At 37.5% G+C, this 72,089-nt stretch overlaps 1 protein-coding gene across 1 annotated transcript; it reads right to left on the bottom strand.

Annotated features, from left to right (window-relative positions):
• Positions 1 to 47,636: 47,636 nt before the first annotated feature.
• On the bottom strand, positions 47,637 to 51,793 carry LOC105045491 (flavonoid 3',5'-hydroxylase). The gene is made up of 2 exons (XM_010923784.4): positions 50,858 to 51,793; positions 47,637 to 48,433 (listed from the first exon to the last, which is right to left on the bottom strand). The coding sequence occupies exons 1-2, from the start codon at positions 51,737 to 51,739 to the stop codon at positions 47,807 to 47,809; spliced, it is 1,509 nt and encodes a 502-aa protein (XP_010922086.1). The 5' UTR covers positions 51,740 to 51,793; the 3' UTR covers positions 47,637 to 47,806.
• Positions 51,794 to 72,089: the final 20,296 nt, after the last annotated feature.

Genomic DNA, 72,089 nt, shown 5'->3' with positions numbered 1-72,089 from the left:
AGGGCATGACAGAATCGATCTGTGGAGCAGCATCTAATCAAGCACACTGGCGAGTCTGTTTACACACATGTTGTGGCTGATAGATTGATAAAAATTCTATACTTAAATTAATTTCATATTGGATTAATCATATGTATGTTTTAATTAATTTAATTTTATTATTTATTTATTATATATATGGTAGTTGAGTTATGCATCAGGACAGCTACAGATATGGGAGGCCATACACTAATCTAGGAGGACTGGTGATGTTGGAGTTTTATGGTTTCATACACGCATGATTTTACAAATCGAGTACACAGTAGAATTTTAAAATTTTAAAATTAAATTTAATTTAATTTAAGCATGCATAAGATCGTATCTTCAAACCAAAATCAGAATCATCATATGTGAGATAAGATTTAAATACAAAAATTAAAAGAAAAAAATAAATATAAAACATACCTGGATATGGATCAATCTTCAACTCAAACAGATGATCATGGATGTCCTGCAAAGATTCTTTTGAGCCGCACAAGCATCCGACCTCTATGGATATCCACATGAGACTCTGATCTGATCAGAAGCCTTTTGATCTCATCAGGGTACTAGTTTTCTTATAGAGATTACATCTTGATGGTTGAAAAAAAATTTTTTCTCTCAAGACACTCTTGAAGAACAAAAAAATATAAGAGGATCTTGATTTCTATATTAGAGATCATGAGAAGAACTCTTTCTTCTCTTTTCTTTCTAAAATCTATACATCAAATCTCTACAATAGAGATGTAATAATTTTGTCCAACTTTTGGACAAAAGGAGGAGGAGACATCCATGTCTAAACATGGATAAGAGGGAGAGATAGAGATGTCTAAACAACCAACCCTTGGTTGTTGCAAGAAAGAAGAGATAGTTGTAACAAACCTCATGCCTTGGACTCATCTTGCCGCCCCTTTTTCTTTGTTTTTCTCCATGCCAAATCCTCTCTTTTGGATGTCACAACCTGATTGAAAATCCCCTTTCAACGTCCCAAGAGGTGGTGAATTTATAGGCATAAGATGAGTTAGAGTTTGGTTAGGAAATAAAGTCCAAGAATTTATGGGCTCTTGCAATTTTTGGATGCCACCCATACCGAGATCCATGCCCACTTTCTCACGGGACTAAAGGAAGAAAACCTTCTTTCTTACACGGTAAAAAGGAGGAAAAAGTGGGCGTTAAAACCTAGTAGGGGGCTTTTAGCGCACAAATACAAGGTGGCGTGGGTGCATGGAATCAAGGAAGTTTAAGGACATGGGACTCTTGATTAAATTATTATTTTAATTTCAATAAAATATTAATAAATTTTAATTATATTAGGATTTGATTAGACTCAAATAAATAGAAATCTAAATCTGATTGAGAGCCCAATTATATTAGATTAGATGTCTCCTAATTGGAGGAGAAATCCTAATCCTATTGGATTCTTTCTTGGTGCTGAATTTTAATCCTAATCCAATTAGAATTTGTTGCAGTATGAAAATAAAGATTCCTAATCCAATTAGGAATACATACATCCTAGTCTAATTAAAAATTAGGTCAAACCCAAATCTTAATTCAATTGGGACTAATCATCCAATCCTTTTGGGGTTATCCTATAACCCTATAGGGTTGATCAAATTAATCCCAAAATAAGTCAAATTAAATACAATCAAATTGGATTTGATACAAGCCCCATTGTTCAATCAAATTGAGCCAATTAGCAATCTTATTGCTAATTAATCCTTATACAACTTACTAACTCTTTAGTAAGTTACATAGTGCAATATTTGCATTGGATCAATTATCAATCAAATTGATAATCAAATCCTGTTACGATTCATAATCGTAATTCAACTATCTGATCCATCAAAAGTCTCTTTTGTGTGTGACCCCATAAGTTCTATTCTGTCTAGTAGTGAGATATATTGTGATCTCTATTATAATATCATTGAAACACTTTTCAATGAATTGAAATAATTCTAACTCAGCCCACCAAGGATCATTGATCATCAAGATGATCCTTGTGAGTCTCACAATCCACCAGTGACACCTAGTAGTATGTAGTGACAATCCAACAGAATAAAAGATGAACCTCTAGGTACAGTTAATACATGATACAGTCCCTCTATCGTGAATCCCAACCTGATGGTAGATCATGGATGAATCATCAAACCTCAACATTGGTCATATGATAGATTCAATCAGCTCGAGTCCATATGTGATTCTATAAAATTTTTTTTTCATCAATCATACTGCAATGGCCATAGACTTAAGGACTCAGCTTTTTAAATTCCATAGGACTACTCCCTTCTACTAGAGTCGATAGATCCCATCTTGATGCACACCCCACTCTTACAGTGGACTAACTGTCACCAACATCCACTACAAGGGCTCTTTGAGATCCATGTTGATATGTCAGTTAAACTCCAGCAGCCTCACTGTGAGTAGTAGTGTCATCTCAGATCAAAGGACCAGTCATACAACTGCAGCATCGAGAAAGTCACTAACAAGTGAGCAGACATCCATATGACTTCTCGTGTTGGTCACGCTCAGTGCTAGTTATTCTCTAACAACCACCTGCACTCTCGCTCCAGTGTCTCTACATTGCAGACTTGAGACTTATCTGTCCGAAGAAAGTGATCCGTGCACTGATCTATCCAAATCAATCACCATCTCCATGATGATCCTATGACCAGGAGCAATTTAGGAATCAACTATTAATAACACATGACTCAAATTCTCAACTCTTTGAGAATATATGTCATTATCTTATTAATCCCTTAGATGATTCATGGATACATAAATATGAATAGTACTATAACTGCCCAATAAGTACAAAATTATGTCTTAGAAACATGAAATGTGTCAGCCAAAATTGGTTTTTAGGGCATACATCCAACAGGTGATTACTTAGATCCTTGATCTTGACAGATCATGGTAACAACTTAAAATATTATTTATTAAATTTTTATATGTACTAATATATATAAACTAGTAAATTTTTAAGCTACGTAGGCAAATTATATGAAGGATCTCATATTGTGGTATGATGAGGATCCATTCTCTCAGTCCCTCTTTGACCTCGAGGGATGGCTCAAGGCCACCGAAGGGATGAGTAGGAGCTGGATCATAAGATTCGATCGAGAAATAAAAATTCAATCTAATCATCTAAACGATGGATCGGAAGTATTTATAGCTCTGTATCATCAAATAAAATATGTAGAAATAATTTATTCAAGAATCGAAGTAGTATATTGAAATATATATCTCTATATCGATATATATACTTTCGTATTGAAATTTATTAATAATATTTTATCTTTTTTCATTACAGGATATTGGAATATTCGGCTCTCATCCACCAGCTATTGGAGAGGATGTAGAGGAGCAGGAGCAGGATGAGGAGGATGATAAGGAGGAATGTATATGAATTTTTGTTGATATGTATACAATTTTGATACTTGTAAAGTAGTATTTATATATAAAATTATATAATTTATATTTTTAATATAATATAATTAATTTTATATTTATGATTGTATTATATAATTATTATCTTATTTATAACAGATTTTAAAAAATATTATTGCTTGTTACTGTGAATAAAATAGATTTTAAAATATTTAATTATAAATTTTTTTAAAAAAATAAAAATTATTAGCGACAGTATTAGCGATGTAAACTACTATCACTAATAGTTTTTTAAAATTTTTATCAAAAAATAAAAAATATACTATTGATAATAATAGCAACAAAATCACCATCGCTAATAGTTTTTTAGTAGTTTAATTAAGAAAAAAATTAAAATTATTAGCGATGGAACTTTGTCGCTACTACAGTCGCTAATTACATTTATTAACAATGGTGGATTTACCATCACTAATAATAGTAAATGGTGATGTAGTTATTTTCATTGAATTTTTAATGACGGACTATCGCTAATATCATTAGAGATGGCAAACTGACTATTAATGATGGTAATTAGCCATCGCTAATAGTCTTTTTTTTTTTGTTATGGTTGGAGAAGATATTTCCTCTTAATTTCTTGGACTCTATAAAGTACCTCGTGATTTATCTAGCATATGAAGCTAGGGTCGGAGGATCAGTATAGTACAGATAGATGTATCCAGTTGAAACATACATGCATAGTCTCGAGAAGTTAATAAAAAATAAAGTCAGAGTCGAAGGTTCTATTATGGAGGCTTACATAATTGAAAATAATTTTATTTTCAATTAACATTACTTTAATCTTAGTGTGTAGATAAAAGTGACTCAAGTGGATCGAAATAATGATGGTGGTGAGGGATCAGAGATGGAGATCTCAATACTTACCTATTCTGCTTATGAATTTGGGTACAAAGTTCGTCGAGTATTAACTAATATTGAAATTTGACAGGCAGAGATATGGTTTGTTAAACTATATAGAGATCGATCTATATGTTGAATAAGTATCCATCACAATTTTAACTCTTTAATCACTTATCATCCTGTACTTATTTAATGCATGTATAGGCAATATGATGAAATATTGAGATAGGGCAACTCGATGATAAGCGAGAAAAAATTTTTTACTTAGTGCTTATAAAACTTTACAAATTGGTTTCATCAATTGGTAAGCGACCATTGTTATTTTATTTATTTTAATTTTTTTAATTTATTTCTTTTATAATTTGCAGGTCATGCAAGGAGCGAATCTATACCTAAGAAGCTAAGACCATTAGGGTACAGGCCAACAAATTACGTTACATGTTATAATAGCTGTAACGTAAATAATTTCAAATTTTACATGCAACAATATAAATATTGTAAGAGTACAATATGTTGGATTTTAAGTATTTTGTATGCAAATTTCAAAATAATTTTGAAAAACAAACAGTGGAATACAAGATTAAATCAGATTTAATCCTATTGGGTATAAAATAACCCCAGCCAAAGTTCGTAAGAGGCCAACCCTCTCAGGACTCTTCCGGCTTCCAACCTTATGCGGCATCTTTCTGAACTCCTCTGGCCGTCCAAGCTTCCACAGTACCATCTGGACTTCTCCAGCAGTCGACCTTCCACAGTGTCCTCCAGATTCCTCGAACGGACGAACTCCTATCGTACCCTCTAGACTTCTCCAATAATGAGCTCCTTCAGTCGTCTATCAGACTGCTCCAAATACTCTTTGGGTTTCACTATCAGTCGATTTTCTACAGTGATCGACTACTCTTTGAATCTCTTCCAATCTTCCTCCTGTCACGATCGACTTCACTTCGAGCTTCTTCCAGACTTCGTCAATGTCCAGACTTCTCCAGCAGCAGGACTTCTACAGTAACCAGACTCCATCCAAGTTTCTACAGTGGTCGACTGCCTTCCGAATTTCATCCGAGCTTCTACAGTAAGCAAATTTCGTCCGAACTTCTATTGCAAGCGGACTTCAGTAGAGCTTCTACAATAAGCGGTCTCCATCCGGGCTTTCACGACAATCGATCTCCATCCGAGCTTCTACAGTAAGCGGCCTCCTTCCAGACTTCTGCAAGAATCGAACTCCGTCCGAACTTCTACAGCGGATGGATTTTAGACGAACTTCTACAACGGACAGGCTCCAGCAGTTGGATTTCTACAGTGATCGACTGTCTCCGGTGTCTTCCGTACCTCTCCAGCCATCAACCTTCAACAGTGCCAACCAGACTTCAATAGTGCCAACCAGACCCCTCCGATAGATAAATTTCCTCCGGATCCCTCCAGCGGTCGACCTTCCACAGTGTCCTCCAGACTCCTCCAGCGGACGAACTTCCATAATGCCTTCTAAATTTCGTTATCGATCGACCTTCTGTCGGATTCCTTATGCAACCGGACCTCTCCAGCGGACAGTCTTCAGACAAGCTTCTACATCAGATAAATTTCAAATGGACTTCTCTAGCAATCGGACTCCAGCCGGATTTCTCCAACAGAAAGTTTCCGTCCGAACTTCTACAGCAGATGACTTCCGTCTACAGCATCAACGCCTAAGGCACCCAACAACAGTTAACCCATCAGCAACCTCGAAAATATTCGAGCTTCTCTTAGATTGCAGAGATAGAGAGCTATTCCGCTCCACCAGACGTTCCAACCGAGCTTCAGCCGTCCGACCCGAACTCTCCGGCAAGTCGCGACAACGGACACCACTCCACTCTCTGTAACAAACTCCACATGGCCCCACCACTCTCCGGCAAGTCGCGACAACGGACACCACTCCACTCTTTGTAACAAACTCCACGTGGCTCCACCACTCTCCGGCAAGTCGCGACAACGGACACCACTACTCTCTATAACAAACTCCACGTGGCCCCAAACGGCCCACTACCAGACAGTTACGGACATCACTGTCAATCGATTATGCTCTTCCGTCTATAAAAGAGACCCCCTAGATATGTTCTCCTCTAAGATTTAAGCACTATCTCTAAACTCTGCTAAAATCTCATTCGAGTGCTTCATTTCTGTTGAAGCAGAGTACTGACTTGAGCGTCGGAGGGTCTTGCCGGAGCACCCCCAACTCTGATTTGGACTTTCCTTGCAGGTTTCGGTGGCGGCCGTGATCCCCTCGACTCCAGCTTCTCCGGCATCGGTGGAATTCTGCACCAACAGAATTGGCGCTAGTGGAAGGGCCTGTGTCTTCGCAGGCCCTTGTTCTTAAAGGAGTAATCAACGGGACTGTCTCCGGTCATCCTCTTTGATATTTTCTTCTTCTTCTCTGGCCAGATCCCAACCTGATGCTTCCCTGAAAGGCATCCACTAGGCGATCTACGACCTCCATGGCCAGATCTCAGCAAGATCCGCCAGCTCCGATCTCGTCTCCAGTTTTTCAGGCTCCTCCTCCTCCGGCAACGGCAATCGGCATTGAGCAGTTCGACCTGCTGGTTCAGCATGTTAGGGGCCTCACCGAAGTGGTGTAGACCATGCAGCAGTAGCAGCAGCAGCCACAGACATCTGTGCGGCTGGAAAGAGCATCGTCGGAGTTCTAAAATCTGACGATCGGACGGCCCACTTGGGCCAGTCACCCTGTATCCCCTGTAAAAGGGAAGCAAAGGATGGAGAGCCCTTTGTCTGATCACGATTTCACCCTCGGAGGGTCCCTACCTCCATTCTACCAGAAGATCCTCGAGATTCGCGATTGAGAGGATCTCTTGGATCAAAGGTTCTAAGAGATGAACCGACGAATCGAAGAGCTCCGCCATGCTCCTCCTGCTTACGGTGAAGATATCTGTACTGACCCTCTTTTTTCTTCAAAGATTATATAGGAATCGATCCCGTCAAACTTCAAGCTCCCTCAATTTGAGAGCTACGATGGGACCTCAGATCCGGTTGATCACCTGGAGGCCTTTCGGACAATGATGCTGCTCCATGGCGTGTCAGACGCCATCCTGTACCGAGCTTTCCCATCTACCTTGAAGGGAGCAGCAAGAAATTGGTACTCAACATTGAAGCCGGGTACTATCTTCTCCTTTGATCAAATGAGCCACCAGTTTGTGGCTCATTTCGTCAGCAGCCGACGTCCCCGGAGAGGTTCGAAGTTCCTCATCAACATCAAGCAAAAAGAGGGAGAATCCATTCAAACTTATGTCAACCGTATTAACGTCACCACATTGGAGGTTCGGAACTTGGACCAATCAGTTGCAATTGCCGCCCTGAAGAGCGATCTTCAAAAGAATGACCTTCTATTTTCCCTGGAAAAGAAGTATCCTAGGGACTTCGTTGATTTGCTGGCTCGGGCCGAAGGATATGCTCGAGCAGAGAAAGCCTTCAAGCTGAAGGATGAGGAGGCCACGAAAGAGCGGCAGGCGGGCGACTCCAGCAAGCCCGCAGCTGAAAAAGGGTCGAGTGAAGCTCGGCCACATTTCTGAACTTCCCCCGAACACAAGCATGTCCGAACTCCCCCCCGAGCTCGTAGGCAGAGAAGCCCAGACCGCAGAGTTCGACGGAGCTCTCCCCCAGAAAGATTTCATAGCTACGCCCCTCTCAATACTCCAAAAACTCAAGTGCTGATGGAGATCAAGGAGCAGCTACCAAGGTCGGAAAGGATGCGCACACACCCCGAAAAGTGCAACCCTAACAAGTTTTGCCTCTATCATCGTGACCACGGTCACGACACAGAGGAGTGTATTCAACTCCGAGATGAGATCGAGGAGCTCATCAAATGAGATCGGCTCAACAGATTCATCCGACGTCGGTCTGAAGGTAGCGAAGATCGGTGAGGGCCCTACCACAACCAAAGCCACCAAGGAAGAAAGAACAGCCTGAGGATCAGCCTTCAATCGGGATCATCAACACCCTCTCTGGAGGACCCCGATGGGGAGCAGTCAGTGGATCGGCCGGATTGCCCAAGCGGCAGAGGACTGAAGAATCTATAACCTTTACTAAAGAAGATGTCCAGGAGATTCAATTCTCCCATAATGATGCGGTCGTAGTTTCTTTAAATATTACTGACTATGATGTACGCCGCATTCTTGTTGATAATGGAAGCTCGGCCAATATTTTGTTTTACGATGCATTCTCAAAAATATCCATTTCGGATGATCGATTAGGGCCGATAAGCTCCCCATTGGTAGGGTTTACTGGCGATGCTGTGCCAGTGGAAGGAGTAATAACTTTGACCGTAGTTGCAGATCAGTGCCCGAAATAATCTAGAGCGCAAGTGAATTTTCTGGTAGTAAGGGCGCCGTCTGCCTACAACGCAATACTCGATCGATCTGGCCTCAACGCCCTTCGAGCTGTGGTATCGACCTACCATTTGAAACTAAAATTTTCTACAAGCCAAGGGGTCAGAGGAGATCAAATCCTGGCAAGACACTGCTATAACATAGCCTTACAAAGAAATGGTCAGTCTGACCCCTGTCCGATTGATGGATTAGACATCCGTGACGACCTTGCTGAAGAATAGGGTGAGCCAATTGAAGATCTTGTCTCAATTTCTTTGAACGATGGGAATGAAGAGCACGTGGTGAAGATCGGCTCCAACCTGAGAGAAGAGGTACGGACATGGCTCATCAATTTTCTATAAAAGAATGTGGATGTTTTCACTTGGGTTCCGACGGACATGCCAGGGATTGATGCGGAAGTCATGGAACACCGTCTAGCTGTTGATCTCGAACATCAGCCGATGAAGGAAAAAATTCGAGGTCTTGCACCGAAAAGGCAGAAGGCAATAGCTGAGGAAGTTGATAAACTCCTGAAAATCAGATTCATCAGAGAAGTCAACTATCCGAACTGGGTCTCCAATGTGGTTCTCATCAAGAAGGTGAATGGCAAGTGGAGGATGTGTATAGACTTCAAAAAGCTGAACAAAGCCTGCCTGAAGGACAGTTACCCTCTATCCAGAATTGATCAATTAGTGGATGCAACCTCGGGCCACGAGCTTATCACTTTCATGGATGCATTCTCCGACTACAATCAAATCAGGATGGCACCAGAGGATGAAGAAAAGACTGCTTTTATCACTGACCGTGGTCTTTACTGTTACAGAGTCATGCCTTCTGACCTCAAAAATGCAGGGGCGACCTATCAACAGCTGGTGAACAAGATCTTCAAAGAGCAGATCGACCGCAACATGAAGGTCTACATGAACGACATGCTTGTAAAAAGCAAATCCTCAATAAACCACATCACCGACCTTGAGGAGACCTTCGGCGCCCTTCGAAAATACAAGATGAAGCTGAACCCAACCAAGTACGCTTTTGGAGTAACATCAGAAAAATTCTTGGGCTTTATGGTATCGGGGTGCGGGATCGAAGCAAATTCGAAAAAGATTCGTGCCATCCGGAAAATGACCGCCCCAAAGTCAATAAAGGAAGTTCAGCACCTTACTGAGAGAGTAGCAGCTCTGAATCGCTTTGTCTCAAGGTCGGCCGAATGGTGCCTACCTTTCTTTCAGACTCTCAAGTAGCCGAAAAACTTCTGTTGGACCACTGAATGTCAGCGAGCATTCAAAGAATTAAAGAACTATCTCGGCTCACCTCCGCTATTGGCAAAGCCCGAACCTGAAAAGGAGTTGTTCCTATACCTGGCGGTCTTCCTTATGGCTCTCGCGGCAGTTTTGGTTAAGAAAGAAGAAAAAATTCAACGGCCGATCTACTACATAAGTCGAGTATTGAGAGATGTCAAAATCAGGTATATTAAGTTAGAGAAACTAACTTACACCCTGTTGATTGCAGTCCGAAGGCTCTGACCTTACTTTCAAGGGCACACCATAACATTGCTCACCGACCAGCCGATTAAGGCAGTTCTGCATCGAGCGGATGCTTTCGGAAGGATGGCAAAATGGACGGTCGAGCTCACAAAATTCGACATCAACTATCGACCTCGACCGACGATAAAAGCCCAAATATTAGCAGACTTCATAGTGGAATGCACTATCTCGGAAGAAGCCAAACTTGAACAAGGTGAAGCTAACAACCCAGGGCTCCAGTCGAACTCCCCTGAAGAAAGAACAAATCTCCCTGATGGTTTTTGGGCCCTCTATGTGGATGGTTCTTCCAATATGTCAGGCACGGGCGCGGGCCTAATCTTGGTCAATCCGAAAGGAATTATTATGGAGTACGTGCTGCGATTTGAATTTTCTGTGATAAATAACGAAGCAGAATATGAAGCTCTGATTGCAGGACTGAAGATTGCCAAAGAATTAGAAGTAGATCGGCTCTAAGTCTATAGTGACTCACAATTGATGGTGGGACAAGTCAGCGAAAACTATGAAGCTCGGGAGGACAGTATGGCCAAGTATCTCAAAAAGGTAAAAGAGATCATCCCTACCTTTAGCAGCTTTGACATCAAACAGATTTCAAGAGCAAAAAATACCAGGGCTGATCTTCTCTCCAAGTTGGCTATACTGGCTCTGGCTGAACTACCTAAGGAAGTCCTCTTCGAAGTTCTAAAATATTCAAGTATGGAAGAACTGAAGCTTGTAATGGAGATCAGCCATGAATCCAGCTGGATTGACCCACTGGTTGCATACCTCAAAGATGGGGTTCTTCCTCATGATGCAAAAGATGCTCGGAAGCTTAGAAATCAGGCCTCCCGATATATCTTTTATGAGGGCAAACTGTACAAGAGGTCGTACTCTTTGCCCCTCCTAAAATATCTCCGGCCTTCCGAAGCCGACTTTGCCTTGTGGAAAGTATATGAAGGAGTCTGCGGAAGTCACCTGGGGGTCAGATCTTTATCCCACAAACTACTTCGACAAGGTTATTACTGGCCTACAATGTACCACGACTCTATTGAATATGTCAGAAAGTGTGATCGGTGTCAGAGATATACAAATATCCAAAGATAGCCCACCTCCGAACTTACACCTTTGAGTGCCCCATGGCCGTTTGCACAATGGGGGATGAATATCTTTGGACCTTTTTCCATGGCATCCGGGCAGCGAAAGTTCTTCCTGGTGGCAATTGACTACTTTATCAAGTGGATCGAAGCCGAACCTTTGACGAAAATCACAGAAGCTAAAGTGTAGGACTTCATCTGGAAGTCAATCGTTTGTAGGTTCGACTTACCCAGAACTCTCATTACTGATAATGGGAGACAATTTGCTGGAGCAAGGTTTGCTGAATTTTATGAGGACTTAAATATCTCCCATAACTTCACGTCAGTAGCCCATCCGCAAGCAAACGATGAAGCCAAAGTGACCAACAGGACTTTGTTGCAAGGAATCAAGGCGAGACTTGAAAAAGCAAAGAAAACTTGGGCAGACGAGCTTTATCATGTGTTATGGGCATACCGAATTATCCAAAGACTGCCCACGGGGGAGACCCCCTTTGCCTTAGCCTTCGAAATAGAAGCCGTTATCCCGATTGAACTCAAGCTTCCGTCGGTGCGAGTCGTGGCATTCGACGAGCAGCGCAACTCACAGGATCTCAAGGCCAACCTTGACTTGTTAGAAGAAAAGTGGGAGACCGCTCAAGTTCGGATGGCAACCTACAAGTAGAAAGCAGCCCGCTACTACAACTCTCGGGTCAAGAGCAAAGCCTTCAGAGAGGGGGACTTAGTACTTCGGCGAGCCACTGTTTCACAACCTCAGAACCAAGGGAAACTTGCCCCAAACTGGGAAGGCCCGTATGAAGTCAGGAAGGTAGTCCGGTCCGAAACATACTATCTAAAAGAGCTCAGAGGAGCGGACCTTCTGTGATCATAGAATTCAAAAAATTTATGAATGTATTACCGATAACTTTGCCTTAAATAAAAGTTTCATATTCACATATCTTTTCTTTTGGCATGAGCTTATAACGACAGGGAATAGCTCCTTCAGACAATCGAAACTAAGCGTGTCAGGAACAAGAGGAGAACCTCATCCTGACACAAACGAAGGTCCAGTTATTAAGAGATCGGATGGGGGGAGAGGCCCTCCCAACGGCCTTTATGCGCCCCCACAGCCATGTTAGGAACAGGTGGAGAACCTCGTCCTAACATGAGCAAAGTCGAAGATCCAATTATTAAGAGATCGGATGGGGGGAGAGGCCCTTGCAACGGCCCTTATGCGCCCCCACAGTCATGTTAGGAACAGGAGGAGAACCTCATCCTAACATGAGCAAAGTCAAAGACCCGATTATTAAGAGACCGGATGGGGGGAGAGGCCCTCGCAATGGCCCTTATGTGCCCCCACAGCCATGTTAGGAACAGGAGGAGAACCTCATCCTAACATGAGCAAAGTTGAAGATCTGATTATTAAGAGATCGAATGGGGGGAGAGGCTCTCGCAACGGCTCTTATGTGCCTCCACAGCCCTGTTAGGAAAAAGAGAAAAATCTCGTCCTAACATGAGCTAAAATTGACTGTGTCAGGAACAGGAGGAGAACCTCATCCTGACACAAATGAAGACCTGGTCATTTAAGACCGGATGAGGGAAAAAGCCTCCTCAACGGCTCCTCTACACCCCTACAATCCCGTTAGGAGCAGAGGAAAAACCCTCACCCAAACATAAAAAAAAAAGGGAGAGAAAAAAAGAGAAAGTGATGAGCTACGCCAGAGATAAGGGAAAAATGAACTACATCTAAGACACAAGGGACCTCATCTCAATGAGAAAAAAAACTCTTGTCAAAAATCCTCAGTCTCTAAGGGGGAACCCAACACTAGCAGGAGAAAATAGACTTCCTCAAAATAACGAGAGTTCGGGCCCCTAGCTCGAATATCCGGAGAAAGCATCAAATTCGAATAGTCTCGAAAAGACCTTCGATCATGAACAAAAAGGGCGAACCAACGCAGCGATGATCAGGAACCTTCAAACAATGTCGACATCGAATAAGACAAAAGACAAGAGAAGCTCGGTGAACGACAACTTAGAGCAAGAATAAACAAGGTAATGAGAAAATTTCTTTTCATTTCATTAGTAAGGAGAGCATTACAAAAGCCTTTGAAGGCCAAAAAAAAAACAACAAGAAAAGAAAAGAATACATGGAACAAAAGGTAAAAGAAGCTCTAAGGAAGCTCGACTTCTTCTGACTTCGAACTCTCGGTTCCAGCCATTATCAGGGATTGCTTTAAGTTCTCAACTTCTTCTTCCATTCCTTCTTTCTTAACAGCATCTCCCGATATATTTAGTGAAACTATCGGCTTTTGCCCTTCGATTTTCAAAGCCTCTTCCTCAGAACTTCGAACTCCGCTTCTGCATCCTTGACCGCCTGCTGCTCATTAGGCCAGCTGAATTTTTAGCCGCTGCAGTTCGATCTTCTCCTTCCCAAGGGCTACGGATAGTTCTTCCATGGTCTCCCTCAAGGATCAGAGCTCGTCGAAGCCTTGAACCGAAACAGCCTGGGCTCTTTTGGACAACTGCTTCTGAAGGCGAGCAACCTCGTCGGTCACCATCTTGAGCCTCCTTCTGTAGTTGTCTATTTGCCCACACCAGCCGACTCGATGAGTATTGTAATTTGTCTCGGCATCCTGTAGCTACTTCTGGAGGTCGGAGAATTTCTTCGACCAGTCCTGGCCATAGTCAGCCTGAGTTGGAAGCCAGGACGAGCTCCCTTCTAATTGGCCGATCTTCTCCCGTGCGGCCGCCAACTCGATCTTGAGGGAGCTGATCTTGGAGACCTGAGTCCAAGATCAATCGCTTGCACATTTCTGGAGTTCCTCAAGCTCCTTTTTGAAGTTGGCCTTCTTCCGACTGTAGTCCATGAAGTCCTTTTTGTGGAGGTTCCGAAGGCGAGTAACCTCCACGATGGCTTTTTAATGGCTCTTCCTCGGCCTGTGAAGTTCGTCGTCCATCTTCTTTGATTTCTTCGTTAGGTGACGAACTTCTCTTCTCAGATCCTGGATCATAGACTTCAAAGGAATCTCCTGTGGTAGGAGAAGAGCTTCGACAGGATACTGTTGTCGAAAAATAAGAGCATCACAATGCAAATCATTGCAAAAAAAAAAAAGAAAAAAGAAGTAGAAGAAGAAAAAGGAGCTCTCTGTAAAGAGGAATTTGATTTTATTGATTGAATAATTCTTAAGTACAAAAGAAAGAGAAAAAATAATTATAACAAAGAAAAAGTATAAAATTAGAGATCTCGGACCTTTGGAGCAGAAGTGGAGGAGCTCGGTGCCCCCGGAAGGTCGGTCACGGCAACTGCGGCAGTTGAAGAGGTCCCGACTGGAGGGAGGCCGGCAGCAGCTTCGGAAGGTCTGGCTTCATTGTCGGATGCTTCATCCAGGAAGCTGAGGTCGAGTTCGAAAAACTTTTCGACCACCTTCTCCTGACAAAGCTCGAAGCTTTTGATAAAGGCGGCTTGGCCAAACTTGATATTCAGATCCCTCATCTCGGAGGAGGTCTTGAACTCCTCCACTGCTTGGGCCCTTGCCTCCGAGACTAGGGTCAGGATCTGCTCTTTCAACTTGGAGACCTCGATCTCTGCCTTCCTTCTTTTTTCCTCCAAAGCAGCCTTCAGATCCGTCGAAGTTTGTTCCTCCTTCTGGAGCACCTCTTGGAGACTCATAACTTCAGCGACCTTCTCCTTAAGACAGGCAGCCTCAACCTGGCGACCTTCCTTCGCCTGACCTGCTTCCTTCTTTGCATTTTTCATCACCTCAATGTTGGCGATGAGTTGGTGTCCAATCTGCAAGAGCGGCTAGGAAGTCAATATGAAAGCTAAGGAATGAACTAAGTGAAGAAGCGAAAGGAAGAAAAAAGTAAATCGACCTACCTCAAGAAAGGACCCCAGAGAGTCCCAAACCCGCTGTTCAGGATCGACATGGACGATCTCGGACAAAACGCACCCGTCGACCAACCTTTTTATTAAATCCCTATTATTGAAGAAATTCTCCCCCGGATCCTCTTCGGAGCCGTTGGACCCTTCGATGGCAGCCTTGCTGCTGTTGATCTTGCGGGCCACCATCTTCTTTCTTCTCTTCCTTTCGGCCCCCGACGCCTCCTCAGGACAAGACTCTGGAGCGGAAACCTCGGCCGAAGGGCTTCTTGAAGAAGCTCGGGGGACTGCGGGCTCGACGTCGGAGGGAGCGTCAACAACAATGGGCGCCTGGGCAAGCACGGCCAAGCTTGTCTCCTCTACTCTCGCCTTCTTCGCCAACCCAGAAGTTACGACGCCTTTCTTTTTGTGGGCCTTGAGACCCTTGGCTAGTATCTGAGCTGTGTCTGCGTCCATGTCTGCAATGAAAAAAGATCGGCATAGCTTAGAAACAGAATAAGAGAAAGAGGAAGCTGTGAATGACTTGAGAAAGAAAAAATACCGGCAGGGTTGAGAGGGCTCAGGCCGACGTTGAATAAAAATGGCTCCTTTAGAAGGTCGGGGAGGAGAGGAGCTGGATAAGTCTTAAGTTTATTGGAGGTTTCAAGCTCGTCCTTTCCCAGGCTAGAAGCCCAGCAGACGGAGTCCCTCAGGGAGCTCCAGGGGGGCAACCCCAGCATCAGGGTCGGGCATCGGACGTAGAAGTACCTCTCCTTCCAGTTGTGGATAGAAGAGGGGGCACCTTTCAGCAATCCCTTTCTACCGAACTGGAGGGAGAAGTATCACCACTCCTTTGTCGAAGGGTGATGCTTAAAGGTATAAAAGTTTCTAAACAAGGGAAGAGTTGGCCGGATTTCAGCTAAATGACAGAGGGAAAGAAATCCTATCAGAAACCTAAAGGAGTTCGGCGCTACAGAAGCTAGAGAATTATTTAAAAAGCGAAAAAGAGCAACAACAAAAGGTGAGAGTGGAAGTCGAAGCCCGGTGTGGAAGGCTTCCTAGTATAAACAAAAGTAGCCAGGGGGAGGGGCGCCAGCCCGGTCAGTTGGCCCGGGAAGCTCAAGCTCATACTCCGGAGGAATCCCGTACTGAATCCTAATCAGCGAGAGTTCGTCCGAGGTCAAAGAGCGGGGAATGGTGTCTGGTACAAAGACCGAACGAGGTCCAATCCTAAGTATGGGTTCATCTACAGTACTAGGATTTCGGAGGGCTGGAGCTGACGAACTTCTAGAACTGCTAGAGGAGGAAGTGTTGGAGGATATTTTGAATCAAATGAAAATCCTAAAAAATCATGAAAAAATTTGAAAAAAATAGGAAACAAGGCGCTCGTGGAGAAACCGAACAGGCGGAATGCAGAGGAGAAAAAATGGAAGAACAGCAAGAAAAAGAAGGGTTCCGAAACTAACCTAGACTGGTCCGAGAGGTGCAGGAGGGCAGCGAAGGCGATGGAGGTCAACCTGAAGGGCATCTAAGATCGAGAGGGATGCTGGAGGAGGATGAAGCTCTCGGGAAAGAAGAGGAGATCGAAGAAAAATCTCAGGCAAGGTGAAATCCCTGAAGGAGGAGGACGGATTTAAATAGACCTCAGGATCTGATGCAATAATGATTGCAGATCTTCTTTGGCCGATCTACAACCGTCGCATGTCCCACTCATCATGGCAGACGGTTGATGACTGACAGAATCATTATTATACCATACCTGGGGCAACACTCCAAAAGAAATTTCGAAAAAATCTTTTCGGATCACCTCGATTTGAAAAGACTCCAGCACCGACGCGCCAAACTCCAAAATATCTGGAAACAATCGAGTATGGAAATCAAGAGGGGACAACTTCGGCTGTGAAAATTTTTCTGTACTTTCTTTATTCGAAACCCGAACTTGAAAGTAGGAGGACTGGTGTTGGGTATAAAATAACCCCAGCCGAAGTTCGTAAGAGGCCAATCCTCCCAAGACTCTTCCGGCTTCCAACCTTATGCGGTGTCTTTCTGAACTCCCCCGGCTGTCCGAGCTTCCACAGTACCATCCGGAGTTCTCCAGCAGTCGATCTTCCACAGTATCCTCCAGATTCCTCCAACGGACGAACTCCTATCGTACTCTCCGAACTTCTCCAATAATGAGCTCCTTTAGTCATCTATCGGACTGCTCCAAATACGCTCTGGGCTTCACTATCAGCCGATTTTTTACAGTGATCGACTACTCTCCGAATCTCTTCCAATCTTCCTCCTGTCATGATCGACTTCACTCCGAGCTTCTTTCGGACTTCGTCAATATCCAGGCTTCTCCAGCAGCAGGACTTCTACAGTAACCAAACTCCATCCAAGTTTCTACAGTGGTCGACTGCCTTTCGAATTTCATCCGAGCTTCTACAGTAAACGAATTTTGTCCGAACTTCTATTACAAGCGAACTTCAGCCGAGTTTCTATAATAAGCGATCTCCATTCAGACTTCCACAGCAATCGGTCTCCATCCGAGCTTCTACAATAAGCGGCCTCCTTCCGGACTTCTGCAAGAACCGGACTCCGTCCGAACTTCTACAGTGGATGGATTCCAAATGAACTTCTACAACGGACGGGCTCCAGTAGTTGAATTTCTACAGTGACCGACTGTCTCCGATATCTTCCGTACCTCTCCAGCCATCAACCTTCAACAGTGCCAACCGGACTTCAACAGTGCCAACCAGACCCCTCCGACAGATAAATTTTCTCCGGACCCCTCCAGTGGTCGACCTTCCACAGTGTTCTCCAGACTCCTCCAGCAGACGAACTTCCATAATGCCTTTCAAATTTTACTATCGATCGATCTTCTGCCAGATTTCTCATGCAATCGGACCTCTCCAGCGGATAGTCTTCAGACAAGCTTCTACATCAGACAAATTTCAGACGGACTTCTTTAGCAATCGGACTCCAGTCAAATTTCTCCAACAGAAAATTTTCATCTGAACTTTTACAGCAGATGACTTTCGTCTGCAGTATCAACGCCTAAGGCACCCAACAATAGTTAACCCATCAGCAACCTCGAAAACATCCGAGCTTCTCTTAGATTGCTGAGACAGAGAGCTATTCCGCTCCACCAGATGTCCCAACCGAGCTTCAACCGTCCGGCCCGAATTTTTTGGCAAGTCACGACAACGGACACCACTCCACTCTCTGTAACAAACTCTACGTGGCCCCACCACTCTCCGGCAAGTCGCGACAATGGACACCACTCCACTCTCTGTAACAAACTCCACATGGCCCCACCATTCTCCGACAAGTTGCGACAACGGACACCACTACTCTTTGTAACAAACTCCACGTGGCCCCGAACGGCCCACTACCAGGCAGTTACGGACGTCGCTGTCAATCAGTTACACTCTCCCATCTATAAAAGAGACCCCCCAGATACGTTCTCCTCTAAGCTCTAAGCACTATCTCTAAACTCTGCTAAAATCTCATTCGAGTGCTCCATTTTTGTTGAAGTAGAGTACTGACTTGAGCGTCGGAGGATCTTGTCGGAGCACCCCCAACTCCGGTTTAGACTTTCCTTGCAGGTTCTGACGGCGGTCGTGATCCCCTCGACTCCAGTTTCTCCAGCATCGTCGGAATTCTGCACCAACAAATCCTATGCATGCATAGATCTAAATCAAATACCTATGGATCTATTTCATAGGATGATAAATCAGATTAAAAGTATCTAATTTAAAAATAAAAATAAATATATGATCAAATCACATATCTGAATCGCTGAACTTCTTCAGATCTGGATCTGAGGATGTCTCAAGTTTTGGTGTAGCTACATACGTGTCCGACCTCTACAGTTTTTCATACCAGGCCTGATCTGATCGAAAGCTTTTTGATCTTTCCAGAATGCTAGTTTTCTTACAGAGATCACTTTTTTTATGGTTGAAAAGGACCTTCTTCAATCTTTAAGAATCTCTCAAAAAAGAAGAAGACTAGAAGGAAGAAAGCCTAGAAGAGAAGAGAACCCTTCTCTCTTCCCTTCTTTGAAACCCAACACCCAAGGGGACTCACAACCAAAAGCCCATGCCCAACCTCTCTTTTTCTATGTTAAAACAGATTTCTCATCTATCTTACATGTCCCTAGTCTCTTTTTTTAATAGGCATCCAAGTAGTAGGTTAAGACTAGGTTTGAATGTCCTAAACCCAACAAACTAAGATTTCTACTTTGATTCAAAAACCAACCTGATTTAAATTGAAACCAAACCAGATTAAATCCTAATCAAAGGATGGGAAATAAGAACATGTGAAAGGTGTGTGGCATGAAGTTTTGATGCACAAAAACTAAGGGATGCACCTCTTCTTTGGCATGGAGTTTGTTGGCGCATGGGAAGAGAATCCCAACCCAACTGGGATTCCTTTTAGGTACTGTTTTTAAATATGATTTAAATATCTTTTAATCCTAACCAACTTAGGATTAGGTAGCACTTAAATTAAGTTAATTCTTAGTCCAATTAGAAACTCAAATTAAATCTAAAAAAAATTCTAATCTGATTAAGAAATTGATTCAATCAAATTTTAGTCAAACTAGGAATTGATCTCCTTATGTAATTGGGTTATCTTATAATCCAGTTAGATTTAATCTAATTAAACTCAAACTAAACTAAATTAAATCTAATTTAATTAGATCTGATTTGAACTCCATAGCTCAATTAGATTGAGTCAGACAGCAATCCAATTATTAATTAATCTTCCTACAATTCACTAACACTTAGCAAATTACTAAATTATAACTTTTGCATTATCAATCATATTGATAATTGATTTCTATTATAATTCATAATCATAACTCAACTATCTGATCAGTCAAGAACTTCTTCTATGTGTAACTTCATAGGTTCTTATTTTATCTGGTAGTAAGATATACCATGATCTACATCATAATATCATTAAAATATCTTTCGATAAGTTAGAATAATTCTAACTCATATCCCACAAAGATTATTGATTCAGAATGATCCTAGTCATGAGTTCTCACAATCCACTAGTAAGCTTAGCAGCATGTGGTGGCAATCTAGTAGAATAGAAAATAAAATCTCTAGGTGTAGTTACCATATGATTCAGTTTCTCTATCGTAAGTTCCAACAAGATGGAGGTTATAGAAACTCGCCAAATTCCAACATCTATTATATGAAAGATTAGATTAGCTCAAGTCTAAATGTGATATTCATGAAAACTTTTTTTCATTAATTACCTTGCTATGGCCATAGATTTTCCCTATAAGTATGCACCCTACTCCTACAATGAACCTACTATAGTCAATATATATTACAAGAATCTAAATGGCTAGTAGATCATATTTATGTGCAGTCAAACTACAGCAATCTCACTGTGAGCAGTCGAGGCACCACAGATCAAAAAATCACTCACACCACTGTAGCATCGAGAAGATCACTAACGAGTGAGTCGATATCCATGTGATCTTTCGTATGGTCATGCTTAGTACTGATGTTCTCCAACAACCATCCGTACTCTCGCTCAATGTCTCTACACTATAAACTTGAGACTCGTCTATCCCAAAGAAAGTGGTCTGTGTGTCAATCTAATCGGATCAATTATCATTCTCATGATGATCCATCAATCGGAAGTAACTTAGAAATTAATTATACATGTCTCAAATTTAAATTCTTTAGAATATATATCTTTAAATTATTAATTTCTTGGATGATCCTCAGATACATAACACAAGAATGGATAAAAAAATTATCTATTTTATTAATAAATCAATTATTTAAGTATAAAAATATGTCTTAAAATTATTACAATGTGTCTGTCATATTAATTTCTAGGGCATATATCTAACACAATGAACAACGGTATGTATATAAAGGGCAGCTGGTGGGTAGAGGTAAAGAGTGACTACTAAAGAATCTTCAAAAAAGTAATCAAATTGACCTACCTTAGAGGTAATAGTATCATTTTGTTTAAGTATCAATGGTTTAATATCGATAATTGTATGAAGGTTGATCCATAGCTCAAGTTTATTGAAATCAAATATGAATCAAAAGCATATATTAATGACCCCTTTGTACTAGCTCAATAAACTATTCAAATGTATTATACTTCTTTTCCATCAAAGGAGAGAGGAAGAAAAAATTAGTAGGCTGTATATAAAGTTATCTCGAGCCATTCATTATGAGCTCAAAGAAGAAAAAGAAAAGCCTCATTTATCAGAATACTTTTAGATGGATGAAACATTAGGAGTTCATCAATATTTAATAGATGCAGAGTTGGATGCTTCAAAAATTCTCCTACATGATGGCCAACATGAGGAGGTTGATCATACTGAGTTTGTTTTTAAGGAGCGTCCTATCCAAAAAGATGAAGAAGAGAAAAAAATGGAAGAAGAGAAAGAAGAGGAGGAATCGAAAGAAAAATCTGAAGAATACAAAACATCTAAAGAGAAAGATGAGTAGTCAACCCCAAGAAAGAAGGAGTCAACATCAAAGACAAAGAAGTCAATTCTGACATGCTGGAGAAGACTAGCATGCAGCAGGAGTCGGCCCCAGGGTAGATGAAGCTGTTTTTGAATAATTTTAATTATTTTATTTGCTTTTCATATTTACCTTGCATCATTTCAATTATTACATTGCATGCTATATTTGTATAATTAATTTGTGAATCTATTTTTTTTTATTTTTAGAGATTATAGGATGAGTAGGATGGAGTAGTGCTAATCGAGAAGAGAGCTCTAGAGGACAGAGCTTTAGAGGAGAGAACTCTCGTGCGGGTGGCTCATATGATTTTTCCACACCCGCACCATGGGATAAAATCTAACAATAAAATTTTTTTATTAGATTATTTTATTTTTTATTATCTGATATAATATTCTTTATGATCTTTTGCTACTCTCAGGTCGGACGATATAGGATCACCATTGACCCCACAGCTATACGGAGCAGCGGCCAGCTCTAAGCCTCAGCATCGTGGTAGAGGATCCATCTGACTCGCGGCATCTCTAACTCAATCAAAAGATAGAGAGCTAGTGCACATTCAGAGCTGCACGTAAGTACTAGATTTTCAATAAATATTTTTAAAATTTTTTATCATTTTAGAATCAATATTTATTGCTCAAAATCAATTTTACAGGATATTTAGGTAGCCTGGGGTGTCTCATGTCATTACCAGGATTGTCCGACGATTGATATCGGGATTGATGAATGAGTTCTCTAGTTGGCCGTTGGGGGCTCGTGACGCTACATGGGAGATGTTCCTGGTAAGTCAAAGGTGTTTAATTTTTAAATTTGTGATACGTGTGTATTCTATTTATTGATATATGCTATCCTTTATTTGTAGTCATACTATCGATTCAAGACTTCTAAGGATGAGGAGGCCGACCGTCGGACCTTTAAGGAGGTCACCACACGTCGGCTTCGTGATGGGCTATACCACCTTAGGTAGTCTGCCATTAAGTTCTCTTGTTTTGAGTTACCATCGGACTGAAAGTCTTTCACAGATCACTGGATGCAGAAAGATATTTGGGAGACCCTTTGTAACCAGTGGAATAGCCAGGAGTACTCAAGTAGACAGTAGAGGGCCCGATAGAATCAGGTTGTCCAGCAAGATCCGATCAAGCACACCAGTGGCTCTGTTGACACACATGTCCTTACAGATAGATTGGTAAAAATTTTAAACTTATATTAATCTCATTTTTCGTTGATGATATGTTAGTTTTTATTAACTTAATTTTTTTTACTGTAGACACAGTAGCTGGGTCATGTACTACGGCAGCTACAGTTGTAGGAGGCCATGCATCTGTCTAGGAGGATTGGTGATTACTTAGATTCTAGATTCAGATGGATCATAGTAAAATAAAGTATTATTTATTAAGTTTTTATGTATACTGATATACATAATAGCACTAATAAATTTTTAAATTGTGTAGGTAGATTATGCGAAGTACGTCATGGCACGACGCGGTGAGGACCCTGAACGAAAGATACGGTAGTACTATGCATGCAATTTCAAAAATTTATACAGTGAAACTATAAGATTAAATAATTTAATCTAAATTACATGCATAAGATCTAATCTAAACTACCATGCCAAGATAAATAATACAATTTAATATGTATATGAGATCTGAAAATAAATCTCGCATCGATCTGATCGATGCTGCAATTCTAGATCTAACCATTAGATCTAACAAACATGATCAAGAAAGTTTAGAAAATATTATCCAACAAAAATTTTTGATCTCTACTAGTCCAACATTTGGGAAGGATCACCTTTAGGTTGCTCGCAGCCACACAAAGTCATTCGACCTCTACAGAACATCCATACAAAGACCGGCATAGATCAAGCTTCTTGAAAGTGCTAGCTTGCAAGGATCTTGGAGGCTAATTTCTTTTTTCTTCTTCACAAGCCTTGGATGCTCCAAATGAGAAAAAGACTTAGAGGAGGAAGAGAGGAAGAGGGAGAGCTTTGGAAAAAATTAAAAAAACCAGCAAAGGAATACAATATGGGTCATCCAAGAGTGGAGCCCCCTTTATATAGAATAGGGATTAGGGTTTAGGTTAAAAAGAGGGCACCATAATCTCCACGCCAAACACAATTTTGGGCATCCCAAACTTTCTAAAAATTAGTCTTTGGTGTAGGGAAGAGATCTGGTATCTTACACGCCCAAAAACTCCTTACAGAAAATAAGGAAAAAATCATTAGGCACCTGTTCTCTTTCCTTGTTTAAAAAATCTCTTTCCTTCTTATCACCTTATCTCTAATTCGGATCGCATTCGAATTAAGCAGGAGATAAGATCATAACTCACCATCCTATGCCACCCACCCTTACTGGGCCCACTCTCTTGATGCCAAAATCTCAAGCCAAATCCAATTTGGCATTGAGATGTTATGCATGGGTCCAAGGTGGCACAGGAGATAAAGAGATAGAGTCCTTGCCGACTGGGACTCTTCATTTTTAAATTAATTTTAAACCAAATCAAATCTGATTGGAACCTAATGTTAGAAATGAACCTAATCTAATTAGCAACCCAATTATCTCAATAAATTTCTAATCCAACTAAGAATTAACTGAGTTCAAGTCTGATCGAATCAGTATCAAATTTCTTTTGCAATCAGATTTGATCATATCAAACCCAATCTAAGTCGAACTGAATCCAATTCAATTAGACTTGATTCAAAGCTCTTTACTCAATCAAATTTAGTTAATTAGTAATCTAATTATTAATTAATTTTTTATTAATAGTAGAGTCTTAGTCAAGTGGGACTCTCCTCTAGAGTTTCAGTCCCAATGGACTCCTCACTAGAGTCACAATCTAATTAGACCCTTCAGCCATCAGATCTGTCTGAATCTTTTAATGTGTGTGACCCCATAGATTCGAACTTAAGCCAGTAGTATAGAAATAACTTTTCATACTAATCGATGTAACTATCTAGCAATAGGATCCAAAGTTCGGATAGGTCGAAAAATTACAAAGCAACATTCTAGAACCTACTGACGTATTGTTACCGTATAATTCATCTCTTTAACCCTAATGCTCAAGGTGACCAAGGATTTGACTGTCAACCCTAATTTAGTCGATCACATTATATTTCAACCTTTCAAATCCATCATATGGATTATCCTGGCCAATATTTTACTGAATTGAAATACACTGATGCATATCTCCTACTAATTCAGGGAGGTCAATTCCATCTTGACTCACATACCGACTTGATAAGTACTTGACTGCACCTGATATTCTTCTATCACTGAATTAAAAATTTAGATGGTTTGGTATTAAAGTACAGTGAGTTGCTTATAAGTTATCATGATGATCTTAAGTCTGAGAGACACTTATACCCATACCCTTCACAAGCTACTCTTGAAAGTAGAGTGCTAGGTAAATGGTCACGTTCGATACAAATATACTCTTACATTCTATCTGCATGCGATAACAGTGTCTCCACACTCCTTGATTAAGAGAACAACCAATTCATATGGCACACAACGATCTATACTCGATATTGCTATCATCCTATTAACAGCATATCATTTTATCGTGAACACTTTTAAGGACTAAATGATAAATTCTTCTTTGTCGATTAATTATAGTCCTCAAAATTTTATTACAATCATAGGAGTTCAAATAAGATGGACAAAATTATGATAAAAAAATCAAAAACTTTTATTAATAAAAACTCATATATATTTTACAAGTATGAGCACAGTCGTCAACAGACCGACGATTGGTTTTGGGACACATTTTTCAACAACTTTCACATGGAGTAAAACCAATTGGTATAGTATCATATACCCATCTTCGACTTATGATCATCGAACTCTTTGATTCTGAGAGCTTTAGTAAATAAATCGGCTAGGTTGTCCTTCCTATCGATCTTCTGAAGGTTGACGTCATCTCAATCCACGATCTCCTAGATAAAGTGGTAGCGGTGTAGAATATATTTGGTGCACTGATGGAACATCAGCTCTTTGATTTGAGCAATGGCTCCAGTGCTGTCGTAGTATAATAGGATGGGACCATCGATGAAGAGTGCTATTTCGAGCTTGTCGATGAACTTTCACAATCATACAGCTTCTTTCACAGCATCAGTGCCACGATATACTCTACTTTGCAAATAGAGTCAGCCACAGTGTGCTACTTGAAATTTTTTCAGCAGATCACTCCACCATTCAGGATAAAAATATTATCTGACATACTCTTGCTATCGTCATGATCTGACTGAAAGCTGAAGTCAGTGAACCCCACTAGTTTCAAATCAGTTTCACCATACACAAGCCACTGGTCCTTAATATTTCTAAAATATTTAAGAGTGATCTTTACGACCTTTCAGTGATTTTTTTTTAGATTAGACTAGTATCTACTCACTACCCCTAGTGAGTATGCCACGTTTGGTCTTATACATATCATGGTGTATATTATAGAATCTACTGTCGAAGTATATGAAACTCTACTCATACATTCTCTCTCTTAAGGGATTGTCAGACAATCCTTCTTTGAGAGAAAAATTTTATGGCCTATCGGAACATGTCTTTCTTAAAATTCTCTTTGCTGAATCATTTCAGCATGGTATGTATGTATGTAGATTGGGAGAGCCCTAGCAACCTCTTAGATCTATCTCTATAGATCTTCATCCTTAGGATGTAGGCTGCTTCTCTCAGATCTTTTATGGAGAATTATGATGACAGTCACACTTTTATTCTTTGTAATGCAAGGATATCATTCTCGATTAAGAGAATCTCGTCCATATATAAAACAAGAAATATAATTACTGAACCATTAGCCCACTTATATATGCAAGGTTCCTCTTCGTTCCTAATGAAGCCATACATTCTGATCACCTTATCAAAATATATATTCTAACTCCAAGATGCTTGCTTCAATCCATAAATAGATTTCTAAAGCTTGCATACCTTGAACTCATCTGTGGATGTGAACCCTTTGAGTTGTATCATATACACTTCTTCATTTAGCTCTCTATTTAGGAAAGCTATCTTCACATCCATTTGTCAGATCTCATAGTCCATGTGTGCCGCTATTGCAAGTATAATCCAAATGAATTTGAATATTGCCACAGGAGAGAACATCTCGTCATAGTCAATACCATAGTGCTGACGATAACCCTTAACAATCAAACGGACTTTATAGATCTCCACCTTTCCGTCTACTCTCCTCTTCTTTTTGAAGACCCACTTATACCCTATGGATTTTACCCCTTCAAGTGGATCAACTAATATCCATATATCATTGATTTTCATGGACTTCATTCGAATTTTATGGCTTCAAGCCATTTTTCAGAGTTGGATCTCTGCATCGCATCTATGTAGGTGATTGGATGCTCATTATTCTCATAGAGTTCAACAGGATCATCACCTTGGATCAAGAAATCTAAGTATCTGTCTGACTGATACGGTACTCTACCGGATCACCTTAAGGATGTTTATATATTGGACTCCGAGTTTGATCTTATCAAATTCGATTCAGATTCAGTCACTGATGTTGGTTCTTCTATCTATCGAACTTCATTAAGCTCAATTTTAGAGGCACTTATTCCTTCACTAAGGAACTTCTTTTTCAAAAAGTATGCCTTACTGCTGATAAATATCTTTTATTCAGTAGAGAGGTAAAAGTAATATCTTTTCATTTTCTTGAGATATCCTAAGAAGTTATACTTATCGGACTTAGATCCGAGGTTCGACCTATGCCCTGACCATATCTCATATGATATTTTACTAACTGACTTGTTCAGAACATTATTAGGTATAAGACAGATAGTCTCGAGTGCATATTTTCAAAAAGAGATTGATAGACTTACAAACTCCATCATGGATCGAACCATATCTAACAAGGTTCGATTCTTCCTTTCTGAGACACCATTATGCTGTGGTGTCTTTGGAGAAATCTATTATGAGAGAATTTCATTCTCTTCTAGATATGTCAGAAATTTACTAGAAAGATATTCATCTCCTCGATCAGATCGAAGAATTTTAATACTTTTTTTAGTTTATTTTTCTACTTCATTACGGAATCGTTTGAATATTTTGAATGATTCGGACTTGTGTTTCATCAAGTAGACATACCATACCTAGATAGATCATCTGTGAACATAATGAAATAGTGATACTCCTCTAACACTTGTGCTCATGGGTCTACATACATCAGTATGTACCAGACCCAGAATATTACTGGCTCGTTCATCTTTTTTAGTAAAAGATGATTTGATCATTTTTTCAAGTAGACAAGACTCACAGGTTGGCCATGATTTATAATTATTGTCATCAAGACTTCCTTCTTGAGCTAATCTGTTCATCCTGTTCTTGTTGATATGACCTAGCCTATAATGCCCAAGGTAGGCATCCATGACATCATCTATTCTAGGATGTTTATGAGAAATGTACATTACATTAAGCCTAGACACAATATAAATTTTACTGTTTAATTATCCACATATTATAGTAACACTATTCAAAATGATATCATAAAAATTTTTCTTCATTGATATTTCATAATTTGATTTGACCAAAAGGCCTACAGAAATAATATTTAAAAGAAAACTGAGAAAGTAATGATATTCATTTAGAATAATAAAATGAGACTCGAATACAAACTTGATAATTCTTAAAGCTAGAACTGAAACTGATCTTCCATCTCCAACATTCAGAAATCTCTCGTCATCTCCAAATCTCTTACTGACCTGAAGATCTTGCAACAAATTATAAATATTAATAAGGCTACTGGTATCTAATACCTAGATTATTATATCAAAAACAGAGAATTTACAGTGTTATCATATAATTATCTTGTCCAGCAACCAATTGCTTCTTTTTCTTTGGCTTATTTGGATCAAGAAAAGCTATATACTGAGGATAGTTTCTCTTCCAGTGATCTTGCTTCTTGCAATAGAAGCACTCTGTCTGACTCTGGTTAGCCTTAAACTTGAGCTTGTAACTCCCAACACTTTGTAGAAGATCCTCCCACTACATTCACCATCTCATAGAGCTGGTGATCCTTCTAAAAAATCTGTAGCAATCCCAACAGATCATGGTAGTTAACTACAGGCTTCGCCATTCTAAAATGACTGAGAAACAACAGGTAGGATTTAGATAGGGAGTTCAGGATCGCATCCTTTTTTAGCTGTTTGTGCAAGGGGAAGCCGAGCATGCTTAGATGCTTGATCTATTTGATCATGTACAATACATGATCAGTGATAGATGTTCTCTCCCTCATTCGAGCATTGAAAATAATGCAACTAGTCTTATGCCGCTCAATATCATCGGGAGTACCAAAGGACTCTTAACACCTTGAGCATGTCCTCTGGCTGAGCCTCTTCAAACTTTCGACTGAACTCATCGTTTATCGAAGCCCGCATTATACAATTGTTGCCCAGCTATGCAACCCAAGAGGGGGGGTGAATTGGGTTTCTAAAAATTTTAAGCCCAACAGATAACTTATGAAGAACAAAATAATGGCTTTAAATCAATATTAATTAACTAAAGCAGTATTGCAAGGATATAAATAAGATAAAGCGATAAAGCACACCACAAACACAAGGATTTATAGTGGTTCGGTGCTAACCTTGCACCTACGTCCACTCTCCAAGATCCCACTTGGAAATTTTAATCCACTATCCTTTGTATTCAACCCGAATACAAAACGTCGGAAACTCCGACACTAGCTATCCCAAGCTAGAATACAGGACGTCGGAAACTCCGACCCTAGCTATCCCAAGCTAGAACACTTGTTTCCCGGGTACAAGCCAACCCACAACACTCCGATTTCAGGTTCGGATCAACCTTTCCTTGTTTTGGAAATCCTCCAAAAACAAGAGCAAAAACTCACAAAGAGTAAGAATATTTAGAGCACAGATGAATACAAAAACAGCTCCTTAAATGAGCAAATATAACAATAAAAGCTTTACTCAAATGAAGAACCCCTTTTTCAGATTTTCTCAAGATGAATGAACGGTTGAACGCTTGAGAAGAGGTTGATTGTTGATTGAAGATCTCTTGAAAACTTTGAACGATCTCTAGATCAAGGTTGAAACGATAGGCGTGAAGAATTCTCTCCTTGAAAGATCTTCCTTTTCTCTTTCACAATCTCTCTGGTATATTGTGGATCCTCTCTCTTTTTCTCTATGGATATTTCTTTGATCTCAGGCTTTTTCTTGCAAATTTCGGATCCTCTCTTCTGTTCTTCTCTTTTTCCTCTCTTTTCTTCTCTACATTTGATTTCACGTTTGATCCGCTATTTAATCTGCAATTTCTTTCATCATTTAAAGCATTTTGTAGCATTAGAAGCAAGAGAAAACAATTTAGGCAGATAAAGAGCCGTTAGAGGATTTTTAGGAAGCATAAATGGCAATTAAAACGGGCAAAAAAATAGCCGTTGCTGACATTTCCCGTCGCAGGGGTCGACTCATGAGTCGACTCATGCTTCAGGAGTCGACTCATGAGTCGACTTCTGTTGCAACAGACCAGAAGATCTGATTTCTGAATTTTTCGGTTCAAATCAGCAGGGGTCGACTCATGAGTCGACTCATGCCTTGTGGGTCGACTCATGAGTCGACTCACAGGTCGTGCCAAGCCAAAAAATCCAGCGTGCCATGGGAATTTTTTCGTGCCATTCAGCTCATAGTGCCATGAGTTGACTCATGAGTCGACTCATGCACTTCAAACCTTCATAACTTCAGAAATATTAGTCCAAACACAATGAAATTTTCACCAATAGATTTCAAATCATTTGTTCTACCAAATGATATTATCAAATCAGGATTTTAGCAAAATTACGATTTTGCCCTTGAAGAGCATAAGGACTTTTTCAATTGTTTGTATCCCTTTAATCTGCTTTGTAATCATCAAAATCAATCTAGGAGCAACAATCTCCCCCTTTTTGATGATGACAAAACATATGAACAAAAATATTTATGTTAATGCATTAATTTCAAAAGAATCCATTATGGGTGTATATGCTTGAAAAGAGTATGATTCTTTTGGCATGTAATATAAATGCAAAAATAGTTTGTCCATTTTCTTAAAGATTTGAAAAGGGTATTAGATCATTTTGAGTTCAAGATATTTCAGAGCAAGAGAAGATAAATAACTTTTTCTATGTATCAGAGCAAAAATAATTTTTACAATGATATCAGAAAAGATTTTATAATGTATCAGAGCAAGAAAATTTTAATGTATCAGAGAAAATTTCATACAGTATTAGAGCAAATGTTATAATATTTTAGAGAAACCTTCACACTGTATCGGATCAAATGTTATCATGTATCAGATCAAGTTGAAAGAAATTGTAGGATGAATCAGAGTAAAACAAATTTCTTATTGATGTCTCAAGGTGAGTAAAATTTCAAAAGCAAGTTTGAATATCAGAGCATATATATAAAAAATACTTATTTGCATTGTACTCATGATTTTGCTTTTGATGGATTAAAGTTCTGTCTGATACCAAATTTCTCTGTCTGATACCAAATTTCGATACCAAAATTTCTCAAAGTTTTGTTTAATCTTTCAATCCTTGTTTTTGTCTAATTTCTCCAATATTTATTTAATTTTTTCAATATTTGTTTTAATTTAATTTCTCCCCCATTTTCTCATAATTTAGGGTTTTGCTTTTTGTCTAATTTCAATTTTTGTTTAATTTTAATTTCTCCCCCTTTTTGACATCATCAAACATAGTTAACTCTTTCTTTTCCTTTTCTGAAAATATTCTTTAATTTCTTCCTCTTTAGAGTTTTTCACAGATGTTTGCTCCCCCTCAATATAGCAATTATCAATAGCAAACAACAATAAGGAGAAGATAATATTTCAACAGATGTATCGGAGATTGAAATATAACCAAAATATAATCATTACAAAGAGGTAGAAATATAGGTAAAAGATGATTCCATTTATATCATAATTGTTTCAATACATAAAATTCAACCAGCTAAATGTCAATACATGGCCCCAAGGTATAGATCCTAGAACAAGATACTAACTCCTAGAACCTAGTAAAGATCAAGATAAGTCAATGATCAAGACAAATCATGGATCGGAGTCATCAGATATAGGGTGAGGAGATGATGGATCAGAAGTGCGTCCTCTACCCCGTCTGCCTCTGCCACGAGCAGGAGAACGAGATGAACTGGGTGGCTGAGAACGCTGAGATGCTAGGGACTGAACAGAAATGGTGAGTCTAATAGAATCAAGGACGTTCAGTGCTCTGGAAACAGATTGAAGTAGAGCAGTGAACTGGGTGGTAGCATGCTCACTCGATCCTCTGATCTCTTTCCTCAGTAGCTCATATCCACCTTCTAGTGCTCCTCTGAGCCTGCCAGCCTCTGCAGTGAGGTCTGTGACCTCAATAGTAGACTCCTGTGGCTGGGGATGGGCCAATGCAAGGACTTGCCCCTGCAAGTCAAGAACTCTGCCAGTAAGTCTCCAGACAGTATCCTCAAGCTGCTGTATCCTGACGGACTGATCTGAAATCATCTGAAATATAGTGGAGATGTGGGGAGTAATGGTCTGATCAGAAGAAGTAGCTCCAGGTGCAAAAGAAGTACTACTCCATTGGCTAGATAACAAAGAAGCCACACGCTGAGATATATGCTCGATCTGATCGTCAGCCAGTCTGAACTCTGAATGAGGTGCTCTGCTCTCTGGCTGATACACTGGTGTGGGCATCCTAGTAAACTCAGAAGGGCCAGCCTCAGTATCATGAATGAACTGGGTATCTGGTGAAGCTGCCCTGAAATCATGTACAGGAGAAGTTGGACCTTCTTCTTCTACTCTGCCTTCAGTTCTGTCTTCAGCTCTTTCCTCAGCTCTCTCCTCAGCTCTTTCTTCAGAGCCCTTGATCCAACCACCAACAGTCTTTGTAATTCCCATTCGGTGCAGGCTGTGTTGGTTGAAAGTGTCCACATGTGAGAGCTTGGTAGGTGTCTCCCCTTCACAGCTAACTCCAAACCTCCTAAAAACTCTAGTAAGGGCCATACCATAAGGCAAGTGTGCCTTGGATCTGTTCAAAGTTTCTCTCATGGCCTCTATCATAAGTGTAGGGAGGTTTAAGGGGGTCTGAGTGATGATATGAAACATGACACATACATCTCTGCCAGATAGTAAGTCATGTCTACCACTCCTAGGAAAGAATAGTTTTGTCACAATCTGATGCAGGACCCTCATCTCAATGGACAGTAGCTTTGCTTCCAATCTGTTTAAACTTCCTGAAAAATCTTCTCCTAAGATAATTCTGATCCCTTCTTCTTTAATTGGGAGTTCCATATATGAGTATCCTTCACTAGGCAACTGAAGTATCTCTCCCAATATCCTAGAATCCAAACAGATGTCAATCCCCTTTACAGTTGAAGTCACAGATCCGTTTCCATAATTTAGGTTCTGGTAGAACTCTCTGACTAGATCAACATAGGTGACTTCCTTAAGAGAGCAATAAAGTTCCCATCCTTGATTTTTGATCTTGGTAGCAAAAGTAAAGCCTTCTTTCTCAAACAACCGAAAATCTATATTTTTCCCGGTTTCTACTTTTCTATCAGAAAGAAGATTTACATTGGGGCTTATGGAGGGTTGAGAGGGACCTTGAGCAGGTACTGAAACTGGATTGGAAACAGTGGAAGACTGAGCATGCCTTTTCTTTCGGACAATTTCCTCAGGCTCTCGGATTGATTTCCTTCTTTGGGGAAGTTTCATCTTTGGAGCCATATCCAATAAGGTAGCAGACAAGAAGACTTGAATTCAGTGGAGGAGGGATCACTAAAGAGTAAAGAAGAATTTTGGTGGAGAAAAGAAGTGGATTTTGAATGAATGGTGAAGTTCTAGGGCACGTTCCACCCGCGCCAAACACTGCGAGAATGCACAGAAAAATCCTTTTCAAGGAGGCGATTTTTGGTGGAGAGAAGGAGGGAGAATTGCCTCGAAATTAATCTTTGAATTTGGAGCAAAACAGAAGTTTGGAGAGGACGGCTTTCGGAAGGAAGACGACGAGAAGATGAGTCGTCTCATAAACAGGTTTCCCGTTTTAAAAACAATGAACCCGATGGAAGTTGGTGGGATTTACAAGTTTGCCATTGAGTCGACTCATGGGGGTCGACTCATGAAGTTCAGAAAATCAGGAAAAATGCAAATAAATTTCAGAAAAATTCAAAATTTTGGGAGAAAGAATTTTGCTCAATGATAAGTTTTTAGAGTGATAAAACTGAGCTTTTGGAACCAGGATAGATGTTGAAAATTGAGCTCTAAGAGATTTTGACATCTATTCTTTGGAAATTGAGAAATTTCAGACAAATGGATCTAGAATTCCTAGATTTCTCCTAATTTCACAGAATCTTTCCTCACTAAGGGCCTTTGTAAAGATATCAGCTAATTGATTTTCAGTGCAAACATATTCAAGAATTATATTTTTGTTTTGAACATGTTCTCTTATAAAATGATGTCTTATCTCAATATGTTTAGATCTTGAGTGTTGTATTGGATTTTTAGATAGATTTATAGCACTTGTATTATCACATTTTATTGGTGTTTCATTAAGTTTGATTCCAAAATCTTCGAGTTGTTGCTTAATCCACAAGATTTGAGCACAACAACTTCCGGCTGCAATGTATTCGGCCTCAGCCGTAGACAGTGCTACCGAATTTTGTTTCTTGCTAAACCATGAGATTAGGTTAACTCCAAGAAATTGGCAAGTTCCACTTGTGCTTTTTCTATCTAATTTACATCCAGCAAAATCAGCATCAGAATATCCTAACAAATTAATTTGTGAGTCCTTAGAGTACCATAACCCTATAGTTTGTGTACCATTTAAGTATCTAAGGATTCTTTTAACAGCATTCAAATGAGATTCCTTAGGATTAGATTGATATCTTGCACATAAGCAAACACTAAACATGATATCAGGCCTACTTGCAGTTAAATATAATAATGAGCCAATCATACCTCTATAGTATTTTAAGTCTACGCTTTTACCTTCATCATCCTTGTCAAGCTTACATGAGGGACTCATTGGTGTGCCAATTGGTTTGCAGTTCTCCATTCCAAATCTTTTGAGTAGTTCCTTGGTGTACTTGCTTTGGGTGATGGAGATTCCCTCTTTTGATTGTTTGATTTGGAGTCCGAGGAAGAAGGTGAGTTCTCCCATCATGCTCATCTCGAACTCTCCCTGCATAAGCTTAGCAAAGTCTTGACAAAGGGATTCATTAGTAGACCCAAAAATTATGTCATCAACATAAATTTGTATAATTAGCATATCATTTTGGTTTCTTTTAATAAATAGAGTTGTATCCACATTGCCTCTTGAGAAACCATTATTTAGTAGAAATTTGCTTAGCCTTTCATACCATGCTCTAGGTGCTTGTTTTAGACCATATAAAGCTTTATTTAATCTAAAGACATGATTGGGAAAAGCATGATTTTCAAATCCAGGGGGTTGTTCTACATATACTTCTTCAGAAATATATCCATTTAAAAATGCACTTTTAACATCCATTTGAAATAGTTTGAATTTCATAAAGCAAGCATAAGCAAGTAGAAGTCTAATGGCTTCTAATCTAGCAACAGGTGCAAAGGTTTCATCAAAATCAATTCCTTCTTCTTGATTATATCCCTTAGCAACCAGTCTTGCTTTATTTCTAATTACATTTCCATGCTCATCTAATTTGTTTCTAAAGACCCATTTTGTGCCAATTATTGAATAATCTTTAGGTCTTTTCACTAAGGTCCAAACATTATTTCTTTCAAATTGACTGAGTTCTTCTTGCATAGCATTAATCCAGTTATGATCATTTTCAGCTTCTTCAAAAGTTTTAGGTTCAAGTTGAGATACAAAAGCACAATGATTAAGTTCATCTCTAAGTGAAGAACGTGTTTTTACCCCATGCATAGGATCTCCGATAATTAATTCCTTAGGGTGGTTGTGAACATACCTCCATTCCTTGGGTAAGTCATTTGTACCTTGAGGTTGTTCTTGAATTTCTTCACCTTTCTCATTTTGTTCATCTTCTTGATCCTTGTCTTCTGGAGTTGCTGAATCTTTTAGAGTGATCTCCTTCATACCTTCTATTAGTGGATCTGCATCATCAACACCCTTATTCTTCCTTGAAGGAAGATCGTTAGATTCATCAAAGACAACATGTATGGACTCCTCAACTACTAAGGTTCTTTTGTTGAACACTCTAAATGCTTTACTAGTGGAGGAGTAGCCTAGAAGGATTGCTTCATCTGATTTTGCATCAAATTTACCAAGTTTTTCTTTGCCATTATTTAATACAAAACATCGGCAACCAAAAACATGAAAATAGGCAATATTTGGTTTTCTTCCTTTCCAAAGTTCATAGGGGGTTTTCTTTAAAAATTGTCTTATTAAAGCACGATTTAAAATGTAACATGCTGTGTTAATAGCTTCCGCCCAAAAATATTTTGGAAGGTTGCTTTCACAGAGCATGGTACGGGCCATTTCTTCTAAGGTTCTATTTTTCCTTTCAACTACCCCATTTTGTTGGGGTGTCCTAGGAGCAGAGAAGTTGTGGCCAATTCCATTTTCATCACAAAAATTTTCAAAGTCATGATTTTCAAATTCTGTTCCATGATCACTTCTAATATTTTGAATTGAAAACCCTTTTTCATTAGTGACTTTTCGATGAAATTTCGTGAAAATTTGAAAAGTTTCATTTTTGAGAGCTAAAAAGAAAACCCAAGTAAAACGAGAGTAATCATCAATTATTACAAATCCATATCGTTTTCCTCCTAGACTAGTGGTTTTAGTTGGTCCAAATAAATCCATATGTAAGAGCTCTAAAGGTCTAGAAGTTGAAATAGTGTTTTTGGATTTAAATGATATTCTAGTTTGTTTACCTAATTGGCATGCATCACAAATTCTATCCTTTTCAAAATTTAATTTTGGCAAACCGAGAACTAAATCCTTTTTGATTAATTTTGAAAGAGAATGCATGCTAATATGTGCAAGTCTACGATGCCACAGCCAACTAGTCTCATTTATTTTAGCATTTAAGGAAACTAGGCATTGCATGTCTAATTTAGTTAAATCATTCAAGTCTACCATATAAACATTGCCATGCCTATGTCCTATAAATTTAATGCCATCGTTAATAGGACTCGTCACAATGCATACAGATGATTCAAAACTTACTTTATACCCTTTATCACAGAATTGACTAATGCTAAGTAAGTTATGCTTTAAACCTTTAACAAGTAAAACATTCTCAATGTATTTGGAGGGAGTGATACCAATGTTACCTATCCCGATGATCTTTCCTTTGCCATTATCTCCAAAGGTGACCATCCCTCCATCCTTAGCATCAAGCGTGATGAATTGTGATTCATCACCAGTCATGTGTCTCGAGCATCCGCTGTCAAGATACCATTTCCTGTTTCCTTCTTGGGATGCTAGACACACCTGCAAGCACAGATCAAGTTTCTGTCTTAGGTACCCAAGCTTTCTTGGGTCCTTTCAGGTTAGTCAGAATGGTTCCTTTTGGAACCCATATTTTCTTTGTGTTTGCATATTTGTTAATAAGACATGTGTATGATTTATGTCCTATTCTTCCACATTTAAAACAAGTAATATTTGTAGGCTTTTTGCTTGAATAATTTGCATAAATATCCTTCAAAAATTTTTGTTTCTTCAGGGGTTTATAACCAAGTCCAGCCTTATCATATATAGCTTTCTGATTATCAAGGATCATATTTAGCTTGTTTGAACTTAAGGTGAACTTATCTACTATAGATTTCAGTTTGTTAATTTCATCCTTAAAGTTTTGATTTTCTTGAATCAATGTGAATTTTTCAATTGAAAGAATTTCAGCTTGTTTCACTAAGGACTGATTTTCCAATTTCAGCTCTTTGTTTTTCTTCCCTAGTTTCTTTAATTCATCAATTGAATCATAGAAAGCTTCATGCAATTCTTCAAAAGTAAATTCACTAGTGGATTCAGAAGTTACCTCATTTTCATGTGCCATCAGGCACAGATTGGCTTGTTCGGTTGAGGTTTCCTCGTCGGAGCTTGAGTCATCACTCGCACTCCAGGTCGCCATCATTGCCTTCTTTTTGAATTTCTTTGGACCTTTCTTCAATTGAGGACATTCGGATCTGAAATGTCCTGGCTTCTTGCACTCGTAGCATATAGGGGTTTGATCTTTCTCCTTTTCTATGCTTTGATCCCCTTTTGTAAATTTCTTTCTCATCCCCTGTTTCCTTTTTCTTAGAAACTTCTTGAATTTCCGGGTGATGAGAGCCATCTCCTCATCCTGATCTTCATCTTCAGAGTCATCTGTTTCATAATCAGGTGAAGTTGTGGATTTGAGGGCAATGGTTCTTTTCTTTTTGATTTCATCCTCTTGATGTTGCATCATGCTAAGTTCATGAGTCATCAAGGATCCAAGAAGCTCTTCTAGAGGTAGAGTGTTCAAGTCCTTTGCTTCTTGGATGGCAGTCACCTTGGCTTCCCAAGTTCTTGGCAGTGACCTGAGAATCTTCCTTACAAGTTCACTGTTAGTATAAGATTTGCCAAGACTCTTTAAACCATTGATTATATCAGTAAAACGAGTAAACATAGCAGTTATGGACTCATCATGCTCTATTTTGAACAATTCATATTTATGTACAAGCATGTTTATTTTAGACTCTTTTACTTGATTTGTTCCCTCATGGGTGACTTCTAACCTATTCCATATTTCTTTAGCAGATGCACAAGTAGAAATGCGATTAAATTCACTAGCATCTAGTGCACAATAAAGAACATTCATAGCTTTGGCATTTAATTGTGCTAATTTCTTGTCAACCTCATCCCATTCTTTCTCGGGTTTGGTTGACTCCTCACCATCTATAATCTTGGTGGGTGTGTGAGGACCATTCACTATGATACTCCACATATCATAGTCGAGTGCTTGTATGAAAATCTTTATCCGAGCTTTCCAATAGGTGTAATTAGACCCATTGAAAAGTGGAGGTCGGTTTGTTGATTGCCCCTCGGCTAGAGAAGTTCCAACATGGGTTGCCATAGATCTTTGGCTCTTTGATTGTTAGATCAAAGAAGGGCTAGAGCACTGGCTCTGATACCACTTGTTGCCCAGCTATGCAACCCAAGAGGGGGGGTGAATTGGGTTTCTAAAAATTTTAAGCCCAACAGATAACTTATGAAGAACAAAATAATGGCTTTAAATCAATATTAATTAACTAAAGCAGTATTGCAAGGATATAAATAAGATAAAGCGATAAAGCACACCACAAACACAAGGATTTATAGTGGTTCGGTGCTAACCTTGCACCTACGTCCACTCCCCAAGATCCCACTTGGGAATTTTAATCCACTATCCTTTGTATTCAACCCGAATACAAAACGTCGGAAACTCCGACACTAGCTATCCCAAGCTAGAATACAGGACGTCGGAAACTCCGACCCTAGCTATCCCAAGCTAGAACACTTGTTTCCCGGGTACAAGCCAACCCACAACACTCCGATTTCAGGTTCGGATCAACCTTTCCTTGTTTTGGAAATCCTCCAAAAACAAGAGCAAAAACTCACAAAGAGTAAGAATATTTAGAGCACAGATGAATACAAAAACAGCTCCTTAAATGAGCAAATATAACAATAAAAGCTTTACTCAAATGAAGAACCCATTTTTCAGATTTTCTCAAGATGAATGAACGGTTGAACGCTTGAGAAGAGGTTGATTGTTGATTGAAGATCTCTTGAAAACTTTGAACGATCTCTAGATCAAGGTTGAAACGATAGGCGTGAAGAATTCTCTCCTTGAAAGATCTTCCTTTTCTCTTTCACAATCTCTCTGGTATATTGTGGATCCTCTCTCTTTTTCTCTATGGATATTTCTTTGATCTCAGGCTTTTTCTTGCAAATTTCGGATCCTCTCTTCTGTTCTTCTCTTTTTCCTCTCTTTTCTTCTCTACATTTGATTTCACGTTTGATCCGCTATTTAATCTGCAATTTCTTTCATCATTTAAAGCATTTTGTAGCATTAGAAGCAAGAGAAAACAATTTAGGCAGATAAAGAGCCGTTAGAGGATTTTTAGGAAGCATAAATGGTAATTAAAACGGGCAAAAAAATAGCCGTTGCTGACATTTCCCGTCGCAGGGGTCGACTCATGAGTCGACTCATGCTTCAGGAGTCGACTCATGAGTCGACTTCTGTTGCAACAGACCAGAAGATCTGATTTCTGAATTTTTCGGTTCAAATCAGCAGGGGTCGACTCATGAGTCGACTCATGCCTTGTGGGTCGACTCATGAGTCGACTCACAGGTCGTGCCAAGCCAAAAAATCCAGCGTGCCATGGGAATTTTTTCGTGCCATTCAGCTCATAGTGCCATGAGTTGACTCATGAGTCGACTCATGCACTTCAAACCTTCATAACTTCAGAAATATTAGTCCAAACACAATGAAATTTTCACCAATAGATTTCAAATCATTTGTTCTACCAAATGATATTATCAAATCAGGATTTTAGCAAAATTACGATTTTGCCCTTGAAGAGCATAAGGACTTTTTCAATTGTTTGTATCCCTTTAATCTGCTTTGTAATCATCAAAATCAATCTAGGAGCAACAACAATGCACCGTGATGCAATCGTTGAGCCACTTCAAGTAAATGCCTTTAACCGCACAACGAGCATTAGAAGCAGGCTCCTCAGGTGTCGGATCTGTAATCACATACAAGATTTGCTCGTGCTCCAAGATGATTTTGAGTTTTCGATACTAGTTATCGAAATTTGATCCTGTTAACTTCTCACTGTCCAATAGTGATCGGAGCGACAAGTTTGAGGCCATATCTGCATAAAGAAAAAATTAAAATCTAATTAGTATATGAATTAATTAAGTCTAAAGATATGAACTTGAGTGTAAAGGTTCTCTCACTATTTTACATGAATTGATAGCTTCTCTAATTTGAGAAATTACTTTAATTCTTTAGCGGGTACTAGAATCTACACAGACTGTATATAGGTCCAAGTATGGCTTGGCCAACTCATATGCATCTATGGATAGGTTCTCATTCAATTATTTCTTCAAATAATTTTTAGTAATTAATTTAGCCCTAGTTTTATTTCAATAGGTGATGGGTCTTCAATGAAAGTTTTGATTAGATCAAACCATTAACATGAACCTACTTAGTGATTCTAACTAATGAATGATCAGGTCTGAAGATAGCTCAATCAATCCAACCATTCATCGAATAGTACATCAGAGTCATCATATAATGAATGATAATTTTATTATTCAGAGAAACATCAGATGGATGGCACCTGCAATGTCAATCAGAAATAACGGATCTCATTACTATTCATCTTAATGGGAGGCTATGATCTAGTTATTACCATAGCTATCTCATTTAAGAAAATTAATAATTTAGAAGATTTAGTTATGAATTAAGAAGAGAGAAGAGATCAATCAGTAAACTACAATCCTTCCAATGACTTTATCAAGTCATTGAATCGGATTAGGGTCATCCTGATTGAAATGGCATCCAGATCAATCACACTGATCAACCTTAATGGCATGGGTTAACTCGAATCACTTAGTGATCTAATCAAAACATAATTCATGAAATTGGTCAGGTAAGTGAGATTGATGGAAGGGTCTGCTAAGCTTACCTTAGATACCATCGAAATGGTCTGGTAAGCCGCTCCTAATTAAAAATCATCGATCGAAATGCCAAACTTACTTTAGACACCAATTGGTTAATTAGTTTTGATTAGACCAACCTAATGATTTGGATTCAACCACTAAGCTACAATCAAGGTCCAGTTGGTCTAATCAAAAATATAAACTTGACCATTTACAACTATTGTATTAGAAAAATTTTGATTAATCTAATTTAATATTTGGTTAGACTTAATCAATTTCTCTGCATGGTCAATTAACTCTTTGATTCTAACCTTAGGTCTAACCCAATTAAAAGGATCTGTTTTGAGCTAATCCATGTCCCATGTTCTATGCAATGTCTTTAGATCTTAAATTATAATTCTAGATCTAATCGATTCAACACTTAATTTTCAATTAAGTTTATGCATCAACATGGTTTAGGTTTTGAAATATTTTCTTATGTAATCTTTTTACATTAAATCATAAAATCTTTTTAGATTATATCTAAATTTTTATTATTTTAAATCAAAATAATTTTGATTATGAAGATTAGATGTAACTAATTTTCTATATAACTTGTATCAGATACAACAAATTCTAGGATTTTAAGATCTAGGATTTTGCAAGAAAGTAAGTTTTTCTCTTTTCACTTTCTTCATCATGGAACCTCATAGTGGCACCCCTATACACTATAAGAGCATCCCATTAAATGAGAGGAGAGGGTTATATAATTTTACTTGCTCTTATGACCGAACGGCCAAGTGATTATCCAATCCGAGTACTTTGCTACTCAGATGATCTAATCTATCAAATAAATAATCAGATCTGAAAATAAAATATATTTAAATCTAATCTAAATAATAAATAATCAGATCTGAAGTATATTATCAGATCTAATAGCACATTAAATCATGTCATAACTAACATAGCTCTGATACCAATTGAAGGAAAGATACGGTAGTGCTATGCATGTAATTTCAAAAATTTATACAGCAAAACTACAAGATTAAATAATTTAATCTGAATTATGTGCATAAGATCTAATCTAAACTATCATATCAAGATAAATAATATGATCTAATATACATATGAGATTTAAAAATAAAACTCGCATCGATCTGATCGATGCTGCAATTTTAGATCTAATTGTTAGATCTAACAAACATGATCAAAAAAATTTAAAAAATATTATCAAACAAAAATTTTTGATCTCTGCTGGTCCAACACTTGGAAAGAATTTTCTTCAGATTGCTCCAACTACACGAAGTCGTCTGGTCTTTACAGAATGTCCACATGAAGACCGACGCAGATCAGGCTCCTTGAAAGTGCTAGCTTGTAAGGATCTTGAAGGCTGATTTCTTCTTTTTTCTTCACAAGCCTTGGATGCTCCAAATGAGAATAAGACTTAGAAGAGGAAGAGAGGAAGAGGGAGAACTCTGGAGAAAATTAAAAAAATCAGCAAAGGAACACAATATGGGGCGTCCAAGAGTGGAGCCCCCTTTATATAGAATAAGGATTAGGGTTTAGGTCAAATAGAGGGCACCATAATCTCCATGCCAAACACAATTTTGGGCCTCCCAAAATTTTCAAAAATTAGTCTTTGGCATGGGGAAGAGATCTGGTATCTCACACACCCAAAAACTTCTCATAAAAAATAAAGAAAAAATCATTAGGCACCTCCTCTCTTTCCTTGTTTGAAAAATCTCTTTTCTTTATCATCTTATCTCTAATTCGGATCGCATTCGAATTAAGCAGGAGATAAGATCATGACTCACCATCCTATGCTACCCATCGTTACTGGGCCCACTCTCTTGATGCCAAAAATCTCAAGCCAAATCCAATTTGGTGTCGAGATGGAGTGCATGGGTCCAGGGTGGCGTAGGAGATAAAGAGATAGAGTCCCTGCCGATTGGGACTCTTCATTTTTAAATTAATTTTAAATCAAATCAAATCTAATTTGAATCCAATGTTAGAAATGAATTTAATCTAATTAGGAGCTCAATTATCTCAATAAATTTCTAACCCAATTAGGAATTAGCTGCATCCAAATTTTGATCGAATCAGGATCAAATTTTTCTTACAATCAGGCTGGATCATATCAAATCCAATCTAAGTCGAACTGAATCCAATTCAATTAGACTTAATCTAAAGCTTTTTACTTAATCAAATTGAGTTAATTAGCAACCTAATTACTAATTAATTCTCTATTCATAGTAGAGTTCCAAACCAATGGGACTCTCTTCCAGAGTTTCGGTCCCAATAGGACTCCTCACTAGAGTCACAATCCAAATGGACCCTTTAGCCATCAGATCTATCTAAATCTTCTAGTGTATGTGATTTCATAGATTCGAACCTAAGTCGGTAGCATAGAAATAATTTTTCATACTAATCGATGCAACCATCTAGCAATAGGATCCGATGTCTGGATTGGTCGAAGAATTACAAAGCAGTATTCTAGAACCTATTAGCGTATGGTTATCGTATAATTCATCCCCTTGATCATAATGCTCAAAGTGACCTAGGATTTGACTGTCAACCCTAATTTAGTCAATCACATTGTATTGTAATATTTTAAATCCATCACATGAATTATCCTGATCAAAATTTTACTGAATTGAAATATGCTGATGCATATCTCCTATTAATTCAAAGAGATCAATTCCATCTTGACTCACACATCGATTTGATAAGTACTTGACTGCACCCAGTATCCTTCCGTTATTGAATTAGAAACTCAAATGGTCCGATATTAAAGTACAGTGAGTTGCTTACAAGTCACCATGGTGATCTCAGATTTGAGGGACACTTATATCTATATCCTTCACGAGCTACTCTTAACAGTAGAGTACTCGATAAATGATCACATTCGATGCGAATGTACTCCTACATTCCATCTACATGTCATAACAATATCTCCACACTTTTTGATTAAGAGGACAAGCAACTCATATGACACATAACGACCTATACTCGATATTGCTATCGTCCTATTAACAGCATATCATTTGATCGCAAATAATTTTAAGGACTAAATGATAAATCTTTCATTGTCGATTAATTACAGTCCTAAGGACTTCATCACAATCATAGGAGTTCAAATAAGACAGACAATTATGATGAAAAAATTAAAAAAAATTTATTAATAAAAATTCATATATATTTTACAAGTATAAGCACAATCGTCAACAGACTGACGATTAACTTTGAGATATATTTCCCAACAGACCCGTCCTCTCAGCCCCTCCTTTACCTTGAGAGATGGCTCAGGGCCACCAGAGGGGTTACTAGGAGCCGGGTCATAGGGTTTGGATATAGCTTCGACCCTCCAGTAGCTCGTTGATCTTCGATGTCTTCCTCTCAGGCCTCGACAACCCAGATGTGGGGCGTTGCACATGTCGAGGAGGTCATGTAGAGACTTTTTTACCGGCGACCTCAGAGCTTTCGGGATATCGTTCACGATACGGTGGTTGAGATTTCTAGGATCCATATCTATGCGATCAACTGAGCTCATTGTCACAGCCATCACAGTAGATAAGTCAAGCAGTATTATTAATTTTTTTACTTATTTTAAATTTTTATATTTAAAATCTTTATATATTTAGGCTTGAGTTGGAGGAAGAAAACCTAGGGGTCAAAAGTCAATCTTCCTATCCAATGGATGGGATGGAGGTGTAGATACATCCGTATCATCAAATGAGATATGTAAGAATAATTCATTCAAGAATTGGAAGAGCATATCGAAATATACCCCATTGTGCCAGTTTAGACTTAAGGAGGGAAGGAGGGGTATCAGAGTGTCAAAATTCAATCTAACCATTTGATGGATAGGTCAGAGGTGTTTATAGCTTCGTATCATCGAATAAAATGTGTAGAAATAATTTATTCGAGTATTGGAAGAGTATATTGAAATATATCCATCCGTGTCGATTCAGACTTCAAACGGAAGAGAGGGAGTATCTAGAGGGTCAAATTTTAACTTAATTATCCAATGAAGTATTAGTTAGGGGCATCTATAGCTCTGTATCATCAAATGAAATGTGTAGAAATAATCCATTCGAAAATTAGACTGGTATGTTAAAATATATCCCTCCATCAATATTTAGGCTTGAGACGTATCAATTTCAATAGTTTTATAGTTTCAATTAATTTAGTTCTAAAATTATTAATAATTTTTTATTTTTTTTATTACAAAATGCTGGGACATCCGACTCTAATCCACCTACTGCTATAGAGGATGTATAGGAGCAGGAGGAGGTGCAGGAGGTGGAGGAGGACGATCTTCGTTCATTTTTTTTTAGCTTTGATATATTGTCTTTGAAAATTGAGTAGTATTATTCATACAATTTAATTTTGATTTAGTATATAATATTAATTTTTATTCATGATGATAATAGTTAATTGTCAGTTGGTATAATGTCCATAATATAATTGCTTGTTAATTAAATTATAACAGATTTTAATAAATATGATTATTAAAAATATTTTTAAAAAAAATATATAATTATTAACGACGGCTTTAACGATGGAGGCACCATCGCTAAATGTATTAGCAATGGAAAGTCGTCACTATTATATTTTCTAAATTTTTTAATTTCGAATCCGAAAAAATTATTAATAACGGATTGTTGTCACTATAAGCCATCGCTAATAAAGTTATTAGCGACGATTTCTTTGCTATCACTAATAAGATCCTTTAGTATTGAAGTTTTTTTCGATGGCTTATTAGCGATGGTGATTTGCTTATTAGTTATGGCGATTGGCCGTTGCTAATACTCTATTTTTTTTGTAGCGGGTTAGAGATGCTTAAATCTAATCTTTTTATAACTTCTAGGTGTTTCGTATGCATTACTTAGATTATTTAGTTTATTCGGGAGAGATATCATGAATGATATTTTTTTAACTTATTTGGAGTTGTGGTGGCCATGACAAGTAAATGACAAGCTTAACTGAACTTTTGACTCCCATCCCTTGTATCTCATTGAATTGCGTGGTGGACTCTGACATCTCACTTGTAAGGATCTATATAGATATGTATCTAGTTCCATATCGATTATTAGCTGAAAAAATCTTAGATACTCATACAGGACTAAAGAATATAAATAATATCTTCTAGTAATTTCTTTTTAGATAAAATTCTGGATTGTTATAGATAGTATCAGAGCTGATCCAGACTATAGTCCATATAAATTAGGGGATACTGCAATATGGATTCATGGAGATTGACTGCGGACCAATCGTGGTGTTTATGAATGGATATATAAATTTAGACCGTTAATTAGTTTGATGAGGACGTCAGGACTTAAACGTGGGAAGTATGTAATGATCCATGTCGATGTGTATTTAATTTCATATCAATTATTCGTTAGGAAGACCTTACATATTTATATAGCACCAAAAAATTTAAATAATATTTTTTAACTAATTTTTTTGAATGAGGTCCTAGATTACTGCATCACTTACCTAAAATTCGTGACTCTTTGTTCATGGTTAAAGATGTTCCAGATAATTTTTTTATGACTTTTTGGGTGCGTGACTTGGATTATTTGCTTTCATCCTATCGTCATGGCTTGTCAGCCTATGGGGCAGATTCGATTGTTTTTTCGGGAGAAATATCACGCATGATATTGTTTTGACCTGATTGGGAGTTGTGGTGGCTGCGAAAAGTAAATGAGAAGCCTACCTTAACTTTTGGAAGTCAACTCCCCACCCACCGCCCGCACACCACACCACCACACAGGCGCGCGCGCGCGCACGGACACAGCCAAAAAGAGACAAAGCAAGCAAGGAAAGGGCCACCAATCCCCAGTTCTTTGGCCCCCTCTATTTTGTGTGCATGCAGTATCATATACTTTTTTTAGTATCTCCATATGGTAACCTCTTGTCATCATCATTTTATAGTATGTGGTCTTTTAGATGTGTCTTTTGTGGAGGTGCGGTATTAAGTTGCAGAGGACTTGGACTCGAGTATTACAGTTTGAATATATAATGCATGTTATTTGGGTGCAAAGGCATGCTATGTTAAAACCTTGGCCAAGAAGGTTTTTTTACTTCTAGTATGACAGGTTTTGTAATATAACAAACAATATGATGTTTTCTATGAAGAATATTTGGAATGGAAAATTGTGTGCCCCTCCAAAAGTACCCAAAATGGCTGTAAAGCCCAATCATTTGGAAACTACCGGAGGAAACTTTGACATTTTAGCCCAGAATCAGGATTCCAACATCCTATATATATCACACACAAAACCGGATTCACACCCTCTCCTGGGACATTCTTAGTGTGTCTTTCACAGTTCCTAAAACATTAGTAGGTCAGTATTAACAGAAAGTGAAATATATTCAACTAGACAGGTGCAGGGTATATATATAGGGATGCAGTGCTACCATTGCTGTTCGGATGAGTACTAGCTAGGTCTGATTAAGATAAGTTACACCCGATCTGTTGGAATATTTTTACGCTTATAAAATAAATACATTGCATATGTTTCTAATATCACCAAGAAGGAAATTTAAAAAAAAACAGATAAAATCCAAACAAATTAAGATAACACGCATTGGCCACAAACCATAGAATTTAACCACGTCAAATGTAGAGATCTGGTGCTAGGCGTGGGCTCACCACTGCCCTTAAAGGCACAGCCTTTGGAACTACAAGTCCAGGGGCCTCGTCCATGTTAAGCTCCTCTCCTTCAGGAAGCTTCCAATCAAACGAGTGCACCAAAGTCCCAAGAATGTAATGCACCATGACAAACCCTGCCTGCTTGCCCGCACAAATCCTTCTCCCTGCACCGAACGGTATGAGCTCGAAGTCATTACCTAGTGGCTCAATCTTTGCACCCTTGCCACTTAAAAACCTCTCAGGATCGAACTCCAGTGGATTCTCCCACACATCTGGGTCCCTCCCAATAGCCCATATGTTGACAAGGAGCCTAGTGTTCTCTGGGATGTGGTAACCATCAACCTCGCAAGCTTCGAAGGAGAAGTGGGGGAGGCTAAGTGGTGTTGAAGGGTGCTTTCGAAATGCTTCCTTACAAATTGCTTGCAGGTATGGGAGTTTCGGTATGTCAGATTCTTCGAGTCTTCGATCTCTTCCAATGACTTCATCGATCTCGGACTGCACACGCTTGAGGATGCTTGGATTCTTCAGCATTTCAGCAAGTGCCCACTCAATTATGATGGAGGCTGTATCAGTGCCAGCAGTGAACATATCCTGCAAGAGGGATGGATTAACAGTTGATGCGCATAATGAAAAAACTAGTTGACAAACTCCACTACTTTCACGAAGTAATGGCCATAATGTAAATAGTGTAGTCATACATATACGCCACTAGCAGCCAGATAATGGCTATTATCTCGTTATTGTTTCTTTGTACCAGAAATTATATAAGTAATTTGGGTACATTATTTGATCTTTTGACTGATAAGATAGTAAACTATGAGTCTCCACTAATGTGCTTATAAATATACGGATATGTTAATGCAAAATATGTAATCATACCCTATGAATCATGGTTCTGTCAATAATTATCTTTGGCTGTTACTAATTTACCCATTACTCAATTTTTGCGGTCATGAAAGCCAATTACGACTTTTGGTATTTGCCAATTGAATGATAATGACGGACTCAAAGCTGGTTAGGTCTATGTTGCCATCCACTGGGCCACAGTCTCTTAGATATCAATTTTTTTTTTTTTTTTACGTTTAGGAGGGTATGCAAAAGATCAACCACTCTTTATTACGTTGAAAGTTGGACTTGAATTTAGGTCACTAATACTTGAATCTAGATCACCAGAAGCCAAACTTCCAGTGATTTTATTAATTTTGTCATCTGCACTTCACATAACAAAGAACAAGTTCATCGCAGCTAGCAAGATAATTAAGTGGTTCAAGTTGTATCTTTTGCATGAAAGAATAATTGTTCTTTATTTTTTTGTGATGTAAATTGTTAGATCGTATTTTGCATAGCTTTCAAAGCATGATAAACTCTTTCATCTTCGGTATAAATCATGAAGCTGATGTCGCACCTGAAAGCTATGTAAAGATTGTACCCAAAAAAAAAAAAAAAGCTATGTAAAGTATGATCCAACGGTTCATTATGCAAGGGCCAAAGATACAACCCCAAGATATTTTTAAGATGAGCAGGTAGGAAAAGCCTATGATATTGGGAGCTGTTGCATCATCAATCAGATACAGGAAAGCTCATTGTGGCTGTGATTTTTGGACATGGACTGCCTTATAAGTGTCATAATCTAACCTAATCCAGAAATGCCGTGCAGCCCAAATTTTACCTTCCAAAACTTGGCCATCCAAGAAGAAAAAGCCTTTTTTAAGGCTAATGTCATAAGATTTCTTGTTAGGTGACAATGACAAATATGTATTCCAATTTTCTTTATAAAAATAAAGGATGGAGAAATATTGATTTAAAGAAAAATTTAGTTTCACCACTTGAAATTGACGGGATGTTTTATTCGTGATGGTTTGACGTTTTGGTCTTTGCTTTTTTCTTTTTGTAAAAACAAATCCCAATTTTTCTCTTTGCTTTTTTGGGGTCTTCCACAATGACATGGCATAATCCACTTGGTCTTTTATTTGGTTGTTATTCTAGAGCAGATTATGCCCTTTGGTTGGAGATCTGATTTTCAATTTGTGATTTCAATAGCTATTTAATATTTAATCTATGCAAAATAGATATAATCAAATACGATAGCATGGTTAAGTATGCGGAGAGAGAGCAGACATAAGCATGTTAAAACACTGAATAACATAAAATGCCAAACATACAAGGACCAAATATAAAATAAGAGTTGACCAAGAACCGCATGAATCAATCTGAATATAGAGATAAATTCAAGAATCTGACTAATATCCATATCCGTATCTTCAAAAAAAAAATATGGATACGGATAGATAACCATCCGATTTGCATCTGAATATCTAAATCGACCTCTAATCCTATATCACTTTATATAACATTTATTAATTTTTATAAAATATATAACAAATATGCTATTAATTTGATTGGTCATATAATATCTTCAATTTTATAGTTATAAAATTTCATTATCCAACTTGTATTTATAATTATATTGATATTTTTATTATTTGAACTGTTTCCGCATTCATTTTTTACATCCGAATAAAATTTATATTTCTATTTATATTTATCAAATAAAATAAATATAGATATGGATATACTGATATTTGATCCATATCTTATCTGATTTTTTTGCTAAGTTTGTTGTGAACTTAACTAGCCAACTTTTTTGCCTCGACAAGACCGTAAAAATATGGGAACAAATTCTCTACAGTACTTAAAATGTATCACAAGATGCTGTGCTTGCTTCGGAGACGTACATCAAAAAATAAATAAACGTACATGTTAAAATATTAAAAAATAAATAAATAAATTTTAAAAATATTTAAATAATTTAAATAAATATCATATAATTATTTTATTATATATATATATATATATATATATATATATGACATCTTGCGATACTTTTTGAGTACCGCAGACCATTCCGTTTCTAAAAATATCACCTCATCAGTAATCCCACGATATCTTTGTTACTCCAAGCACGGTGCAGGGTGTGCTGTAGCCTAAGAAGAGCTAAGTATTAAGAGAGCTTACAAATATAAGTCCCTTGATATTGACGTCGGACAGCGTCTCACCATCCGCATCCTCTCTATTCGCCATGATCAGATCCAAAACGTCCGGCCTCCCCTTCCTCTCCATCGCCGAGGCTGCATGCTCTTCCAACAACTTGGTCACCATCGCGTCGAACCTTTCATGCAATCGCCTCAGCTTCTTTTGTATCCCTTGGAGGTCCATCCACGCCACCGCCGGCAAGAAATCTCCGATGTTGAACAGCCCTCCCCCGGTCAACAGATCCACTACCATGTCCTTGAACTCATTCGAATCCCGGCCCTGCGAGTCGAACACTCGCTGGCTTAGCATCACCTGTCCTATAACGTTGGCCATGGCGCAGACAACCAACTCAGATAGCACGATAGGTTGTGATTTCTGGCTGGAGTCGTACATGGTATGGAGAAGATGGCCCACTTCAGCTTGCCGGACCGGGGACCAGCTGGAGAAGGCCTTGCCACTGAGCATGTGAAGGCTGCAGAGCTTGCGGAGGAGCTTCCAGCGAGCGCCGTAGTCGGCGAAGACGAGCGTTTGCTTGTTGTAGGTGATGTCCTTGATGCTGATGACCGAGGGGCGGTTGGCGAACTGGACATCGAGGGTTTTGAGGAATTTGCGGGCGGCGTCGGGGGTCGAAGCCACGACGATGCTGGAGGTGCCCATTTTGAGGTACATGATGGGACCGTGGCGTTTGGCGAGGCCGGCGAGGGCCGAGTGCGGTGCAGTGCCAATGAGGGGGAGTGCGCCGAGCACCGGGAAGCCGATCGGGCCCGGCGGGAGGCGGCGGGTGGATCGGAGCCTGTGGCGGAGGAGGAGCAGGAGGGAGAGGCAGAGGATGCCGCAGGCAAGGAGAAAGGGGTCAATCGCCATGGTGGTAGGGTTTGTGAGAGACCTCCCTACCTAAGAGATGGAAGGATCGTAAGGTACATATGGAGAGGAGGTTGAACGAGTGAAGATAGGAACTTGGCAACCACTAGTTTGACATTAAGGTGGTGGGGGAGGGGGACCAAAAAAATCTAGGTGCCAGGGTTATTGACTTGGGACGAGGGGCCCGTATCTAAGTTATCATCTATGAGGTCATTGACTTCGTATGATGGGACGTATCTAAGCGATCGTCTGAGCGCAAGTGGCCCCGCCAACCTCGGGGAGGGAGGATACCAGCTTTACAGACAGCCTGGACTCTATAAGAGCTTGGCAACCGCTTGTTTGATGTATGTTACAATATTTATGAAAGAAGAGAAAACAAGAGAGAAACAGGAGAAGAAAAAGTAAAATTTATTATTTTTATTTTAATTTTATTCAGTATATCTCAAAAATTTTACATATTAATATATAATCTCTATAAAAAATAATAACAATTGATATATAATCATATTAATAAAAAAAATGATGTAGAATTATACTAACAAAAAAAATATTATGAAATAAAATGAATAAAATTTTTTTAAAAAATTAATATATGATCTCTAAAGTCATGCTAATACTTCTCCTCAAACTCAAGATAGTGCCGTAGATGCTAACTTGAGTTTGAAAGTTATTATTTTTTTATAAATAAAAAAATCATAGAAGAAAAGATTGATGCTCAAAAAGAAGGTGGTAGAAGGTTGATGATCATTGTAGACCAAAATATCACAAAAGCGACGATTGATGCTCAAAATGAAGATGATCGAAGGTCGATGATTCTCGTGGATAAAAATGCTATAGAAGAGAAGATTGATATTTAAATAGAAGATAATTGAAGATCGATGATCCTCACAGATAAAAATATCATAGAAGAAAATAAAAATACTTCAAACTAGATGGCGAAGGAGCTAGAGACAAAAAAAATATCTAAAAAAAAAAAAATCTCAAACTAAGTAATAAAGAAGCTAAAGATAAAAAAATATCCAACGAAAATGAATATGCCTCAAATTGGATAGTAAAGGAGCCAGTGATAGGAAAATATCTTAAAAAAAATATGTCTCGAGTTAGGCAGCGAAAGAGTAAGAGGCAAAAAAAAAACATTCAAAGAGAAAAAAAAACTCAAACCAGATGGCAAAGAAGCCAAAGACAGAAAGACACCCAAAAACAAGAAAAATAACTTAAATTGGATATAAAGCACTATAAAAAATTAGACTATTAGCGACGATTTTAATAATAAAAATGCCATTGCTAATAGTATTAGCGACAAATGCCATCGCTAAAATCCTGTCGATAAGAAGCATGACATTGAAGGCATGTATTAGTGACGGCGATCTCGCAATCGCTAATAATCCGTATTAGAGACAGCCTTTAGCGACGGCACTCCATCACTTATAATATTTTTTTAAAATTTTAATTAAAATATTTTAAAAAATTATTAGCGATGGTTTTTTCATCGTTAATAAGCCATCGCTAATAGGCTTTTAGCGATGGAACTACCATCGCAACAGTCATCGCTAATAATTTTTTTTTAAAAAAATTAGCAATTATATATATTAAAACTTGTTATAATTTAATTAACAAGTAATATATATTTACAGATATTATAATAACTAACAATTAATTATCACCATTATAAATAAAAAATTAATATTATATATTATATCAAAATTAAATTGTACAAATAATGCTGCTTAAATATCAAATACATTACATCAAAGCTGAAAAAAGATCAATAGAGATCCTCCTCCTTCTCCTGCTCCTGTACGTCCTTTGCAGCAATAGGTGGATAAGAGCCAGATGTCCAAGTATTCTGTGATGAAAAAAAAAATATTATTAATAACTTTAAAACTTAATTAATTGAACTTGTAAAACTAAAGTAATTGATACGCGTCAGACTTAAAATTTTATGGAGGGATATATTTATATATATGATATGATTCTCGAATGGATTATTCTTACACATTCTATTCGATAAAATGGTGCTATAGACACTCCCAGCCAATACTCCATCGGATGGTTAAGTTGAATTTTAATCTTCGAAGTACTCTCTCCCTCCAGCTTAAAGTCGAACCAGCATGGAGGAATATATTTTGATATACTCTAATTTTTGAATGGATTGTTCATACATATACGTTCTATTCGATGATACGAAGCTATAGACATCTCCGATTCATCCATTGGATGTTACATTGAATTTTGACTTCTAGGTATCCCTCCCTTCCACCTCAAGCCTAAATCGACATGGAGGGGTATATTTCAATATACTTCTTTGATTCTCGAATGAATTATTCTTACACATCCTATTCGATGAAATGGACGTATCTACACCTCCATCCCATCCATCGGATGGATAGATTGACTTTTGACTCTTAGAATCCCTTTCTCTGATTCAAGCCTAACTATGTGAAGCTTTTAAATATAAAAATTTAAAATAAATAAGTAAATTTATTAATACTGCTTGACTTACTTACTGTGATGGCTGTGACAACAAGCTCAGTTGATCGCACAGATGTGATTTTTGAAGAATCTCAATTATCATGTTGCGAACGGCATCACGAAAATTCTGAGATCGTTAGTGAAAAAGTCTTTGCACGACCTCCTCAACATGTGCATCACCCGATATCTGGGTGGTCGAGGCCTGTGAGGAAGACGTCGAAGACCAGCGAGCTGCTGAAGGATCGACGCTATGTTTGAACCCTATGATCCGTCTCTTACTAACCTCTTCGATGACCCTAAGCCATCCCTCGAGGTCAAGAAAGGGCTAAGAGGATGGGTCCTCACTATGCCACGCTACAACATACTCCATGTAATCTATCTATACAGTTTAAAAATTCATTAGTACTAATATACATATCATTACATATAAAAAATTAATAAATAATCTTTTAAATTATCGTGATCTATCTAGACTTAGAATCTAAGTAATCACTGATCTTCCTAGACTGGTACGTAACCTGCCATAACTGCAGCTAGTATGGTACATAACCCAACTATCATATCTACTATAAATAATAAAATTAAATTAATAAAAATAAACATATGATCAATTATGAGATTAATATAAGTATAGAATTTTTACCAGTCTATCTATAATAACATGTGTGCCAATAGAGCTGTCGGTGTACTTGATCAGATCCTATTGGATGGTTCGATTCTGTTAGACCCTCTGTTGTCTATCAGAGTACTCCTCACTGCTTCACTAGTCAAAGAGGGTCTCCCAAACATCCCTCCACATTCAGTGATTCATGAAAGACTTTCAGTCCGATGATGACTTAGAATTAGAGAACTCAATGACGGACTGCTTGATTCGGTATAGCCCATCATGGAGCCAATATATGGCGACCTTCTCGAAGGTTCGACGGTCGATTTTCTCATCCAAAGGAGTTTCGAATCACTAGTATGACTACAAATAAAGGATGGCATGTATCAATAAATATAATACAAACTATCATGAATTTAAAACTTAAACATCTTTGACTTATCAGGAATATCTCCCATGCAATGTCATGAGCCCCCAACAGCCAACTGGAGAATTCGTTCACCGACCTCAGCATCAATCATCGGACGATCTCGATAACGACACGAGATACCCTAAGCTTCCTAAATATCCTGTAAAATTAATTTTGAATAATAAATGTGATTCTAAAATGATAATTTTTTTTTTAAAAATAATGCTCGAAGATCTAGTACTTACATGCGGCTCTGAATGTGCAGTAGCTCTTTGAATATACACATACCGATAATATAGTATGTATTTCATATTTCGATCATAGTGATTTATCAGCATCTCTCGATATACGATAGAAATCATCACTGTCAGCTTTTAGATCATCCTTCACATCTCAATTAAATTTAGGACCAGTAGCATCCATAATCATGTCTACCATTCTATCTGTGTCTATGTCTTGCTCGTTTCTAACCTTTGTAAGTGTCTTCCACGTTTCTCCATATAAGTACCAATGCTTATAGTTGGACATAAATCCACTCGTATATAAATGGATAGTTATTATATTCCTATCAAGTATTTTTTTATTGCCACATCTCTTACAAGGGCAACGAGCCTGCCCTTGATGCAAGAGTGCCGCATTCCTAAAATTATACTCATAGAAATACTCTATACCCTCCTTGTATTCAGTAGAAATCATCCCATCGATTACTCAACGGTCCATCCAACTATGGTCCATAGTGTACTACCTAAGAATTTTGCATATATATACAAATAAAAGATAATTGCTAAATGATTATTTTAATATTTTAAAAAATTTATATAATAATTACATCCTACTATCAACAAATAGGTATAGAAGGTCCTATCTCATTTAGAAATTGTATTAATTCTATAGATAGAGTACAATAATCAAACAATATGTAATAGGAATCGAAAGAAATTTCGACAGCATCTTCTCTTAGTTCTCTCCCACATAGCATAAGATGTATGAAAAGAATTAAAAAAAATACTATCCAAAATTTTTTTCAAATCCTCATCATACCATTTGATTACACTACAAAAATCCAGTCTATTAGCAATGGCTATTTGCCGTCGCTAATAGTCCAGCTGCTGTCGCCAATAACGTTGCCATCGTTAATTCTGTCGTAACAGTCAATCTGAAAAAATCTTATCGCTAAATATCCTTATTAACGACAGTAAATACCGCTATCGCTAGTACGACTATTAGCGATGGCATTAGCGATGCAATAACTGTATCGTTAATTATTTTTAATTTTTAAATTAATTTTTTAAAAAAATTAAAAGATATCAGCAATGATATTTTCGTGGCTAATGCCGTTGCTAATAATTATTAATGATAAAAAATATCATCATTAATACTATCTCTATTTTTTATTTTTAAATTAAATAAAAAAATAAAAAATATTAAAGATAACAGTATCATCGCTAATACCGTCATTAATAAGTATCAGTGATGGTATTTTTCATCACTAATACCATCACTAATAATTAATTTTATTTTAAAAAAATTAATAAAAATATTTTTTTAATTTATTTTAATAATTACAATGAATTATGATTCCTAATATCTATTATAATTAAAACCCAAATATAATATGATAATAAAAATTAAAAATTAATTATATTATATTAAAAATATAAATTATATAATTTTTTTTACAATCAGTATCAAAAGAAAAATACAATACATCAAAAAAAAATCAGATCCGATCCTCATCATCGTTCGCCTTCTCCTCTTTCCGCTCCTCTCCAGTAGTTGGTGGATAAGAGCCAGATGTCCCAGCATCCTATAATAAAAAAAAATAAAATAATATTAGTAAATTTCTGTACAAGGATATATCTTTCCATACACTCCATCGATTCTCGAATAGATTATTTCTACATGTTCTATTCGATGATACGAAGCTATAGACACCTCCGACCCATCGATTGGATAGTTAGATTAAATTTTTAGCCCCTAGATCTTCTTTTCGGACTCAAACCTATACATATGAAGCTTCTAAATATGAAAACTTAAAATAAGTAAAAAAATTTAGTAATATAATTATCTGATGTGATGGTTAGGATGACGAGCCTTGTCGATCGCATAGTTATGGATCCCGGAGAAGCTCCACGATTGTATCGTAAATGGCATCCAAGAGGCTTTGAGGTCGCCAGCTCAGAAAGCTCTACACGATCTCCTCTATGTGTGCATCGCTCCAAATCTGGAACGTCGAGACCTGTGAGGATGCCGAAGGATATCGAATCTGTGGAGAATCGAAGATGTAGTCGAATCCTATGATCCGGCTCCTACTCACCCCTTTAGTGGTGCTGAGCCATCCCTCAAGGTCAAAGGGGGCTAAGAAGATGGGTCATCACCATACCTCTCAGCAACGTACTCCATGTAATACGTCTGTACAATTCAGAAATATATTAGTTTTAACATAAAAATTAGATCCTATAACAACTTAATTGGTAAATAAAATTTAAAATTTTTATCGTGATCTATCATGACGTAGAATCTAAATAGTCAGCAGTCCTCCTAGATTGGTGTCTGACCTCCCACACCTGTAGTTGGTCTGATGAACGATCAAGTTGCCATATCTATAATAAATAAATAATAAAATTAAATTAATTAAAGCATGCATATAAGAGTTTTTACAGTTTTAGTGAAGAATTTTGATATAGATTTCTTATTAGTCTGTCGGCCATATTAATATGTATGCTAACCGAGCCGTCCATATGTCTGATCGGATCCTGCTGGGCGGTCTGATTCTGTCGAGCCCTCTGTCACCTATCAGAGTACTCCTCGCAGCTTCACTTGTCACAAAGGACCTACCATATATCCACCCGCATCCAGTGATCCGTGAAGGGCCTTCAGTCCGATGATGACTGAAAATCAATATGTTAGATGGCGGACTGCCTGAGGCTGTAGAAGCCATCTCAAAACCTTCGTGTGGCCATCTCCTCGAAGGTCCGATGGCCAGCCTCCTCATCCTGAGGAGTCTTGAATCAGTAATACTCCTGCAAGATAGAAGCGTGTATCAATATGTAATTAAAATACCGATGTATCGAAAATTAAAAATTAAAACTAATTTTGACTTACCAGAAATATCTCCCAAGCTGCATCACGAGCTCCTGACGGCCAACTCAAGAACTCATTCACCAGTCCCAACATCAATCGACGTATGATCTCGATAACAATATGAGATGTAGAAGGCTCTTTGAATGTACTACAAAATTGATTTCGAAAAATAAATGTTAACTCTAAAATTACTAAATTCTAAACATATTAATTGAGCATGTAGTACTTACGAGCAGCTCTGGATATAGATGATCTCTCTATCCTCCGATCAAATCAGAGGTACTGCGAGTCAGACGGATCCTCAACCACAGCACTGTGTCTGAGAGCTGATGGTCGCTACTGCATGCGATGTGGGGTCACTGGTAACCCCTATCCTCCGAACCTGAGCGTAAAATATCTAATACAAAGAATGTTATATTAGTTAACAAATGATAAAATAATATAAATAAAAATATATAAATTAAGTGTTAGAGCTTACCGTCCGATGAGAGAGGTACAGAACCATGCGAGCTAACCGCATGATCACTCTCTCCTCGAGAGCTCTGTCCTCGACTGGCGCAACTTCAACCTCTAAAAGACACGATGTATGCTCTCTGAAAATAAAAATAAATAGATTCATCAAATTAATTATACAATTATGGATGGCAATTTAAGATTTAAAATGATGCAAGATAAGTAATTAAAATCATCCAAGAATTATATACTTAGCACTACTCATCGGCCTCTTCAGATGTTTGGTATCCTTCGAAATTTTCTTCCAATTCTTTCTCTTCTTCCTCTTCTTCTTCCTCTTCTTCTCCTTCTTGGGAAAGATTATCCTTTAAAATAATCTCATTTGGATCTACCTCATCATGTTGGCCATCTTCACATAGGAGAATTTCTGGAGCATCCAATTTTACATCATTGAATGATTGATGAACTTCTACTGTCTCATTCTCTTGAAAATATTCTGGTAATTAGGGCTCTTCTTCTTCTTTGAGCATATATTGAATGGCTTAAGACTTAATTTTGTATACAGCTCACTAATCTTTCCTTCCTCTTTCCCTTGATGAAAAAGGAGTATAATACATTTAAGCAGCTTGTGCAACTAGTACAAATGGCCCGTTGATATAAGCTTTTGATCTATGTTTGATTTCAATAAGCCAGTGCCGTAGATCAATCTTCATATCATTATCAATATCAAATCATTGGCACTGAAATAGAATGACACTATTACTTCCAAAGTAGCTCATCTTAATCACTTCTTTAAGGATTCTATAATAGTCACTCTTCGTCTTATTTTTCCACCAACTGCCTTTTATACACACACAACTGTTCATTGTGCTTTTATAATTTTCATATTATTAGGTGTGAAAATAGTTTCAAAGGCACAATGAACATGGCATGCTATAATTATCATATCATTGAAACTATTTATGTTACAGTCATTATAGCATGCCATGTATTTTTCAGACCCATAACCCAATAGTCTCAGCTTCGTTGGTATGGATTCGCTCCCTTGAATGACCTGCATATTATAAAAAAAATAAATTAAAGAAATTAAAATATATAAAATGACAATGGATGCTTACCAATTGATGGAACCAATATGCAAAGTTCTCTGAGCGCTATGTTGATATTTTTTCATCGCTTATGCTTAGATTTTCTCTTTCAGCATCTCATCATATTGTCTAAATATGTATAAGATAAGTATACTGAAATAAGTGATTAAAGAGTTGAAATTATGATGGACACTTACAGAACATATGGGTCGACCTCTACGTAGTCTAGTAAAATATATGTCTCTGCTTGTCGAAGTTCAGTATCGGAGAAAATCCGACGAACCTCGTACCCAAATTTTTGATTAGGATAGGCAAATATTGAGATCTCCCACTCCGATCCCTTAGCACCACCATCATCATTTTGGCCTACTGGAGTCAACTTGGTCTACACACTGAAATTAAAGTAGTGTCGGTTAAAATTTGAAATCTCTTCTATTGTATAAGCCTCCATAATAGAACCTTCAAGTCGGATCTTATTTTTCACTTTCTTCTTGAGATTGTGCATGTATTTTTTAAATGGATACATCTATCTATACTACACTAGACCCCCCATCCTAGCTTCATACGTCAGATGAATCATGAGGTGCTCCATGGAGTTAAAAAAGTTCGAAGAAAATATCTTCTCCAACTTATATATGGTCTCTACATTGGTAGCCTCAAGACTGGAGATGTGATCGGTGGATAGTTCAATAGCATAAATATCTCTGAATAAAAGGCTAAGCTCGACCAAAGAACTCCATATGGAGTTGGAAAGGATATCATGCCAAGCCAATGAGAGTAATTGTTACATGAACACATGGCAGTTATGGCTCTTTAGCCCATAAAATCTGTAATCTTTGATATTGACGCATTGAGCTAGATTACTTGCATAATCATCTAAAAATTTAAGGCTCTTATATTATTCGTAAACATCCTTCAATTACTCTCTTATTAAGATATAAGATGCTTTCGGCTTCAGAAATTTCTCAAATGACACCTCAGCCAGTTCTAATAAAGGATGCTTACATATGTTCCTCATATCTGCTCGAGCTTTGAGATTATCCTTCATCTTGCTCTTGATATCCATAATAGTTTAGAAAATATTATCGAATATATTTTTCTCGTTATGCATGATGTCAAGATTATAACGGATCAAATTGGTGGACTAGTAGGATAATTTTCAGAAGATGCTTCGCTTCACCCAGTTATGAGTTGTATCGAACCCCCGAGGCTTCTGCTTGTCAAATTCAATGCCAAACAGATCTTCATCCAATTGGAATACCCTCTAAAATATTTCTATACTACTGAGGCACTGGGGCACATGGCCCTTCTCTATCTTATTCCTTCTAAAACTATCCCGTTGCTTTCGAAAAAGATGATGCTCGGAGAGAAATTGATGATGACAATCGAACCAGTGAGGCTTATGACCATGCTCAAGCTGAAATAATTTTGTATTCTTCATGCAATAGAGATGCTAGCTTTCCATGAGTGCTCCATCCTGATAGCATTCCATAAGCAAAAAAATTATTAATGGTCCACATCAACACAGCCTTCATTACAATATTCTATTTTTTTGATGCATCAAAAGTATGAATGCCATCAGACCATAATAATTTTAGCTCATCAACAAGAGGCCATATATATACATCAATGCTTCTACCAAGATGTCGTGGTCCAGGAATGACTAATGTAAGAAAGATGTTATGTTCTTTCATGCACATCCCACATGGCAGATTGTGTGAAGTGATAATGACCGGCCAACATGAATAAGGGGCTGCTGCATGATCGAATGATGTGAAACCATCCATAGATAGACCCAGTCAAACATTGCATGGTTCCTAAGCAAATAAAGAGTGGCAAGCATCAAATTGTCTCCATGCTTCGCTGTCCGATGATGACACATCATATCAGGGTACTTGCATGGTCCTTCTTTGTGCCATCTTATCTGTCCGATAGTACTCTTGGACAAGTAGAACCTCTGAAGTCTAGGAGTGAGGAAAAGGTATCGAAGAATCTTGTATGGTATGTCCTTCTGATTCCTACCCTCTTACCTCAGTTTAAATCGGCTTGCACCGCATATGCTGCATGAGCTCTTCTGTTGGTCCTCCTTATAGAAAAGTATACAACCATTACTGCATGCATTTATCTTCTCATATCCCATGCCCAACCCTTTCATCATTTTTTTCGAAGCATAGAAGCTCCCAACAAGCTTGTCATCCTTCGGTTGTATTTTCTTTATTATTACTATCATTCTATCATAACAATTGACCATCATATTAAATTCGGCTTTCAAGTTCAACAACTCTGACACAGCTGATAGTACAGTGCATATTTTATATCCTGACCATAGTGGTTCATCATTATCTTTTAGCACATGATAGAAATCACCGCTGCTAGCTTCTGGATTGTCCTTTACATCCTAGTTAAATTTAGGACCAGTCGCATCCATAACCATATCCACCATTCTATCTGTGTCCATGTTCTGCTCGATTCTAATTCTTGCAACTTTCTTCCATATTTCTTCATGTAGATGCCAATGCTTATAGTTGGACATAAATCCACTCTTATACAAATAGACAGTAATTGTATCCCTATCAAATATTTTTTTATTGCCACATATGTTACAAGGGTAATGAGCCCGTTCTTGATGTAAGAGTGCCGCATTCTTAAAAATAAAATTACAGAAGTACTCTAGACTCTCCCTATATTCAGCAGAAATCTCTCTATCGACTACTCGATGGTCTATCCAATTACAATCGATAGAAGATTATCTAAAAATTTTGTATATACATAAATATAAGGTAATTGCTAAATACTATTTTATCATTTAAAATAGCTTACATAGTAAATGTATCCTATCATCAAATAATAGGTAAAGAAAGGTCCTATCCCATTCAAAAAATATATTAATTATATAGGTCCATTACAATAATCAAACGATATGCAACAAAGGCTGAAAAAATTTCGATAATATTTTCTCTTAGTTTTTTCGTGTAGGAAGAACAGAAAAGAAATGCTATCCAAAATTTTTTTGAACCTTTAGCATACCGTTTGATTACTATAATAACCTATAGAATTATTTACATTTATCAAACTACCATAGTGAACAATCAATTGATCAATGTACATAATTTTTTCATCTATATAAAAATAAATAAATATATGGATACATTAGAATATGTACATGTCAACTGATGGGTTTAATCACTCCATGCAATATAATTTTTTTTAAAATTAACAAATAATTAATACTGTCCGACACCTTCCATCGGCCTAAGCGCACTAGGTGCATGAGGGCTAGATACTTTGGAGGCTAGCTATGATCCATGGTCCGAATACGCAGGACATGCCCAGACCCTGTGTTTGCAATACTACCCTGCACCTTTCCTTGATCCGAGCACTTTGCATGCCCAAATCCAAGTTTCATGCATCTAATTAATTAATTAATTACTTAATTAATTAATTATCTAATTAATTAATTAAATCAATATATAATTAACTTTTAGTGATGACATTCTAGCCATCACTAATAGTAGACAACACTAGCCATCGCTAATACTCACAAAGCTGATGCAGGGATGGATCATGGGGCAGAGGTGGCGGGGCAGGGCTGAGGCAGCTGGCTCAGATTGCGGGCTGGCTGCAGCAGGGCTGCGGGGCATGACGGGGCGGGCGTGGGGTGGCAGGGCCGGTGCAGGGCTGCAGGCCATGGGCCACGGTAGGGCAGGGGCAGGGGCAGGGCCGCAGGTTGGGGGATGGGTGGGGCTACGGGCCGTAGGAGTGGCGAGGTAGGGGTTGCGGGGTCGATGAGGTCAGCTCAGGGTCAGGCCGACATGGGGACGACCGACGGGGTCACAGTAGCCGTGGGATGCCAGAAAGGGGGGTTGGGGGGGTGAGGATGCTAAAGAGGGGGATTGGGGGGTGAGAATGGGAGAGAATGAGTGGAGAGAAAAATATTTCAATTTTATATAAGACTATTAGCGATGGCAAACTTGCCGTCACTAACACCATCGGTGACTGTATTAGCGACAAAAATTTTCATCGCTAATAGCAAAAATCCATTGTTAATATTTTTATCAAATTTTTAAAATAACTTTTTTAAAATTATTAGAGATGATATGACTTCCATCGCTAATACCATCACTAATAACTTAGTCGTTGCTAATACTGTCTCTAACACTGTCGTTAAAAGCTGTCGATAATAACCTTCCATACCTTCACAAATATCCGAATATGATATAATTTTAGAATTTAAAGTTTATCTTTATCATTCATTATCTAAATAATTATCATTAGAGTATCATCACAAAAAATTATTTCAATCCGACAGTCCTGGCTATATCGATCAATAAAATTTGATTTTGATGGTCACGAACAATCATATGATGATCTGATAGATAGAGACCACCGATAGATTTAAAAACTTACAATGATAATCTCGATAATATTTATAGCATACTATCAAAATTTTATTTCAATCAGATATCATTATCATGATCAATTTAGTACGGAATGATTTCGATCGTTAAACGAAAAATGAGTGATCAAAAGACCAAACGACATCCTATTAAGGTAATCTTTTAGATAAATAATCTTTGTTACTATTTTAATCATTTATATAGTGATGATCATAAAATCTAAACCGTATGTATATGAACCATCTAAGTTAAGTAGATCTTACAAAAGCATAAGTATAATTACTTAAAGATTTTAAGATGACTATCAAGAGACATATAGTTTTGGATCATTCATATACACATATTTTGAATTTTATGATTACCACCATATAAATGATCAAAGTAGTAGCAAAGATCATTTATCTAAAAAATTGCCTTATAATTGGATGTCGTTTGGTCTTTTGATCATATGTTTTATATTTAACGATCCAAATCATTCAGTGCTAAATTGATAATGATAATGATGTCCGATTGAAATAAAATTTTGATAGTGTGCTACAAATATTATCAAAATCATCGTTATAAATTTTCAGATCCATCAATTATCTCTATCTATCAGATCATCATGCGGTCATTTATGATCGTCGAAATCAAATTTTATTAATCGACATAGCTAGGGCTATCAGATCGAGGTAATTTTTTGTAATGATAGTATAACGATAATTATTTAGATAATAAATAATAAATTTTTAAAATTATATCATATTTAAAAAATAATAAAAAAATTATATTCTGCATTGAGTATTAGCGACGGTCGTTGTCGTTGCTAATACTCTTACCGTCGCTACTAATTTTAATAATAAATATTTTTTTTATTTTTTGTGATGGTGATCACCATCGCTAATAGTGTCATAGCTAATGATTATTAGAGACGGTATCTGCTATTGCTAATACTCTTTTCACAGTCGGTAATAATTTTAATATATAATTTTTTTTTTATTTTTTACGATGGCAAACACAGTTGCTAATAGTATCATCACTAATGATTATTAGAGACAATAATTACCATCTCTAATACTCTTTTTGTCATCTCTAATAATTTTAATAAATAAATTTTTTTTTGTGACGATGAATGCCATCTCTATTGTGCCATCGCTAATGATTATTAGTGACAGCGACGTTTACACCATCGGTAAAATCAATATTAGTGACGGTGAAAATGCCATCTCTAATAGCCATCGATAAAATATTTATTAACGATGGAAGTGTTGTCATCGATAATGCCATCGCTAATATGCATATTAGCGATGGTAAAAATATCATCACTAATACTTTAATTTCTTATAGTGTTACTGTAATGACCTATAGAATTAATTATATTTTTTAAATTATCCATACTGGATAATCAATTGATCAATGTAGATAATTCTTCCATCCATATAAAAATATATCAATGTACGGATGCTGTAAAATATATACATTAATCAAAAGATAGGTCTATGGTTCTATGTAATATAATATTTTTAAAATTTTTAATTAGAAGGTTCTAAAGTATCAAGTAGCATTGCAAACAAAAAGGATCGGGATGCATGTCCCGTACATGCGGACTTGGGGTGTGCTAGACGACTAGGCCGCGCTAGCACACCAGCATAAGGACAAAGGCATATTCTATCCTGAAGGTTCCAAAGTATCAAGCAGCATTACAAATAGGACTATAAATGAGTCCGATTGGATCGGGCCACACCCCTACATGAGCACGGTCCGAAAGTTATTTTAAGCTTCGGGCAAGGCCTAGGCCCTAGATACTTTTAAAATATGAGGTCCGAATCTGGCCGAATCCAATCAGATTGGCCCATATTATTTTCGTCAGAGTAGATGAGTAGGCCAAAGCTGATCTAGCGGCGGCCTGGCTTCAACCCACTGCCATCGAAGGCAGTGAGACTACTCTTGCTGGAGAACTCTTCGGAGTGATTCTACCTCTCGATAGCACCATCAGATGCGAGGTTTCGTACAATAGCAGTGCTCGTCCGGATCTTATCAGTGATCGAGAATATGCTTTTCATGCATAAATTATATCAAATATTATAAATTTAAATAAACATAATAAATATAATTTTAAATATTAAAAAGATTAAGAGGAGGAAATGGCGTGTGGTGATGGTGATGGCGAAATGGCGTATGGCGACAGCTCCATCACCGTCGCCATCACCGTCGTCATTGCTAAAAGTCGCCTCACAGTGCAGGGAAGAAGAGGAGGCGGTCGGGACTGTGGATGGCGGCTTCCAATAGCGGCATTTCGACAGGACGACGGAGGAAGAAGGGGGAATCTTGGGATGGCAGATCCAACAGGGAGAAGCTCAATTCGGTGTGGGGATGCTTGATCCGATGTGGAGAGGGTGGTGGGAGAAGAATCCGGGAGGCCGAAAAGAAGGGGAGAGGTCAGGGCACCAGGATGGGGCTCCGATGAGCATCCGATTGTGCCAAGGAAGAGGTGAGAGGTGGGGAAGAATGGGGAGGACCGGCACGGGATCGACAACGATCGATCCGACGTGGGGATGCTAGATCCGGGAGAGAACGGCAGCGTGGGGTCTTGAACGCGGTGATGTGGCCTTCGATGGTGCGGAGGGTGAAAATTGAGGATGGATACGGTGGTTTAAGGGGTGGTGGCAGATGAAGAATAGGGCGATTAGGGATCCGGGGGAGATTTTGGGGTAGACTATTAGCAACGGCTAATTTTCATTGCTAAAGTTGTCACTAATTGATAATATTTAAATTTAAATTTATAGCGACGGCTTTACCATCACTAATACTTTTAGTAGTGGTAAAGAATTTCATCGTAACATGTCGTCGGTAAAGATTGCTATTAGCGATGGCTTGTTTGCCATCGCTAAAAGCCGTCATTAATATACTATTTTCTTGTAGTGAAGGAGCCATAGGTAGAAAAATATCCAAACAGAAAAAAAATGCATTAAACTGAGCAATAAAGGAGTTTGAGGTAGAAAAATATCTAAAGAGAAGAAAAATGGTCTCAAATTGGTAGTGGATAAGCTAGAGGCAAAAAAATCCAAAGAGAAGGCAAAGGACTCAAATTGGATGGCAAATAACAGCTATGGATTCATTTAAATAAAAGATCTTTGGATCTTAATATATCAAAAAATAGCTGACTGAAGAATAAAGGATCTGTAAAGTAATAGAGATTGATGGATCACAATAGTGGCATAGCAAAGGTGGAAGAGATTATAGTGGTATATTAGATAATCGGTGTCTCTATAGATTCCATGTTATAATACTTGTGAAAGTAAAGAAAACAAGAGAGAAAGAGAGAAAAAAATATTTTGTTATCTCTACTTCAATTTCATTTAATACATTTTAGAGATTATTTATATATACTAATGTATAGACTTCATAAAAGAAAAATAATAACAACTAATACATAATTATACAAATAAAAAAAATACTACAAAAATCATTTGAAAATTATTATTTTCTTTATAGATAAAAATATCATAGAAGAGAAGACCCATGCTCAAAAAGAAGGCAATTGAAGGATGATGATCTCCAGATAAAAATGTCAGAGAAAAGAAGGTTGGCGCTCAATAGAAGACATCCAAATACTGATGATTCTCATAAACAAAAATACTATAGAAGAAAAAGAAAAATTCATAAAGTGGATAGTGAAAGAACTAGAGATAGAAAAATATCCAAAAAGAAAGAAAAAAATCTCAAACTAGGCGGTGAAGGAGCTGGAGATAGAAAAATATCTAAAGAAAAGAAATAAATCTCAAACTAGATGGTGAAACAGCTAGAGATAAAAAAATGATCAAAAAAAAAAACCTCAAATTATGGGTGGTGAAGGAGCTGGAGACAAAAAAAGGCTCAAAGAAAAGAAAAAGACTTCAAATTAGGTGGCAAAAAGGCGAAAGTCATCAAAAAAAAAGAAAAAGACTTCAAACTGGGCAGTGAAAAAGCCATAGGTAGAAAATATCTAAATAGAAAGAAAAGATCTTAAATTAGACAGTGAAGGAGTTTGGGGTAAAAAAATATTGAAAGAGAAGAAAACAGTCTCAAATTGGGTATTGAATAAGCTAAAGGTAGAAAAGCACACAAAAAGAAGAAAAATATCTCAAATTAGATGGCAAAGAATAGCTCTGGATTCATTTAAAAAATAAAGGATCTTTGGATCTTAATCTATTAAAAAATAGATGAGCTACAAATCCACTGAAGAATAGAAGATTTATAGGAAAATAAAGATTGATAGATTGGCAATGGTGGCCATAATAAAGATGGAAGAGATGATGGTGGCATATTTGGTAAACAGTAGCTCTGATATCATGTTAAAATACTTATGAAAATAGAGAAAACAAGAGAGAAAGAGAGAGAGAATGTTTTATTATCTCTATTTCAGTTTTATTCAATTTATCTCATAAATTATTTATACTAATGTATAAACTCCATAAAAAAAATAATAACAACTAATACAAAATTAATTATGCCAACAAAAAAAAATGATGCAGAATCAATTGAAAATTATTATTTTTTTTGTAGATAAATGCCAAAAAAGATGAGACTAGCGCTCAAAAAGAAGGTACCTGAAGGTTGATGATTCTCGTGGACAAAAATACTATAGAAGAGAAGGTTGGTGTTCAAATAGAAGACCGTTGAAGATCGATGATTCTTGCAGACAAAAATGCGACAAAAGAAAAGAAAAAATATTAAACTGGATGGCAAAGAAGCTAAAGATAGAAAATGATCCAAAAAAAAGAAAAAGATCTAAAATTGAATGGTGAAGGAGCTAGAGACAAAAAATGTCCAAAGTGAATAAATAGTTCTCAAACTAGTTGGTAAAGGAACCAGAGGTAGAAAATATCCAAAAAAATAAAAATACCTTAAATTGGGTGATGAAGGAGCTAGAGGCAAAAAAAAGCTCAAATAGAAGAAAAAGACCTCAAATTAGGCAGCATAGGAGACAAAGACAAAAAGAAATCCAAAAAAAATAGAAAAAAAATCTCAAACTGGGTGGCAAATAAGTCAGAGGTAGAAAAATATCCAAAAAAAAAAATCTCAAACTGGACAGTGAAGAAGCCATGGGCAAAAAAACATCCAATAGAAGGAAAAGGCCTTAAACTAGACGGTGAAGAAGTTTGAGGTAAAAAAATACCCAAAGAGAAGAAAAATGCACTTAAACTGGATACTGAATGAGCCAAGGATAGAAAAACACATAAAGAGAAGGAAAATATCTCAAATTGAGCGACAAAGAATAGTTGCGTATTTATTTTAAAAACAAAAGATATTCGGATCTTAATCAATCAAAAATAGATGATCTTCAAATCCACTGAAGAATAGAGAATCTGTAGAGAAACTGAGATTGATAGATCAGCAATGGTAGCCATAGCAAAGACGAAGGATATAACGGTGGCATATTAGGTGATCAGTGGTTCTGGTATCATGTTAAAATATTTACAAAAAAAAAAAATAAGAGAGAAAATGAGAGAATGTTTTATTATCTCTATTTTAATTTTATGCAATACATCTTAGATGTTATTTAAAGTAGTATATAGACTCCATAAAGAGAAAATAATAATAACTGATACATAATCATAACAAAAAAAATGATATAGAATTATACTAATAAAAAAAATTCTATAAAATCATGTTAATAAAAAAATTATTATAGATTGATATATAATCTCTAAAATTATGCTAACAATATAGAGAGGACCTATAAAAATCTATGCGTAAGGCCATTGACTTGGTGTGATGGGCCCATATATAAGCAATCGTTTGTGTGGTTCGAACCCTAATATTCATTATACATGGCATTATGGAGAAATTCTTTGTGCACCATGGGTGGTGCAGAATTGCATGCACCATCCATGATAATTGGTTCACGTACGAGATCGAAGTTCGATGTATGAAAAAAAAAATTTCATCAATCTCGTATGGAACTCAATCATCACAGATGGTATGTACGGCTCTACATTGCTTGCGATGCACAAAGAATTCCGCTTGCATTCTGATCCAACTTAAAGTTCTTTCCAATGGTTGGAAACCATGGTCATGATCGCGTCATCCATACGTAGACTAAACAGTCTCTTGATGAGTTTGTTTGTTTACCGTGGAGTCTTGACGTGGGGCTGCATTATACAAAAAAATAAATGGTGTCGATTGATAAATAATAGGGTTAGGTTTGCGGGGGTATTTTGGGCTCGGAGTAATATATCTTTATTGGAAAAAAAAAAGGGTAGAGGACCCATGAAAAGAAAGAAAAATAGAGGAAAAAAATACCCTCCTTCTTTGGGCTATTATTTTGTGGAGCTATAAAGCTTGACATGAAAGTCATTTTTTCTAATAAACTAAACTACGGCCGATCAGATCGCTAGCATTCTAGATGGAGCAAAACTATCAACGAGTTTTGGTCTTATTAGGAGACAGACTTCAACTTTGCCACAGTAAAGGACTTTACAAATTTATAAGATCTGAGCAACACGAAAAAGTTAAAAAGGAATAAATATTTTGTAAGTAAATAAACAATAACAAAGAAGTTGCTCATGCAGAAATATAATTGAGTACATTAACATGTGCTTTCCAAAAATAGAATGGCATCACACCAGAGAACTGAATAAACCAATAAAGATTTAGAATGCAAAACCCTCTCGACGCTCAGCATGATACATAGGAGTAGTGTAGAGACCTTGTTCAATACTGGGATAATTAAGTATCCATGTGTGAACAGTGTGTGAGAGAGATTGAATCATTCTTTCCGTTTTTCTAATATAGATGAATAGTCATTTCTAGCAACAATTACCCTCTTTTGGTGATTATTTTTCCTAGTATCTCCCTCTGGTGAATAGCCGTATGAATAACTCCCTCTTATTATGATAACTTCTTTTAGGAAAATTTCAGTAATTAGCTATTCAGTTATGGCCTCTTGTATAATTGGTAGGTAGCCAAATGTACTTTCTCCTAGTTCATGGGTAAATGTTAAGCAAATCTTAATCGACTTTACATTTTTAACCATTTACAATAATTAATTTGTTGCTGATTGATTAATTTTTAGGTGTAAATAATTCCCCTGCAATTTTAGAAAAAGGGATATTATTATATTATACAATCATAAGATTTAAAAGTTACTAGGTTGATCCTAACAATATGCTATTGGCCAGCTAATTATCATAACTATAGAATATCAACATATATATCATCAAACCAGTTGGCCATGCATATTAACTATGATATAGAAAACAATTTTACAATCGACCCAACATGCATGCTACATATTGGCCACGACATAAGCCATAATTTTGCATAGGTTAATCAAACTTATCAATCGTGATAATGATCATAACTTTATATAGGCCCATCATGTTTATCAACCATGATAAATTTTGAATAAGTCAACTATGATGATCAGTCAATGGCTATAGTTTTGAATAGGTTGATTGATTATGCTTATAAATCATGTTAGTGACCATAATTTTGAAAAGAATGATCATACTAATTGATCATAATTAATAATGGTCATAGTGTTGAATTGGTTGATCAATTTTATCAACCATGGTAATTGCCATATTATTGAATATGTTAATCAAATTGATTGAACATCGAAATGGTTATAGTTTGAATGTACCAATTATGTTGATTGGTCAAAATAATGGTCATAATTTTGAATTAATTGAACATTCTTATCAGTCATGATGATGGTCATATTGTTAAATAGAACAATCATACTCATTTAATAATGGAATGGTTCTGAATGGGCCGATCATGCTGATCAGTCATAATAATGGTCATAGTTTTGAATTTGTTGATCATTCTTGTTTCCCATGATACATTACAACAGTTTTGATTTATAGAGGCAGAAAATTCT

This window comes from Elaeis guineensis, chromosome 5 (assembly GCF_000442705.2).
Source record: "Elaeis guineensis isolate ETL-2024a chromosome 5, EG11, whole genome shotgun sequence".
In the NCBI taxonomy this organism is placed as follows: Eukaryota; Viridiplantae; Streptophyta; class Magnoliopsida; order Arecales; family Arecaceae; genus Elaeis; species Elaeis guineensis.
This window is presented reverse-complemented; position numbering and strand designations above follow the sequence as displayed.

Excerpts from the sequence above, each read along its gene's own strand:
- LOC105045491 (XM_010923784.4), bottom strand. The coding sequence starts at position 51,739 with ATGGCGATTGACCCCTTTCTCCTTGCCTGCGGCATCCTCTGCCTCTCC. Across the intron at positions 48,434-50,857 it reads ATATCAAGGGACTTATATTT|GATATGTTCACTGCTGGCAC; the intron begins GTAAGCTCTCTT and ends TCCCTCTTGCAG.